Source organism: Zootoca vivipara, chromosome 12 (assembly GCF_965207765.1).
Source record: "Zootoca vivipara chromosome 12, rZooViv2.hap1.1, whole genome shotgun sequence".
Classification (NCBI taxonomy): Eukaryota; Metazoa; Chordata; class Lepidosauria; order Squamata; family Lacertidae; genus Zootoca; species Zootoca vivipara.
Window position 1 is genome coordinate 23,970,235 of NC_142595.1, and position 51,894 is coordinate 24,022,128.

Below are 51,894 nucleotides of genomic sequence, written 5' to 3' on the forward strand. Positions count from 1 at the left end.
GCAGAACGTGCATAAGCCTGCCCCATTACCCCCCCCCCCCCGTTGCACCCCACCACCATTACATCCCATAATGCCTTGTTCTGCCCTATTCTGCCGCCATTCTGCCCTCTTCCAGGCCCAAAAGAACCCACACATTGGTGGTCACACATCATTTGATCACATGTAAAATGGTCACCACCTGTATATGTGAGTGGGAGATACAGATTTACCCTGCAGGAAGAAAAGCAGTGTGGAGACCAGAGGTGGCGCAAGGTGGGTGTGGACCCGTCCTGGGTGTTATCCCTGAGAGGGGTGACATTGCCACCCCACCCTCTGGGATGCTAGCCCCACCCCTGTGGGCAGCTAGCTCCGCCTCTGGTGGGGACTTTTTAAAAAATGCAAAGAACTGGTTGAGAAAGAGTCAAGCAGCTTCTCCCTCTTCACCCACTGGTCCTGCATTCAAGAGTCGACATTCCAACAACTTAGAATCATAGAATTGGAAGAGACCACAAGGGCCATCCAGTCCAACCCCCTGCCAAGCAGGAAACACCATCAAAGCATTCTTGACATATGACTGTCAAGCCTCTGCTTAAAGACCTCCAAAGAAGGAGACTCCACCACACTCCTTAGCAGCAAATTCCACTGCTGAACAGATCTTACTGTCAGGAAGACTTGGATGGTTTCAGACTTGGATGGTTTCAGAAGAGTTGGGACGTCTTGTGCATGCAACATTTCGTGCAACGTCACACGTGTGACATCACACCCTTCAATCGGCCTCACAAGCTGGTGCCTCTGTTGTTTCCTTATCCATAGCTGAGTACTGTGAACACAAAAAGGAGGGTTATGCAACTGTGGGCATGTGCCCAAGCCTGGCATTTCTTGTTCTCCTCTCAAATGGTCATATCTGCTTTCCTGAGCAATTAATTGCCACTGGGTTGGGGCTGTTGGAAGTGACTTGCTGTTCCAGCAGTTGGACATGAGCGTTCTTCTGATACACCCTGCAGGCAAAGGAATGTTAATACTTATTAACTACTGGAACCCAACGGTCCATGTGATTTGGGCTGGGCTTTGTTTAGGGAGCATCCGTGACATGCGCAGCGTACAGACTGCAGCCCCTTTGCAGCCACAGAGCTGGCAAGCTGCGTTCTTCAAACTTGGGTCCCCAGATGTTTCTGGACTACAACGCCCCTGATCCTTGACCACTGGCTGAACTGGCTGGGGATCATGGGGTTTGTAGTTCAGCAACATCGGGGCACTCAGGTTTGGAGAACATTGCATTCCAGGGTGTGTGGGAGATCAGGACGTCATCTTACACGAAGGCTTTAGGATGAAACAACGAATATGCAAGGTGCGTGCTATATTTTCCAAGACTTTCCCTCTCACACTTGAACAAGATTCAACCAAAATATTAAATCCTGTCTCCACAGACAGGAATTGGATCTTCCATTGGGATTTGAGCATTACCAGCCTCCCCTGACTTCAGCACACTTGGAGATTAAGGACCTTCAGGATAGCCATGCAGCTGTGAGGTTTCCTGTTGGCCGTCCTTGAACTCCACAGCTGAGTTTAGGGATGAGCAAATCAGTCCATTTTGGTTTCTCTACGTTTCTAATTTTTCTAACCAAGTTCAGTTCTCCACATTTCCATGTCACTTTGTGATTTTGCTTATAGTTTTCTTGAAAAAGTGTCTGCATTTTAGTGCAAATTTCTCCTAACAGGCATGGCTTTGAATGCAATTTTACTTAATTCATACATTTTTGCAAGCCATTTCCCTTAATATAATGTGTCTTGTATGTTATTTTCAAAAATGTATGAGGTTCATTCAATGCAGTTTTATTCAGAATAGACCCACTGAAATGAATGAACTTGACTATGCTAGGTCCAATAATTTAGACAGGTCTGTTCTGAGTAAAACATAATTTAATACCATCCATGCATTTTGCACACATGGTATATACATTTTTGGACACATTACTTGGATGGAGAAGTGCATTGCAGAATTTGGAGAAGTGCAAATGTGAGAGAATGACTACCTTTTGGTTTACTTGAAGGCAGATTCACCTTCAAATGTGAACTGAATCATATCACTGCCCTGACAATCCCTAGCTAAGTTCTTTTCTCTTAATTGAAAAAAAGCCTCTTTCAAGTCTCTTCAAATCCCAGGGTGAAATTCGTTGCAATATACAAGTGCTAGCTGTATATGTTGTAATACAGCTATGATAATAGAGTGTGTCAGAAAGTTTAGCAAGCACAGACAATTCCCATTGGGGCCCGGCCATAGAACTGCTGGTTGAATTCACAAAGCCTATTCTGTGAGTTTTAATCCGGCCTCGTACCAAGTGGGGAATCTTCAAGGGAAGCAGCTAGATGCTTTCGAAGGCAAATAAATAATGGGTCACCGTTCCATATCTTGACGTTTGGGGGGGGGGAACCTTGCTGTGAGGAACTAAAAACTGTGTACTGTACGTATGAAGCAATCAGGTGTCTGGTTCTCACAGTCTGAGAACTCAATATAAATTATCACAAATCCCAATATTTGCTAGGATCAAGAGATTAGGCACCGACTTCCTGGCGACTTTGCTCCACAGGCAGACACACAAACAGTAACTAAGGCTGTGAACTTACCTGTGCATCTATTAATGGTGAACCGTTGCTCCTCGTTTTTCACTAATTGTGGCATCCGTGCTATAAAATGAGCCAACGTCTAAGTATTTCCAGCCCCATAATAGCTTAATTCACTGGAGGTAGGCATGGATTCAACAATCAATCCCTCTTCCCATGGAACTCTGGGAATTGCATCTGAGAGAGGAATAGGGGTCTCTCAGCATCCTTAACAAACTACAGCTCCCAGAATTCTTTGGGGGGAAGCAATGACTACATAAAGTGGTATGATCCTGCTTTGAATGTATAGCGCAGGTGGAGCCTCAGCCTAAGAATTCAACATGGGGCTAGATCTCGGTTCCTCATTTCCTTGGAAGATTTTTTTTCCCCACAGGGCAAATGAATTCGCAGTCTGAAGATATTTTGAACCATTTGTAAGACCAGAACAGCCTGCCTACATCTGCTTTAAAAATCTACGCGTGTTAAACATTGTCCGTGAATAATGGCTCCATGTCCAGATAGAAAAAAAGAGAATGTCTAGATCGCAAAGAACAGTTTGAGTGTTTTTCTTCCTTTCTCCCAGGACCCGGTGAATCACAAACTAGTCATAGGCAGAACTATTATTCACAGGAACAGTTTCCTCGGTGCACAAATTCATTTAATGGGGCGAAGGGCGGGGGCATGCACACCTGAATCAATCACATTTGGAGTGACTTTTCCAACATGTAAAAAATGGTCCTGAGGTTCAGCCCATTGTTTAAGGGATTATTGAAAAATGCAGTGACTGAACATGATTAAACAAAAGCTTGGATAAGTTCGTGAAAGCAGTTGGGGTTTTTCGCGGTGGAATTCCAAACGGGAGGTGGTGTCTGGGCCGAGGATTGCAACCTAAGCCTAAAAGGATATTTTAACGCCTTGCCCAGACACAGCGGAGGAGCACTCAGGATCAAGAGGGGTGGGTGTATTGCCGATGAGGAATGCAGAAGGAAAGAGCAAGCTTTCTCTTGAACAATGTTCCTTTGTTTTGGGTTGGCTGCGTTGCCAGGGACACATGTATACACACAGAGAGGGGGGGGGGGAGGGAGGGAGAGAGAGAATCAAGCTCAAAGAGGTTCTTCACTTATTAAAAGTTTCTGATTTTCTTTCCAACAGGCAGTTATCAACTTGATCCAGCTCCTCACTGAGCCGAGTATTCATCTGAACATTCCTTTCAGGGAGATTAAAATCAATGGAAGCAGCACACCTAACAGAGGTCTTGCCACTTGTGTCTGTTCCAGAAGGATGCCAGAGGAATGTGTTTTCCTCCCTGTCAGTACAGAATCCAAAAGGGATTCTCACAAGTCTTGTGGGTGACATGGTGGTAGTGGGAGAGAAGTGAGTACGAGCTCTGAAGCTCTGCATTCATTCATTTCTTTCTTTCTTTCTTTTTTAAAAAGTACTGCCCACACAACTTTGTATCTGGCGCTGGAGTGGGCATCAGCAAGATAGGAAGGCTTGAGACGAAATGGAGACAGAGGAACATGCATTCCTTGAGAACATCAAGAAATCTTTGTCGAATGACCTATGTCCCTATGAGTACTGAAATGCCAACAGATAAATTTCTCTGGAAAACTTACTCATTGAGATGGCACCCCCACACCCCAAATGAAGAAATGAGACCCAGGATTTTTTGGGGGGTGGGGGGTGGTGTGGGTTTTTTAAAAAATAAACAGCAATTTTGTTGAACTTTTTGGGGCTTCTGAAATGGTCTGTCTTTCAATGCAACAGAAACATACCCTCTCCAGTATATTGCTATTATTACAGTGGTACCTCGGTTTATGAACACAATTGGTTCCGGAAGTCTGTTCATAAACTGAAGCGTTCATAAACTGAAGCGAACTTTCCCATTGAAAGTAATGGAAAGTGGATTAATTCGTTCCAGACGGGTCCGCAGAGTACTCAACCTGAAGTGTACTTTACCCGAAGCATGGGTGTAATTGGTTACATTTCTCTCCAAGGAGCTCACACTTCTCCCCCTCTCCATTTTACCCCCCACAACAACCTTGTATGTTAGATTAGGCTGAGAGGCAGTGGCTAGCCCAAGGTCACCCATGGAGCGCTTTGTGGCCGAGTGGGGATTTGAACCCTGGTCTCCCAGGTGCCAGTGAAGCACTCTGACCACTGCACCACACTGCCTATCTAACGTTGATGCTCTATAGGACTGAGGGTGGAAGGGGACAAAAACCCTTGAGGGAGGGAGAATGGAATGGGTGGTTGCAATCCTGAACAGGGAGCGCTGCGCCCTGCAACATTCTGTTGCAATTCCCTAGTTTGCAATACACACGTGGCCAAGTTGTGATGCTCCTTATTCCATCTGAGTCCCATTTCCCACCTATAGCTCTTCTCAGGCTTAGCATGATGAGATCCTGGACTTGGGTCGTCTGTGCATAGGGTGGTTAGAGTGTTGAACTAATGCCGCTGGGTTCGAATTTCCACTGAAAAGCACACTGGGCGACCTTGGGCCCAGCCACCTGCTGCCAGGCTGATCCAGGGCTTTTACTTTTTCAGCTGGAACTCACCGGAACTCAGTTCCAGCACCTCTCTGGTGGGAACCACTGCCATTGTAAGAGAACAAGGGAAGTCTTCACGGTGAATCCCGGCACCTCTTTTTCTAGAAAAATAGCACTGAGCTGATCTACTTCACAGGGTTGTCGTGTAGATAAAATGGAGGAGGGGTGGCAACCTTGAGCACCACCTCGAGTTCTTTGCAGGAAAAACAGGATATAAATGTAATAGATCAATTAAATAAACCAGGAAAGAATTGGAGGTGTGGAAGGAGAAGAGTTTTCTCTGAGAGAGATCAAAATGTCCAAATCCATTATGAAGGCAATTGGGTGGAAGCTTTCCTTTCCTTTCTCTTTGACCTGAACCCTGGCAGTGGAAAAAAATCCCAGGAAAGATTTCCTAGTTAATGTGGGACTCTGGGCTTAATGACCTTACTGCTGGCAGGAGGGAAGGAAGAGCTCTTTAGATGGATATATATATATCATAGCTGTCAAGTCTCCCGTTTTTCACGGGAAACCCCTGGATTTAAATCCATTTCCCGCTGCTCTCCCGAATTGAAAAATATCCTGTAAATCCCCCGTATTTGCAGCTCCTGCCGGTGCCGGCATCCATGTCCCAGCTCCCGGCTGGCTGCTCACTCACTTGGCTTCGGAAATCACCCGAGCATGCGCAGAAGCGATTTCTGGTGCCCAGACATGCGGACACGGGCAGCCCAGCACTGGACGTCACTACTGTGCATGTCTGGACATACGCATAACCGATTTCTGGTGCTGCTCTGCCGATGTCTGGGCACCGGAAATTGGGCAGAGCTGGCACCGGAAGTCACTTCTGCACATGTCTGGACATGTGCAGAAGCGACTTCTGGTGCCTCGCCACCGCTGATCCCTTATTTTCCCTTATTTTCCTATCCGGAAGTTGGCGCCTTCAAAAAAAGGTAAGCCTGTCTTGCTGCATTTGAAGCCCCTCCTGCTCATTGTGTTGAGTGAGGGCTTTTGGGATCTGTTCAGCCCTGAAGGCACTTCTGGTTGTGAGGGTGAAACTAGACACGGATGCCTGCCCCCAAAGTCCTGTCCTGCGCGCACCACCAATTCCAGGGCTCGACCGCGGCACTAGCCAATCCCTCCTGAGCCTCACTGCTTTGGCCTTTGTGAAACTCTGCCCATCACAGCTGCAGTTTCGATCCAACTCTGCTGAACAGAAGGCTGGGTGGGCAACAGTTCAAAGCGCCCACCCTGAACAAAATCAGGAACGATGCTTTATAGCTACGCGAGAGACGACGAGAGACCAGCTTAGTCGGTGCCGTCCTTTTGAAACCCATTAAACAGATCTATGGGAACATGCCGCGGCACACCCTGTCTGCCAAATGAATGACAAGCCGGAAAGCAGCGGCCTGAGACACATCCCGGTCCTCTGTGATTTAAACAAAGATGTGATTGTACAGCCTTCAAGGCTAAATAGAGCATGACCTGAAGACACTCAGAAAACCATCGCAGGAGAGGGATGGTTAAACTGCTTAGGGATCATGAAGGTTGCCAACTTTGCTGATGCTTTCTGGGAATGCCTCTTGAAGACATCTCAGGGGTATGCCTACAAGACAGGCTAGTCTGTGGGTTTTCCAGGCCAGCTGCCCCGACTGGTGTTTTTTTTTGCAGGGATATTCTGCATCATGTTATTGCCTAAGATGCTGTCACAAGGGCTTAACCACCGGTAATCAAAATGTCAAGTGCATCTTTGCAATTAATGCTCAGACCTTTTCAAAGTACAAATTGCGCCAGCTAGGGAAGGGGGGACCGATCATTAATGTGCTAAGAGCAGGCACAGATGGGGATTCTGATGGTTTCCTCTTGTGCTGAGGAAAAGCTTTCCCCTGAAACCAGTTTTGGCTTTGGGAGGAAATCTCCCACTGACATCAGTGGGGGAACTTCCCACAAAGCAAGCAGTTTCAGAGGAAAGATTTTATTCAAGATCACAGCAAGCAAGAAAAGGCCAAAACCCACCCAATCATGATCAGCTCCCTACCAGCCATGCTATTTGCATTTAAAAAAAAAAATCATGGGGAAAAATTATGGAAAGAAAGTTGGCAATTTGCGGCTTGTCAAGCGATAAGGGGAAATGTAATAAAGATGTTTTACAGATGGTATTTAATATGTAAAACGTATAAAACAGAATCAAATCTGTGTTCGAGGTGTAACAATGTTGAGGGGACACTCATACCCATGTGGTGGAGATGTAATAAAATCAAAGGCTTCTGGGATATAGTGTACAAAGAGTTAAAGAAAATGTTTAAACAAAACTTTGTCAAGAAAACAGGAGCTTTTTTATTGGGGATTTAGACACAGATATTACCAGAGAAAATAAGAAAATATTCCTTTACGCCACAGGAGCGGTGAGAACACGAATTGCCAAAAATTGGCAATTGTTGTTGTTTGTGTTGTAAATAAACTCAAAAAAATAAAAATAAAAAAATCCCATATATTAAATGCAAAAATTGCACTTAGCTTCATTTTTAGTTTGGCTCTAACTACACTGATGAAGCTTTCTCTGTGCTCCATCAGAGACATAGTGATCTACAGGAGCATAGGAAGCAGCTTTATACAGCACAGACGACTGCTCCATCTAGCTCAGTGTTGCTGACTCTGACTGACAGCAGCTTTTCAGGACTTCGGGTTGGAATCCTTCCCAACCTTACCCGAAGACATTGGGGATTGAACTGGGGGGGTGGAGAGATTTGCGAGCAAACCAGGTGATCTACCACTGATCAATGACCCTTCTCTAAATCTAGAGCACGGGGCTCTTAATCTCATGCTTGCCCTATGCTGGGCAAAAAGATTCCTGCATTGCAGGGGGTTGAACTAGATGACTCTTGGGGTCCCTTCCAACTCTACAGTTCTACGATTCTATGAAATCTGAGCCTCTAGAAGCAGAGTGTTCTCAGACATTTGCCCACCACCCAATCAATTTGCCCACCACCTACCACCCCTCCCTCCGCTGCTCTGAAGTGCGTCTCATTTCAAGGTGGGCTGGCAAAACACACACACACACACACACACACCACCCAACCATCATTTTCCATGCACACTGGATAACAATCAGCTTGAGTTTAGTTTTTAATCACAGTCACATTACATGAGCTTTCTGGGGTGGGGGCGGAATTTCCACAATTAGCAAGGGTTTGTCGAAACTTGCTCGTTAAAATACCGAATCCTTCGTGATATATAGATCTGGCAAGATGCTAGCGACTATCAATCATTTCCCTGGCATGTCTGCTGATACATCATGGCCGGAAGCCAAGCGCCTTCTGAGACATGTTTTCCAAACCTGGAGGTTCAGCATCTTGTTCCAGAGACATTTGGAGCCGCTTTTTCTTCAGCACCGAGAAAGCAGCGCCAGCCAGTGCAGATTCTTAAGGTGTGGGTCAACAGGAGCGTCTCGGCAGAAGTTTCGACTCCCAGGATGCAAACAGACGTTCCATCTTTTCTTATTGGGCTGGGACTGCAGCTGCCCATTCAAGGGTTTCAGACTCAGCAACCATTTGTGGCAAGAGATTTCGCCCCGTCAGCAAGCACAACCTTTGACTAATATGAAAACTCCCTCATTTTTGTCACCCATTCTCAAATACAATAGGCTTTTCTTTGTATTACTCAAGATACAACCCTTTTGCAATGAGAGAACACTTGAATTTTTTTTTTAAAAAACAAACAAACACCAAGGCTCAAGGCACACCTGCACACCCAAATTTCAAGAATCCCAAAAGTGGGCAACTGGTTGTGAGAACCAGGGTGATGTTAGATGGTTAGACTGAAAAGGCCTGGGTTCCAATCCTCCCCTGGCCATGGAGTCCACTGGGTGACCTTGGGTCAGTCACTAACTCTCAGCCTCACAGGGGTTCCCTTGAGATGAAATTGTGGGGTTGGGAGAGATGATGTACGAGTGCCTCAAGAGCCTTGGAGGAAAGGTGGGATACAAATGTTGTAAAATAAATGGGCAAATAAATCATTCGGATATGAAGCAACAATACTCTGCACATGCTTAAAGTTGCTTTTTAATTGCTCTTTGAAAGGTGATGTTTCAGCTCTATCACATGCATGTTTACTCTGGGATAGGGATGGGCTAAACAGTTAATTTCAACTTCTTGCAGTTTCTCATTTTTTCCAGTCTTTATTTCACCACATTCCCACATCAGTTTGGAGGGGGCAGGAATTCAAAGTTTTTTGTACTCAATTTTGTCTGGTTCAAAGCAATTTACCCTAATAAAATGCACACCTGTAAGTTATTTTCACAAATATATGCATTTTTATGCACAATTTATCTTGCAAGTGCATTTTTGTAAAAGGGTAAGGAACACTGGGGCACATACAGGGTGATTCCAGCCGGTTGCTGCTTTTGGGTGGGATCTAATCACATTCCAGAAAATTCAAGTTCCACAATTAAAGTTGGTTTGGTGCTCTTGAGCAACCCCACTCACTTCCCAAGCAGACTTTGCAATAAGGAAAGTGATGGGAAAACACAGTGGAAATTGTGACAATCGCATGATGCAATGTGAAATAATATCCCTGAAAGCAGAATGATTTTTCAATAAACAGCCAACTAACCACACCACAAGCTTTTCACAAACAAATCAGGATGAATAGGTCGTCTGGAAGTGACCTCCATTGTGGATCTTCTCTTTAAAAAAATCTGTCCCTTCAAGTATTCAGTGCCTTTTAAAATGTGCCCCCTATCATTTCCCATTTGCAATTTTCATCTGTCTCGGGCAAAATGTTAGAATTTGCTTGTCAAATCCTGAAGGAGGAAGAGGCAAGCAAACTAATTCAGGGCAAACTATCTGCTTGGAGCTTCTCAGACACAAGATTAAAGGTAAAGGTAAAGGTACCCCTGACTGTTAGGTCCAGTTGCGGACGACTCTGGGGTTGCGCGCTCATCTCGCTTCTCAGACACAAGATTACCTAGAAGGAAATGGATGGCACTGAGAAATGATGGGCTCCTGCACCACCCCTAGTCATTACCATGGGACATCCCTGGAAGACTATGTTTTGCATTTCCAGAGCAGAGGGTGTTGTTTCCAAAGTCCTGTGTCCAGATCTCGGCACCACAGTTTAAGAAGGAGGTTGACAAGCTGGAATGTGTGCAGAGGACAGCAACCAAGATAATGAAGGGTCTGGAAACCAAGGCTTATGAGTAAAGGTTTAGCCTTGAAAAGGGGAGACTGAAAGGAGAGATGGTGGCCATCTTCAAATATCTCAAGGGCTCTCATGTAGAAGAGGGAACAAGCTTGTTTTCTCCTGCTCTGGAGGGTAGGACATGAACCAATGGCTTAAAGTTGCAAGAAAGGAGATTCCGAGTAAACATCAGGAAGAACTTTGTCACATTAAGAGCTAAATAAAAAAATTCCTTCAGTAGCACCTTAAAGACCAACTAAGTTTTTATTTTGGTATGAGCTTTCGTGTGCATGCACACTTCTTCAGATACACTGAAACAGAAGAGCCAGACCCTTATGTATATTCAGAGGGTGGTGGGGGTGGGTGGGAATGGGTGATGGGCTGATAGGAGTGGTAAACCTGTTGATGGCTGTTAACGACTGCTGATGACTGCAATAGGTCCTGTGGGGAAAAAGCAAGGGCTGAGGCGCTAAAGAAAGCTTGATCATGCATTAAGAGCTGTTTAACAATGGAACGGTCAGGTCTCCCTTGGGAGGTGGTGGACTCTCCTTCCTTGGAGGTTTTTAAGCAGAGCTTGGATGATCATCTGCCATGGATGCTTCAGCTGAGATTCCTGCATTGCAGGGGGTTAGGGTCCCTTGGGGTCCCTTCCAACTCTATGATTCCACAATCCTGACAGCAATTAAGACGGGAAGGGGCGAGGAAGCAAAGTAAATGAATTGCTTGTTAAACATTCTGGGGAAGGAAAAGGGGGTTAAGTGAAAGGCATTCTTGAACGAAGAAGCTGTGTGCGTCTGTGTACTTTTATCCTTGATTATAATGAATTAATCCCGAGATGAGATGAGGCCAGGCTTGGCTGCAGACAGGGTTGCCCCCCCCCCCGGTTCAATGTATAAAAAAGAAGGGAAATGTGATCTGCACACTTGGCACTGGCTAAAAATAACAGTGATGCACCCGGAATGAAATCTCCTTTGTTTAACTGGGTTTTTAAGAAGCCGTCACACACAGAGGGGGGGGCATCCCACCAAGGGACAAGTGGCTGCATTTCAAAGAGAGCACATCTACTTCATGGAGCCTCACCTTTGAGGGTGTGGTTTCAGCAGGGTGTTTTCTGCTGTGGGACAGAACACACCCCATGAGGAGTATAAAAGGGAGCCGGCTGACACTGCCAAGGCCAGCTTTTTCCATGCTCAGCCAAGCCGAGTAACAGTCTCACAGCTGAACTTCCATTCATTGTTGCCACGATGTCTTTCTATCAGAGCTCCTCTTCCTCCTACGGTGGTGGCCTGGGCTCTGGCCGCATCTCCTCTGGCCGCTTTGGATCGTCCAGCATGCATGGTGGAGGTGGCGGCCGTGTGTCTTCCTCCTCCGTTAGGCTTGTCTCTTCCGGGGTAGGAGGTGGTTATGGATGTGGGGTAGGGGGAGGCTTAGGAGGCGGCTATGGCACTTCCTTGGTTTCTGGTGGTGGTCTTGGCTACGGCGGTGGCTTTGGTGCTGGAGGAGGTTATGGAAGTTGCTTTGGTGCTGGAGGTGGAGGAGGCGGCGGCTATGGCTTTGGGGACTTTTTGGCTGGGGGTGCCGGAGGCGGCGATGGAGGCCTCCTGACTGGGAACGAGAAGGTTACCATGCAGAATCTGAACGACCGCCTGGCAAACTACTTGGACAAGGTGCGTGCTCTGGAGGAAGCCAACACAGAGCTGGAGGTGAAGATCCGAGAGTGGCACCTGAAGCAGGCTCCCACCAGCCCATCCAGGGACTACAGCCACTATTTCAAGATCATCGAGGACATCCGTGACAAGGTACGGTCATTCACAGAATTATAGAATTGTTGAGTTGGAAGGGAACCTGAGGGCCCTCTAGTTTAACCCCTTGCAGTGCAGGAATCTCAGCTGAAGCATCCATGGCAGAGGGCCAACCAACCTCTGCTTAATAAAAGCCTCCAAGGGAGGAGAGTCCACAGCCTCCAAAAGAAGATATGCCAGTGATGAGAGATGGCTTTCTGAAGCTTCCATCTTCCGATACTTTGTTGCTGTAGAAAATGGCAAATTTAATCACAATGTATCAGATATCATCATCAGTCCTATGATGCTTTCGGCCCATCTTTTTGCAGGAATCTATGGTACAATTCCTGATTTGGATTGTGGAAGTAATTGTTTTTATTATGCTAAATCAATAATAACAACAACAACTGATGAATGTAACTTTTTTTATAAAAAAAATGAAGTTAAGGGACATCACAAAAAATAGCAAGACATGATTAAAAGTGTTTAGGACCAAGCCCAGACTAATTCAATTAGGCTGTTTGTGAGACAGAAAAGCAAACAGCGGCTAGTAATTCACTCTGATGTGCATAGCTTTGCTCCAATAAACTACTGAAGTTTCTAACTTTGGTATTGAACCGGAAGATAAGTCATGCAGAAAACTTCACCAGCTTAATTTCTGCCTATGAGGCTAACGTTAAAAGGACGGGAGTAGAGGCTGTTATCATATCCGCAAATCTATTCAATGAATTTACTGTTGTAATTTGAGATTTACCCATCTCAGGGCGTTTCATGCCATGCCTTGGGTTGCCTTAAGCCCTCATACCTTCAAGCCATTATCTTTGATCCTGAAAAGCGCAGAGGGTGGTTGCAGTTACTCAGCAATGAAGGCAAGGAACTGCGTACAAGTTCCAAGGCAGTCGGTCACTGCCCCACAAAATCCGAGGCACTGGGTTATAGAAATGTATGGCTGTTTGGTGCATGTTTGGGTGCAGCCCGATGCCTTATTGCTAAGTGACAAACCAATCACTTAATGAATGGCTCCCACTGAGAAGCGGAATACTCTGAATACTCTGCCACATTTGCTCTGTGATGTCTCACTCACACATGCAAGTAAACATGGGATGTTGCAGTCATCCACAGATCAGCATGCACAAGTGAGTGACTCACCCTAAATTTTCTAGTGTGTGCCCATCATTGCATTAAACTCCTTGGAGCTAATAAACTAATAACTTGCTTGCATTCACTTCACTAAACTAAAGGAATGGCCCATGATGGGAAAATCAGGGGGCTCTATGGGAACTTGTGGGGGCTGAGATGTTGCTGGGCTCCAGCTTCCATCAACCCCAGTCAGCATGGTCAGGGATGGTAGAAGCTATAATTCAAGAGCAGGAGGTTTGTACGAGGTGAGCTATCCCTGCTTTAGGATATCATTGGAAGGAAAGTCTCCCTTCTGCTGCTCACTTTTGTCCAGATGTTGTGGGACTCCATTCTCCATCACACCCAGCCGGCATGGCCCAATGGAAGCAGCAACTGAAGGCCAACATTCAATTCAAACATGCCCCAGACTAGAAACCTTCCCACACCTATATCAAATACTGGTGCTCGTCTTGACTGTGTCATCCCCCACTTCTTCTTGCTGAGAAATGGTTTCTCTGCTGTCCTCCATCATTTTCCTATGAAACTCCGTTAAGACCAATACAACCCTCTCCAATATTAGAAGAGGGCAGGGCACATTGCTATTCAAAGCTTCACTGTACACTCATTTCTTATTCCTCCCTCATTCATCCTCACCAACAATCCTGTGGAGCAGATCGTTTTGTTTCCTTTTAGACTTGGATGAGCTAAGATTAATACACAGAGGGCATCAAACCCAGCAAAACAGACATTGTCCCACTGAAGTCAGTGGAACTTAATTGCACATTAAATGCCCAGCCTGGGAGCAGCTAATGTGGTGCGCTCCAGATGTTGTGGTCTCCTTCCATCAGCTACAGCCACCATGTCAAATGGTCATGGGTGGTGAAAGTTATAATCTACAACATCTGGAGTTCCTATTGATTTCAAGGGGCACAGAAAACTTTTGTTAGATCTTGAAGTCCACACTGGCTTGAGCAGACTCTGAACTCAGTTCTTCCAGGTCCAGGTCCAATGGACCAGATCCACTGGATCACAGCCATATTTAACTTTGCATTTATGAAAGATGTGGCAGTGTACCTTTTAGCGCAATATATAAATCCATTTTTTGAAGAAAGTTTGCATTTCATACGACTACATTTCAGGAGGAACAGCTTCTAAACGCTGCTCTTGCATCATTTAAAGAAGAATTCCATGTCATCCTAGAGTATTTCAAAGAGTCCTTGGGGAGTCATTACCCCCCATGCTAGAAGCTAGAATCCTATTCTAAGGGCTGCACATTCTCCATGCCCTTAGATATATGGCTGGAAGTCATAATAATTTTATTTTTAATGAAATATTAAGAAGTCTGCCAATCAATTATACTGCATTATAGATTAACTGCACCTAAACTTATACAGTCAAGCGCTCATCTGTACAGGAATGGGTCTGTTACTTTAATTTGGATGGCTCATCTTCTACCTAAATACATAAAACCACCCTTGGATGTTTGCCAAGAAAATGATGGCAGACAACTGTTTGGGTTGAACATCCTTTATTGCAAAGGTTGGGACAGAGCCTCAGTTGGGTCCCACACTATAATTCCATGAGGGAAAAAAAACATAATGTAGAATAAAAGAAGGAACAGATCATGCCATGCCAGATGTGAGGATGCTAAGACTTGCCAGGAAAGAAATTAGGTTAACTAGTTTCTCCTCAGAAAAATCCTAGGCTGCTGAAGAAGTTTCAAATTGAATTAATTTCAAATTTATTCATCTAGAACAACCTTCCCCAAGCTGGTGATCTCCAGATGCGGTTAGACTCCAACTCCCATCATGCTTGACTATTGGCCAAGCTGACCGGGGCTGATGGAAGTTGGAGTCCAACAACATCTGAAGGGCACCATGTTGAGCAAGGTCAGTCTATAATATCTACTACCCTCTAGATGCATATTCACAATCACTAATGTTGAGCTCTAGAGATCACCCACGAAATAAGTAATGTTTTGTTCCTGACAATTCTCCACTTGAACAACCACTGCATCCTCAGATAATGAAAAATGTTTGCTAGCATTCATGGGCACTCCTCTCTTCTCTGTCCCTTTGGTATAGATCCATCATGCCACAGTTGACAATTCAAGGATTGTCTTGGAGATTGACAATGCTAGGCTGGCTGCTGATGACTTCAGACTGAAGTAAGTTTCTTCCCTATTTTGTTTTTCCACTGTTCAAGGTCTCTCACTGGGGGAATGGAAGTGAGAGAGGAATAAAGGAAAAAGGAAAGGAAGTGGGGGACAGAAAGTTTGCTGGAGGGTGTATTTAAAATATCAGCTGAAAGGAAACCAGAAGGGAAGGGAGGGAGGGAAACATCAAGAAATATATCTCAAGAAATACAGGTGGCAGACTTTATTGGAGAATGTTTATTTACAAGGTATTTCATCACCCATTGCTGACTTTTTTCTTTTTCTTTTTCAAAACTGGCAGATATGAGAATGAGCTGCACCTCCGCCAGAGCGTTGAGGCTGACATCAATGGTCTGCGCAGAGTCCTGGATGAGCTGACTCTGTCCAAATCTGACCTGGAGATGCAGATCGAAGGGTTGAAGGAAGATCTGGCTTACCTCAACAAGAACCACGAGGAGGTGAGTGAAGGAAAAAGAAAGGGGGCAGGGAAACTTCAGCCAACTTTACAATTCAGTTTGGGGGCATCCATTAAGAGGTGTTGGGTCTGCCTTTCGATGTGAGCATCGTACACAAAAGTTGCATGAATTACATAAAACAATAATAGAAGTTCATAAACAGGAGCCCGCAAGTGGCAAAGCAGGGGCTCACCAACGAGAACCCCCTCCCCCAAAAAATTTTTTATGAAACTTACCATATGAGCTGACCATTCATGACAAAGCTACTGGCAAGACAGCACAGAATGCCTCTTTCAAAATGGTGCCAGAATGCATCTTGGGGTGCAGCATCAATGTCGTGGATCAGAGGGAGGGGTTGTGACAAGCTTACAATCCCTCGCCCACCTTCTCTCTTGCACACATGGCAGGCTACTCCTTCCCTAGAAACCTCCTTACCTGAGTGGCAAATTCAAAGGGCTACAATTACTTTCCCCCCTTCAGGAAGCAAGAAAGCCAGGCCTTCCTGACCAATAGAAACAATGGTTGGGTACCAAGTTTAGCAGAAATGTGTGCAGCCCTGTTGCATGTTGCCATTTGCCTTTGATCGCATGAAGGCCATTCTACACAGCAAGGCTTCCAAGTACATCACGACTTATTGCAGAATGTTGAAAGGTGGCAACACTGGGGGAATCCTCACCTTTGTCCTCTCCATTCTTGCTCTACCAAGCTAATGAAAGAGTACAACTCTCAACTGACGGGAACTGTCAACGTCGAGATGGATGCCGCGCCTGGAATCGACCTCACCAAAGCTTTGACCGAGATGAGAGAGCAGTATGAACAACTGGCGGACAAGAATCGCAGAGATGCGGAAGCTTGGTTCTTCTCCAAGGTAGGGTCTTCTCTCCTAGGGACTGGGGTCACTTTACCGAAAGCATATTGCCTAGTTTAACATATCACTTTAAGGGTCTTGAGTCCCTCCAAAGAATCTTAGGAATCATAGTTTAAAAAGGACTCTGCTAAAAACCCTTCTGAGAGTTGGTTTCCAGGGCCCCCCTCTTTAAAAAAAAAAAAAGGAGAATGTGTATTAACACAGTTCCACTCTGCAGACCCAGATGTTGCTGAACTACCACTCCCATAACCTCTGACCATTGGCCATGTTGGCTGGGGGTGATGGGAGTTGGAGTCCATCAACATTTAGAGGGCCACTGGTTCCTCATCCCTACTATACATCCTTAACTGTGAGGAAGTCCCATTCAACACAGTGTGACATTCATAAGATTGCACTACCAGTCTGCAGTGCGCGTATGCTCTGAGTGGTGTATGTATTACTTATAGCGTGATTTCTTTTCTTTTCATTGTAAAGATTTCCAGCATGAAACTATTTCACCCTCCTTCTTTCAGACTGACGAACTGAACCGCGAAGTCGCCACCCATACAGAGCAGTTACAGAGCGGCAAGAGCGAGGTTTCGGAACTGAGGCGCACGATACAGAGCCTGGAGATTGAGTTGCAGTCGCAGCTTAGCATGGTGTGTAGCAACTTCCTTGAATGAAGTTGATGGACAGATAAAGGGCCTACGAATTGCCACGCTGGGCGTAAGGTTACCAGATTGTTTTCAATAACTCCGGGGACACTTTCAACTTCAATGGATTTTGTATGGGGACTGATTTGCAAATCCGGGGACTGGGAAACGGGGACGTCTGGTAACCTTACAGCTGGGGTCACTCCAATGGCATAGCTAGTTGGCATATTTTGCCTATCCAACATGGGCAACTAGACGTCTTAATGGCACAGACATTCCCAACGGAAGTAGGTAGTGAGAGCCACCCTCACCATTACTTCCTACAAGTATCAGTAATCGCCGATACTCGAACTCTCATGAGATCTAGAAACCCTGACAGATAGAGAGCTGGTGGTCGGCATTCTGACAGAGGTTTGCGGTTTGCAGAGTGTTTGTAGATTTCTGGATCCTCTTCTTTTTCTCCCTCACTAGAAAGCTGGCTTGGAAACCAGCTTGGCAGAGACAGAAGGACGGTATTGCGCTCAGCTGGCCCACATCCAGAACCTGATCTCTGGTGTGGAAGAGCAGCTGGCCGAGTTGAGGAACGACATGGAGCGCCAGAACCAAGAATACAAGATGCTCATGGACATCAAGACACGGTTGGAACAGGAGATCGCCACCTACCGCAACCTGCTGGAGGGCCAGGACTCCAAGTACGTAACTGGGCAATCAGAATGAGCCACCAAAGGGGAGGGTTCTCCCAAGAGCTTCATCATATGTGATGTTTTTAGGTGTGCATCTAAAACAGTGTTTAAGGTTTCCCCCCCATACAAATGTAAAGCATGATATGAGAAAGAAATGCTTGAAAACAAGTGCATCTTATAGATGTTCTCTTAGAGAGCCAGTGGCGACTTTTGGTGTATCCAGTTAGTGACAAACCAGATTTCTTTTTACCATGGAACACATTAAAAATGGCCCTGATTTTATTGGCCCACCTCTTAGAAACACCAATGCTGAGATTGATGTCAATTTCATTTTTAGAATGGGAAGAGGTGTGCAAATTCTAGGTCATCCCTAAGACCAGGCATAGGCAACCTTGGCTCTCCAGATGTTTTGGAACTACAACTCCCATGATCCCTGACCACTAGCCCTGCTAGCTAGGGATCATGGGAGTTGTAGTTCCAAAACATCTGGAGAGCCAAGGTTGCCTGTGCCTGCCTAAGACATAGAAAAATGGCATGCCTGCTATTCTGACCTGTTTTCTGTTTCTGCTGCTTACTCCATGGACAGCGGGGCCCGTCTCCATGCCTGTTATTCTAAATGTGCAGGTTGCCTATTTCTATCAATAGAAAGCAATATTAGAAGTGACACCCATTGCATCATAAGTACTCAAGAACAGCCCTGGTGGAGCAGGCAAATGGCCCATCTAATCCAGCAACTTGTTTGCACTGTGGCCAACCAGATGCCTGTGGGAAGCCTGCGAGCAAGACCCAAGCATAAGAACACTCTCCTCTCCTGTGGCTTCCAGCAAGTGATTTTCAGAAGCATGCCAGTCTCCAACCATGGAGGCAGACCACAGGCATCTTGGATAGTAGCTGTCAATAGCCCTCTCCTCTGTGAATTTGTCTATTGCTCTATCACTTTTCTGTCCAATAATTTCAGTGGGAGAGTGTCCAGCTTTGTCTGACTTTAGATCTAAGATTTTACTTTGGGGATATGATGCCCTGTGATATCCCAGCAATGAGAGTGGGTATTTTCAACTCTTCCTGTCCTGATGCCCCTGCTGTGACCTTACTGATGTCTTCTTTCCCAGGGAATAGTTTCATAATTTGGGGAAGGACAGCATTGTGCATTACAATTCATTTTGTATTCTCTGTTAACTACCCACATTATAATAAACTCATTATTCCATGGGGTCAGCAATCCCAATGGCCAGCCATATCAGAAGGTGCTCTACTATATCTCAAAGCATCTTTTGTCCTGCTGTTTCTGACACATCTGGGGACAGAGATTGCCCAGGACAACTACTATTGCTCCTAATCATCTACTAATTGCCCTTTCTTTTCCTCCTTCTTTACAGGATGACAGGATGGTCAAAGGAAGGTAAGGATTCCCACTGCCATATAAAATACATTTGTGAAGTGAGCCCGGGTGGGTTCTTTTGCTGCAAAAGATGACTAGAATAGAATAGAATAGAATAGAATAATTTATTGGCCAAGTATCAACCATACTTGGAATTTTGCTTCGACACCATTGCAATGTAAAGAAAAAACGTACCTCATACAAACACTATTCCCCTCACAATACAACAGCACAGTGAGAAGACCCCATACCACCAACTGACCTTCTGTCTTACAATGCTGGCCTTTGTTTCTGGAAGGATAATGATACTACACGCCCCAGGGGGGAGCTGCAGAACCATAGTCAGATATGTACATTGTATATAGAAGGTCACAGGTTCAAATGTTCAGCCTCCATCATCTTCAGTTAAAGCAGGAGCAGTCAAAATAGTCCCCTCAAGATGTTGTTGGACTACAACTCCCATCAGCCCTAGCCTATGGTCAGGGATGGTGGGAGTTGTAGTCCAGCAACATCTGATGGGTGCCACGTTGTCTACCCTTGAGTGAAAGGATCTCAAGATTTGGGGTGGGAAATATCTCTGGCTGAGATAGTGGAGGATTTCTTATCAGTCCATGTGAGCAGCATTGGTTTGGTCTAAGGCAGAGGTGAGGAACCAGTGACCCTCCAGATGTTGCTGGACTACAACTCCCATCATCCTTTGCCATCGACCCTCCTGGTTGAGGCAGATGTGTGCTGAAGTCCAACAACCTTTGGAGAGCCACAGTTTCCCCACCCCAGTCCTGGAGCAAACTGCACAACATGTTAAGCATGGATGCTGCTATTGAATATGTATGTCAGGACACTGACATGCACGGGGAATGGGGACTTAATTTTACACCCCAGTTCTGCAGTCACAGCAAAAATTGCCTTCCACCCAAGCTGCATTTTGCCTTAGAAGGAAATCTTGCACTGGCATGATATGCAGTTTGTCTCAAATTTGTAAGGCTTCTTCAAGCTTGTTTCTCCAAAAAGCTTCTCTATACCTACCGTAGAGGCCTTTCAAGCACACAGATGCACATCATTTCCCCTTAAAACTTTGTTAGGCACTTGCAACTGGGTAAAACCCTGTGTTTCTTGAGATTGTGAGTTCCAGGTTACACAAGCAAAAAAACAGCAGTCTGTACTCCTTCACCCACCCTTTCTCTCATTCCCTAGCTACACTGTCAGTCATTCGTATTATTCTAACAGGGATGGGGAATCTGTGGCCCTCTGAGCATCATTGAACTCCAATTCCCATCATTCCCGATCATTGGTCATGCTGGCCGGGACTGAAGGGAGTTGGAGTCCAACAACATCTGGAAGGCACAAGGTTGAGGAAGGCTGGTATACACAATGTTGGGGAAAATCTGAAAAAAGATCTGGGAGGTCATCTAAACCACATTTACACTCTACATTTAAAGCACTGTGACACCACTTTAACACACCGTGGCTCCCGACCCCAAGAATTCTGGGAGCTGTAGTTTGTTAAGGGTTCTGAGAGTCATTAGGAGATTCCTGATTCCCCTCACAGTGTCACCATTTGCAGAGTAGTTTCACAACCAGTCTCTCCTGACAGGGGTCCAAACATTTCCTCCTGGTTTGAGGATTTTGGGGGTGTGGGGGATATAAGAAAAACCTGCAATCCTGTATATACTTACCTGGGAGTTAGTCCTATTGAACTTAGTGGGCTTTATTTCCAAGTAGACATGCATAGGGTAGACATACCTGCCAAGTTCCGGCCTGAGAAATAAGGGACTGGACCGGAAGTAGCAGACTGGAAGTAGCGCTGCCGCCATTTTAGAACTGGGCGTAGCATGCTCAGAAGAGACTTTTGATGCTGCTCTGCCCTGTTCCAAAATGGCCACCGCACCAGAAGTCGTGCTGCAGCCATTTTGGAACTGGGCAAAGCAGCATCAAAAGTCGCTTCTGAGCATGCTCCGCCCAGTTCCAAAATGGCCACCGCGCCAGAATAAACCGGGGAAAAACAAAAAAAATCCGTTTTTTCAGCTGGGGACAGCTGGAAAAACGGGGGTTTCCCGGGGAATACGGGAGACTTGGCAGCTATGAGAGTAGACAATCAGAGAAAGGGGATTACTGTCTGACTTAAAATGGTCACCATGGCACGCTGTTTGTGGAATTAGAAACCAGTGAGGATCTGAGGTTGCATGAAACTCAGGAGTCTCACAATGCCTTTCTTTAATACATTCTTCCTCTCAGGATCTCATGGTGGAGGTAGCACCAGCATCAGCTACCACAGCGGCAGCGGTGGTGGCAGCGGCAGCAGCTTTGGCAGCAGCACCACCGTCACGACCAGCAAAAAGCACTCCGGCAACTTCTGAATCTCCTGAGGAACGACACTCCGGTTCCGAAAGCTGTGCTCGCCTATGGGGAGAAACCTTCCCGCAGGACGCCCACAGCTCACCGCGAGAAACGCATGCACCCCTCCCTGCTTTACCCAAGTGTGCCTCGGCTTGGCCACTTTCTTAACGGCATCCCCTCACCAGCTTTGCCTTCATCGTCATCCTCACGACAGATGCACGTTTTTGTAACGCTCTCAATAAAGAGATAGCCTCAAGCTCTTTTTGCAAATAATCACGTGTCGGGTTGTTTATTGGTAGCTCCATGAACCAACTGGGTTTTGTCATTTGGGCCAGCCACCTTTGTCGGAGAATCATGGTGGCGTACCTGGTTCTCCCCTTCCTCAATTAATCCCCCAAACAACCCTGTGAGGCGGGTTAGGCTAAGAGGCAGATCGCCCAGTGAGCTTCAAGGTCCGGTGGGGATTTGAACACTCAGCCTCCTAGGTCCAAGTCCAGCACTCTAGCTACAACAGCACACTGGGTCCCACCCAACTCACTCTTTCATGCTGAAATTTGAACCCTGAGAAATTCAACGCCTTGCATTCATGAAACACAAACTGCATATTTCCTACAGCTGAACTGACTTTTATGCCCCCTTCATCTTCTTCATCGACCTAGGATCTCTTGTAATAACCATTTGAGGTTTTTTAATATAGCGATTATAACCCCCTGATTAAATCAGATTTAATAGATGGTTTATTGAAGCAGGGGGAAGTTTTGTACTGTAATGGCCACATTCCCTCAAGGGAAATCTTTCTAAAGATGGGTGGAGCCAAAAGTGAGTGGCATGCCATCTCTTCCCACCCCCCCTCTTAGTGCCAATCCCTTCTCTCTTCCCTATGCCATTTCCTCCATGCCCCATGGGATGCTGGGGGAAGGGACAAGTTAATCCTGCCCCAGAGGTACCGCTACGAACTGATAGTTTCCAGAGGGTCCTTCCCATCCATTGCTCCATCCACTCCATGTTTTCATCATTGCCCATTGCCAATGGTCTGAAATTAAAAATTTAAGTGCCTCACCCCCTTTCAATTGCTCTATCCATGTTGGGTCCCCTGCCCGAATCTCCTCTTGACTCTATGGGGCTCCCACCACTGCATGCAATCTGGCTTAGGGCTGCACATTCCCTACCCAACTCTACTTCTTGGCCAAGATCCTAGAATCCAGTTTAAAAAAGAGAACTCCCACTGTAAAGCAGGTGGGGGGTGTTGCTCTTATTTGTTTTATTAAAAGCAAAAGCACATAAAAATATTGGAGGAAAACAAGGTCTATAAAATGGGAAAGTCAGTTTGAACAATGGGGTGCATCAGAAAAAGACCCTTGCACAGGTCAGCAGCTTTTTCATTGTCATGCCTCTGTGTAATTCTGAATCACAGCAATGGCTATTATTATTATTATTATTATTATTATTATTATTATTATTATTATTCTCCAGGCTAGCTAAAAAGCCAGAGCAACATAAAGGCTGCCTACCAAATACAGTTGTATCTTGCAAGCTGAACACCTTGCCACTTGAACGCTTCAGCTCCCAAATGCCGCAAACCTGGAAGCAAGTGTTCTGTTTGCAAACGTTCTTTTGGAACCCGAACGCAGGCGTGGCTTCTGCAGCTTCTGATTGGCTGCAGGAGCTTCCTGCAGCCAATCGGAAGCCGTGCCTTGGTTTCTGAACATTCTGCTCAGCTTCCAAGGTACCACTGTACTTGCTCCTTATTACAGTATAATAAACGATTGGTGCAATTCTACTGCAGCCCTTAGGTGTTGGATGCTGAAGCTGAAGGGCAACACCCATTCCAAAGAAACCTAGGAAGAAGCCTTTTACCGAGTCAGACCCCAGTCCATCTAGGTCAGTACTGTATTGTCTTCATTGACCGGCAGTACTTGAAGATGCATACAGAAAAGATGCATTACTGAGCTACAGTATTAAAGTACACATGCACTGGTTTGTTAGGCCCCAGAGACAAAAATGAGTCTCTCTCTCTCTCTCTCTCTCTCTCTCTCTCTCTCTCTCTCTCTCTCTCTCTCTCTCTCTCTGTGTGTGTGTGTGTGTGTGTGTGTGCACAATGGCTGTGCACTGGCTTTGCCAAATGAGGCCAATTCGGGTGAGACAGGTTGAGGCAGACCCAGCATAGGTCAGCTCGCCTGGAGCTATCTGGGGTTGTCCCAAGGCAAGGTAAGAAGGAAGGCAGAAGGAGAGATGGGCTCTGCAGGGGAAATATCACCCAGCGGGATTGAGCTCTCCACTTACGAACTGTTGAGTGGTTTTCGGTTTCAGTTCTGCTCTCTGCAGGGGCCTGCTTTGCCAGTAGGTTCCCTTTCTCCTTATCACAGCTCTGATTTCACATTCTAATGGGGATTCTGCAAGGTTCCTGCCTCATCTTTGAACTGTCCAGATTTTTCAGTGCATGCCCACATTTGCATTGCATTGCCATCAAAGCTTCTGAAACAGATTTGGCAGTGGCCTGATTTATTTATTTATTGCATTTATATCCCACCTTTTTCTCCAAGGAGCTTTGGGTGGCATACATGATTCTTCTCTCCCTCCCATTTTATCCTCACAACAACCCTTTGAGGTAGGTTAAGCTGAGAGGCAACAAACCCTGGTCCTAGTCTGACACTAACCACTACACCGCACTGTCTCTCAAATGTGGGCATGCATAATATTTGTTTTCTTGTTTAATTTATGCTGCCTTGGAATTGTTGCCAATGGAAGAGTCACCAAGAAACCAACAGTTTAACAAATAAGCAAAAGATAACAAATATGCAAAACTAGGTTTTGAGTGTGGGTGATGATGGCAATGCTTCACTTTTAGACACAACCCAGGTAAGGCCCAATTCAAGGAGTTAATAGCAGCTGACTACTCAGATAATACAAATGAAAATGACAAGCTTCAGATAGTAACTGAAATAAGGGATTGCATCCTTCAAGCTTTTATAAGGACATTAAAGGTAAAGGGACCCCTGACCATTAGGTCCAGTCGTGACCGACTCTGGGGTTGCGGTGCTCATCTCGCGTTATTGGCCGAGGGAGCCGGCGTACAGCTTCCAGGTCATGTGGCCAGCATGACAAAGCCGCTTCTGGCGAACCAGAGCAGCACACGGAAATGCCATTTACCTTCCCGCTGTAGCGGTACCTATTTATCTACTTGCACTTTGACATGCTTTCGAACTGCTAGGTTGGCAGGAGCTGGGTCCGAGCAACGGGAGCTCACCCCGTTGCAGGGATTCGAACCGCCGACCTTCTGATCAGCAAGCCCTAGGCTCTGTGGTTTAACCCACAGCGCCACCTGGGTCATTACTGTATTACAAAATCTAAATGATTACTGTATTACAAAATCTTAATGATTCAGGTATGTTAGCGCCTGTTCATGGAAGCTCGGCGCATTCTCAGGTATTAAATATGAGTGTTGGCAAGCTAATAAAAATAATAGTATGTCATCCAGTTTGCATTCCAGCAGACTAAACAAGGGGCTTTCAGAGGCTCATCATTATCACTTGTAAAAATTACCCGCATCAGCTCAGCTGCTGCTCCTGAGTCAGCACACATGACCCAATGCATATTGCCCTTTATGGGGAATGTCATAAAAAAAAATCACTTTACTGATCTAAATTATACAGCCACCAATTCAAATGACACTTAACAGCAGGAGGGACAACAAATTAAAGTCGAGGACAAGAGAGCCGAGGGGGAAAGGAGCATATTCTCTCAAGGTGTCTTAAGAGGAAGACGACTGACAATGAAAACACAGAGCTGATGTCAGTAGAGGAAAATTGAGACTTCTTTTGAGGAATGACAACAATGGAGTTGAAGAGCAAAGTGTGCTGGCAGAACCTAAACACAATGGATGGCAAATTACGGATGAATTCCTGATGCTTCCCTGAACCAGGATATAGTTGCCTTTCTTTGTATGAAAAAGTGGTACCCTATTTCTCAAGTAAACTGGTGGGTTGTCACTCGAAGATGTTGTGAATGGTTGCAATAATCAAGGTGACAACAAAATTATTGCTGGATGATGCTGTTCTTACAGATGTGGATGACGTGGATATTTGGAATACAGCCAAACTGATGATAAACCATTCTATGGATGCAATTAGAGGAAAACATGGGTTTCTATTACTTAAGGCTGCTGTTTGACCTTTTTGTAATCAACCCATAGAAATGCTCAGTGGGTCCCTAGTTGGGGGACTAAGTGATGTGTCCAGACTCTTCACTAAGAACAGATCTTTTTCCCGTTTTTGTGGGAAAGAAACTGCAAAAACTTGGGCTTTCATTTGGATCGAATGTTGATTAAAACGCTCCTAGCTGCTCAATATGATGCAGTCACAAAAAGCGACTGAATTGTTGGGCAAAAAAGATGCATTAAAAAGATCTCATGTTGAATATGGTGTTGAGCTCTCCTGGTTTGTAAAGGAAAGTGCACCAATAAGGTATACAGTCCAGAAGATAAATTTCAGCACAGAAGGAATAAAGCCAGTGGACAAGGTGAGAACTATGAACATGAAGGAGACAAAGAACTGCTTGAGGAATTCTCTCTTTGTGGATTCAGATTCGAAGTGACCTGATCTGTAGGCCATGGACCAATGTGCAGATTGGAAGGTGGTTATCCTTTGGATTTTGCAATTCTCCATATTTTCCGGTGCTGTTTTCAGCTCAAAAAGGTATAAAATCCCACTTAAAATTGTGTATCATTGGATGAAATACACATAAATGTCTTTGGGGGGCATATAAGTATATAAGCAAAATTTAAATACAATTTTAAAGCATTTTCTTTTAAAAAATTTATTGTGGAAATGGGACTTGAACAGATTTATGGTGGCTGATAAATAGACTGATCTGTTTGTAAAGAACATAATATGACAGCTGGCTGGGAGACAGGAATCTAAACATGCTCATTTGCTAGAGCATTAATTTCTGTTCTTCCGTTAATTTCTGTACCCCTCTTTTTAAATGTGAGATTTGTGAGTTGTATCCAATGCTAGCCCTACTCAGAAAAGACCCACTGATGTTAATTATCATTACTAACTCAGAGTCACTAATTTCAATTAGTTTACTCTGAATAGAAGTTAGGTGAATACAGACCTGCACCCCTTCATTCTCTTAGATAAAGATTGCCTGCTTGGCTAATGTAAATTTTTGATGAGTAATGTTGTGAAATAAAGTGATATATTATGCTTTAGGACACCATTCTAAGCTCACTTATCTGGAAGTAAGCCCCACACTGAAACCAATGGGACTTACTCCCAAGTAGACAGTGCTAGGCTTATACTGTTAGCTATTAAAAGGTGTATAAACACCCCACCTGTCAAACAGGTGCACCTCTGCAGTTCAAGAGAGAAGCTTATAAAGATTTAAGACACTTCTGAAATCTTTAACAGGAGAAGCATATAAAACGCTTCTACAAAGGTCAGTTTCGCCAGCATCAATTGTCTGTATTTTCCCACACCCTTTATGTATTTATTAGACTTGCATGTAGGGTTGGGCAAAGATGTCCGGTTTGGTTTTTCTCTCCATTGCTGATTTTTCCAATCTTAAGCTCTGTTCTCCACATTTCTGGATCAGTTTGAAATTTCATAAAAAGAATCCTAATGAAAATTCATCCACATTATAGTGTGAATTTCTCATAATATACACATTATTGTATGCAACTTTCCTCAACATACACCTTGTTGCAAAGCAGTTTCCCCTAAAATAATGTATATTTGCATCTTTGTATGTACACACCTGTGTGTGCATTTTTGTACACATTATGTGGCATTGCAAAATTCGGTGAAGTGCAGCAATCAAAGGATGATTGCATTACAAGTCTTCAGACTATTAGTTTATTTCATTTACTTTTAAATATTGTACACCATTTAATTGTTGAATCTCTGAATGTCTTACATCAGAAGTAGATGTTCCTCTTGTGATCCATTGTGGATTATTGTGATAGTCCATTGTGGATCACTTCTCAATGATTAGTGTTTCCATGTTGCCATACCTCCACAATACCAGTCCACATCATTCTATAAACAGGGGAGGGCGGGAAAGTTACCCGTTGTGGTCTTATTGCAGGGAGCAGTTGTTGGGAGAATCTCTAATTTTTCAGGCTGCAGGAAGTAAGTCACTGAGTTGAATAGGACATTATTATTATTTTTAGTAGACATGCTTACAACTGAGCTGTTGTTGTAAGAATCCAGAAAGACACCAAAAAGTGTAACTTCTCTCACACCAGTTGCTACCTGCGATCCCCACGCTCCATTAACGACAACTGCTGCTTAATAGTGATGAAAGATCTCTTTGATGATGCTATAAAATGAACATTGTAAAAGGTGAGGAATTGCTACTGACTTATCTAAGCAGTTTGGGTTTTTTATGGGGAAGATGCCTCCTGATGGGCAGTTAAACCACAGGCTGTGAGATGCAGAGAGGAAAGCTGGCACAAACTTTCCCAAGAAAAACAAGCTTGGCAACACCCAAGATGTGGAGTATAAAAACCTACTAGTGGGAAAGGACAGCTTCACTTCCTTGCAAATTCGAGGCTATCTAAGCTGCGCAGATCTGCTCAAGTGAACCTGGTTTTGGCTTCCCAGGTGGTGCTATGGCTTCCAAGTACTATGCTCAGACCATCACTTCTGGGTCTGTCAAGGGTGGGGGTCTCACTCGGATGTCTTCCGTCCATTCCACCGGCTCATGCAGAGCACCAAGCCTGGCCTTTGGCAGCAGAAGCATCTCCACCTCTTCCATGAAGCTGGGAGCTGGGAGCATTTGCTCACCTGGGCCTGGGTTTGTTGGAAGCTACGGCTGGCATGATGAAGGGATCCTGAGCTGCAATGAAAAGGAGCTGATGCAGTGCTTGAACGACCGCCTGGCCAGCTATCTGGAGAGAGTGCGCTGCCTGGAGCAGGAAAATGCCAACCTGGAATGCAAGATCCGGGAGTGGTATGAATGCCAAGTGCCCTACGTGTGCATCGACTTTCAATCTTATTACAAGATCATCGAGGAACTCCAGCACCAGGTAACTGTCGTCGTGAATATTTTGCATGCAATGCAGGAATCCTGCCTACAGCCATCCCTGGGTGGGCTTGAACCACTAACTTTTTGGTTAGCAGCCAGATTGCACTGACCCATTGCACCACCTGTATTAACTATGGAAAGCCTTATTCTCCCACAATGTTGTCCAATTCCCTTTTAAAGCCATCTAAATTGGCATCCATTCTTACATCTTGTGGTAGCAAGTTGCATGGTTTAGCTATGTCCTGTCTGTGCAGGAAAAGGGCCTTTGTTTTGTCTATCCTATTTCTTATACCATCCATGGAATGGCATGGAGCTCTAGGATTATAAGATGCAGAGAAAAGCATCACCCTGTCCACTTCCTTTATGCCATGTTACGCACCTCTCTCATGCTCCCACCTTACTATTGATCTAAGCTGAAAAGCCTCAAACATTACAACCTGCTCCAGCCACCTGTTCATTTCGGTTGGCCAAATCCGAGGTGTGGGGAGGGGTTGGTAGTTTTTTTAAAAAACGGCATTCGTAAGAACTCCACTTGTCTATTGCTAATTTTAATAATGTTCCTGCCCCAGCCCTTTTAGAGAAGCCACTTTGATTTTCTCCCCCTAACTTTGTAGCCCCCTGCTTTCTTCGCAACTTTAAAAACAATTCACAGCTCCGCAATTTGTTCTCCAGATCTTGTGCGCCAAGACGGACAATGCCAGGCTGGTCTTGGAAATTGACAATGCTCGCCTAGCTGCTGACGACTTCAGGACCAAGTAAGTCCATCTTATTCAGAACAAGAACTTGCTGCAGAGAGGTGGCTTAAAATTTTCTTGGGCCTCTGGTGTTTTAATACTGGTCTTACTGCATTATAGGTGTTACGGTTTAATGAAGTATCTCCCTATTACACTGCTTCCCAATAAGAATATATCTTATGCATTTACAAAGTTAATATAAATGCTTAAAAGCTGGAGAACATGGGATGTGGGTGGCGCTGTGGGTTAATCCACAGAGCCTAGGGCTTGCTGATCAGAAGGTCAGCGGTTCGAATCCCTGTGATGGGGTGAGCTCCCGTTGCTTGGTCCCAGCTCCTGCCAACCTAGCAGTTCGAAAGCACGTCAAAATGCAAGTAGATAAATAGGAACCGCTACAGCGGGAAGGTAAACGGCGTTTCCATGTGCTGCTCTGGTTTGCCAGAAGCGGCTTTGTCATGCTGGCCACATGACCTGGAAGCTATATGCTGGCTCCCTCGGCCAATAATGCGAGATGAGCACGCAACCCCAGAGTCGGTCATGACTGGACCTAATGGTCAGGGGTCCCTTTATCCTTTACCTTTTATGATTGAAAATACTTGAAAGCCCACAACTTCTCCTGCAATTTCATTTTTTAAAATGTGGTCTATGCTTGAGTCAAATAAAAATAAATAAATTATAAACCTGGGAAAGGCCCCTAATACCTTCCCTACAAAGGATGACTCCTTGCTGCTTCTTATCCATGCTGAAATAGAAAAGAACCTTGTGCTTGTTGTTTTTAACATTTTCTGTTCCAAAGGTACGAGACGGAGCTGGCTCTCCGCCAAAGTGTTGAGGCTGACATCAATGGGCTGCGCCGAATCCTGGATGAATTGACTTTATGCCGGTCTGACCTGGAAGCTCAGCTTGAATCCCTTAAGGAGGAACTCATTTGTCTCAGGAAGAACCATGAGGAGGTAGTAGCAAACTTTCGCTGGGGAAAAGGTTACAAAATGCCACCTTGTGTTGTTGCAGACACAATCGCCTTCCACATGCAAAAGAGGGTCTCCTTTCAGATCATGGCATTGAGAGGGGTGGCCAACATGGCACTTTCTGGGAGTTCTTGTACTACAAATCCCATCCAGCTTAGCCAATAGTCAGGGATGATGGGAGCAGCAACCCAAAATATCTGGAAGGCAACAAATTGGCTACCCCTGTTGCTGAGGATCACCTGATAACATCTCTATAATAACAGCAGATGACCAAAAATGAACCATTGAGGCCACACTGAGAGATTAAGCTGCCCTCACCTGCTCCATATTTATGGAACTCTCCCTGAGTTTTTCCTCTTCTGGTTTTCTAGAATCCAACAAGCGACACCTGCTGAAATTCCCTCTTCTACCCTCTTCTTAAAGGGGCAGGAGCCCTATCCTTTTTCACCAGGCCACCCTACTTGTGGCAAACATGGGTCTGGGTACTCTGATCACAATTCCTCTAGTAGGCAATGGGAGGAGGAGGAGGAGAGGCAGTTGGCAGGGGTACTTAACACTTCCAGGTGTCTACAGCTTCTCCTTCCACCCTACACAAATCGGGATTCTCAGCTGCATGTTGGCTAGAAGGGATAGAGAAAAGTAGTGTGGCCGGTGCTGTAGCAGGAGAAAAACAGCATGAGTAAAGAGGAGTTAGCCTCTCTCATGTGCTGGTTTAAATCAAAGCCTCTGTGGAGGTACAGTGACCCTCACTCACTCCTTGCTATAGAGGTCCACACCAAACAATGACCACCCAGAAATGTGCATTATGCAACATGGGCCTTTCCCATCCTCCAGGAAGCAAACGGACTGCGCTCAAAGCTCGGGGCCAGAGTTAATGTGGAGGTGGATGCTGCCCCGTCGTGCGACCTGAACAAAATCCTGGACGAGATACGGAGTCAGTATGAGAGCCTGGCTGAAAAAAACCGCAGAGACGTTGAGACTTGGTTCACCTCCAAGGTGGGTATCCTGAGAAGTCATCTCTAAGTGGTAATGTAGGACCAGTGGTTGACCTTAAAATAGAGGTGCATGTCCTCTCTGTCTTCCTCTTTTTACCTTCCTGCTTGTTTTAGATGGAGGAGCTGAACCAGCAGGTGATCTCCAGTGGTGAAGAGCTGCAGACCTGCCAGTCAGAGATCATTGAGCTGAGGCACACTGTCCAAGCCCTTGAGATTGACCTGGATGCCCAACAAAACATGGTGTGTCAAGAGGATAATATTTGGGGGCGGGTGGGTGTGAGAGGATCTTGTCTTGTGCAGTCCAGATGATCGTCTGCTACCTCCAGGATCAAAATTCCATGCCTTGTCTACATAAATAGTTTTCTTGAAAAATGACCTGACATAAATTTTGTGGGAATGTTGAGGAAGGTAGGAGAGGATATATTGATTAAATATTACCCCTCCTCTCTCATGCTAGTGAGCAAGCAGCAGAGCACATTCCCTTGCAGATTATAATCATTTAAATTAAGCAATCCAGTCTGGTTTATCCAGCCTATGACAGTCTTCTTTAAAAGTAAGAGTAAAGCTTGCTTACATTCAGTTCACAGCAGTAACCTGAAGGCAGGCTTTATCTTGTGGTTACAGTTACTGTACATTTGTAGAGAAAAGAAGTCTGAACTAGGCCTCGGACTTTCTACCTTGTGGCTTTCATCCTCTGTAAGGATGAGCCATGTGCTGGCTAAGAGCCAGAAGAGGAGTCTGAAAGGAGAAAATGGGAAAAGGGAGGGTCACGCCCATCTACCTGTTCACACACAAGGGGAGGAGGCTCCAGACCAGGTATGACAGGAAGTCCTCCCCGTCTGTGGCCACATTCCCCTGTGTTTCCACTCTAAAAGGTAAAGGTAAAGGGACCCCTGACCATTAGGTCCAGTCGTGACCGACTCTGGGGTTGCACGCTCATCTTGCATTATTGGCCGAGGGAGCCGGCGTATAGCTTCCAGGTCATGTGGCCAGCATGACAAAGCCGCTTCTGGCAAACCAGAGCAGCACATGGAAACGCCGTTTACCTTCCTGCTGTAGCGGTTCCTATTTATCTACTTGCATTTTGACGTGCTTTCGAACTGCTAGGTTGGCAGGAGCTGGGACCGAGCAACGGGAGCTCACCCCGTCACAGGGATTCAAACCGCCGACCTTCTGATCAGCAAGCCCTAGGCTCAGTGGTTTAACCACAGCGCCACCTGGGTCCACTCTAGGTTTCCAATCTAGGCAACAGGAAATGGTTGCACTTGACTGCTTCAGTGATGATGCACCCCACAACTTTTACTAGTATAGAGCCAAACACATCTCATTAACTTTCTTCTTAACTCTGTCCAGCTCCAGATCTCTTTCTCATTACCTGCACTGGAGTACTTCTCAGGTTTTTTATTGTTATAGTGAAATACATGAGGGCTTCCAACCTGTTTTGAGAACCTCTAAACCAATTCAGCACTTTTGTCTATTGACAAAACAACATAAGAATATAATAGGTGCATAGAGATGGAGAAGGACTCTGCCCTTCTCAGATTCCTTTGTGGACTCACTCAATGGCAGACCATGACCTACATGGGATCAACGGTCCACTTCAGAATCCAGAATCCAGTGGATTCTATTTGGAGGTGGCCTCGGGGGAAACCCTGTACTATTTCCTTGGGAGCAAATGGAACATCGTCAAGTCCTATCACTCCCAGGGGGACTTGCTTGGTGTGTATGAAAAGTGTGCAATATGAGCTTCTTGGGTTGTGGACCACTTGATCCACCATATAAAAGGTCAAATTTGAGGGGGGGGGAGTGGCAGCATGCAACCTCTGACCACCTTGTGAGTTGTTTTAATATTTATTTTAAATGTGTGTTTCTGGAGATAATTTTGCTTTAAAAATCCACCTGGAAATGGGATGGAACCATCTTGGTTCTCACTGAGAACTGGGATGGAATGGACTTTAATGAGTCTGTCCATTCCTTATCTAGTCCTTTAAAAAAAAAAGATTCCTGAGTTAGTGAGCATCAATTGAATAGTCTGAAATGGTAATAAAGACACTCAAAGATTTTGTTATGTCCACATTTTAAAGCAAACCAACCGAAACAAAAATGTGGATTATAACACAGTTATCCTTCATTTTGTGTATTTCTTCCATCGCTGGACTGTAGCCTCTTCAAAGCCTGTGATTCTTTCAAACTTATTACCCGGGGAGGCCTAGAAACATGAGATCAGTTGACTGTGCGTAAAGAAGAGAAATCCTCCTGCTCTCCATTCTAAATTATCTCTCTTATTCCCCTCTCAGAAAAATGCTCTGGAGTGCACCCTGCAAGAAACGGAGGCCCGCTATAGCACCCAGCTGGCCCAGCTCCAGTGCCTGATCAGCAACATAGAAGGTCAGCTAGGAGACCTCCGGTGCGACATGGAACGGCAAAGCCACGAGTACAAGATTCTCCTAGATGTCAAGACACGCCTAGAATCAGAGATCACAACATACCGACGTCTGCTGGAAGGAGAAGATTGCAAGTATGTACTGTATAACTGAAACAGGCATTGGGTTTGTACAGCTCCATCTTAGGGTTGTTGTTCTTTTTACTGTTTACTATTAGATTCTGATGGATTATTGAGTATTGCTTTATTTTGATATAATAATAGTAATAATAATAAAAATTTATTATTTATACCCCGCCCATCTGGCTGGGTATCCCCAGCCACTCTGGGCGGCTTCCAACAGAAGTATTAAAATACAATAATTTATTAAACATTAAAAGCTTCCCTAAACAGGGCTGCCTTCAGGTGTCCTCTAAAATAAAAGTAGTTTATTTTAAAGTTATTGTGACTTTTTTGTATTGGATCAGATTGTTATTATTAATGTTATTATTAATATTATAATTAATGTTATTAATTTCCACCTGAAGATGTTGAATATAGTGTCATTTCAAAGTGAATGTGGGGTTCCCATTTGAGAAAAAGATTTGAGGCATTCTAATTTCACAGGACATCCTGAGTTGTTGTTGTTGTTGTTGTTGTTGTTTTCTCTTAGCCCCCCTCCCACCCTCAGAAAAAGATCACTTTCCAGAATTTTCTCTGTATAATAATGTCCACCATTTTCGTGGTGGCCACCTTCCACACACCTACCCACCCAATGCCCCAGAAGGCCACAAGGCTAATGCACTGTGGAAGATACAAAATGCTGGCCAGGTTGAGAATCTGCTGCAGAACTTCTCCTCCTGGAGAAATTTGGCAACATTTTACCTTACATTCGCCTTTACCTGCAGCAGTAGCACAGCCTCTTTTCTTTGTTGTTATTGCCATCGTTACAAGTGGTGACGGCAAGCAATGGTGCTGGTATCCTGGCTGCCATTTTGCCTTCGTCGATGCCTGGGACTTAAAGCATTATGTGAGCCCTAGAAATGTAGTTGGCTTCCAAGGCCCAGGCAAGATGGTCAGGGACCAGGGTTCATGGGAGCTGTAGTCCAACAAGACCCAGAATGCGGATTGTAGTCTGACAGAATTGCTTACAGATCTCCTCTACTCAATAAAGTTGTGGCCTTAGTTAACTCAACAGCAACAGGAAGCAGTGTCTTCCTGTTTATTCTGTGTGTGGACTCAGAAATTAAGGGGCACCACCATTGCTCCCATTTGGGAAAAGATGGGGAAAATTTTCAAGGGCGGGAGGACAAGGGGCAGCTTTAGGGGATTAAGCATGTTGTGCCAAATTTCACCTTCCCATTTTCACCCCTAATCTCTTGGCAACCTCAGGCTCCCTAGGGCTCCGTGTGTGCCAGAATGTCCCCCTCCAGTCTGTGCTCCGGTCCCCCAGATCACCAAAAAGATTCGCACCATCACAGAGGAGATTAAAGATGGGAAGATCATATCGTCTCGGGAGCAAGTCCAGCACCTCACCCTCTAAGGCAACAATACATCAAAAGCAAAGCCAATCCATCAAGGAAGAAGGGAGAAATCTTCATTCTGTTGCGCCACTGCACATATTTTCAGGGCTAACATTCTGCTTTCTTGATCATGCCTCAGTACTTTGGTGCCTATGTTAACTTTTCAAATCAAAGAGTCGCTTCACTTCAACAATGATTCAGCCACTGGGATGAAATATCAGCATTTTCAATAAACCTCTGTCTTCCTCCTATCGCATGGAGAAATGTTGGCTTACGTTGTCTTTCATTTGCGCTAGACTCCATCATTTCTTGCTTAGAAGCTACTGGTGTTGTTGTTTTTTACTTTATCTGACCAAAGGATGTGTGCCAGTTAGAGCATCAAGGACAAAGACTTAACAGTGTGATAATAAAATAATAATAATAATAATAATAATAATAATAATAATAATAATAATAATAATTTTTATTATTTATACCCCACCCATCTGGCTGGGTTTCCCCAGCCACTCTGGGCAGCTTCCAACCGAATATTAAAAACAGTACAGCATCAAACATTAAAAACCTCCCTAAACAAGGCCGCCTTCAGTTGTCTTCTAAAAGTAAAATAGTTACTTAATTGCCTTGACATCTGCTGGGAGGGCGTTCCACAGGGCGGGTGCCACTACCAAGAAGGCCCTCTGCCAGGTTCCCTGCAACTTGGCTTCTCGCAACGAGGGAACCGCCAGAAGGCCCTCGGTGCTGGATCTCAGTGTCCGGGCTGAATGGTGGGGGTGGAGACTCTCCTTCAGGTATACAGGACCAAGGCCATTTAGGGCTTTAAATGTCAATACCAACACTTTGAATTGTGCTCGGAAATGTACTGGGAGCCAGTGTAGATCTCTCAGGACCGGTTTTATGTGGTCCCGGCGGCCACTCCCAGTCACTAGTCTGGCTGCCGCATTCTGGATTAATAGCAGTTTCCGGGTCACCTTCAAAGGTAGCATCACATAGAGCGCATTGCAGTAGTCCAAGCGGGAGATAACCAGAGCATGCACCACTCTGGCGAGACAGTCTGCGGGCAGGTAGGGTCTCAGCCTGCGTACCAGATGGAGCTGGTAGACAGCCGCCCTGGACACAGAATTAACCTGTGCCTCCATGGACAACTGTGAGTCCAAAATGGCTCCCAGGCTGCGCACCTGGTCCTTCAGGGGCACAGTTACCCCATTCAGGACCAGGGAGTCCTCCACACCTGCCCGCCTCCTGTCCCCCAAAAACAGTACTTCTGTCTTGTCAGGATTCAACCTCAATCCGTTAGCTGCCATCCATCCTCCAACCGATCTTGACTATACCTATCTATTATCTGAACCAGAGTCTTCCCCAGGCCAATACTGGGCCCCTGAGGCAGGGAGCATGACATTCTCTTTCTGGCCTTGTAGGTATAGGCTAGAAGACAAATGAGATGCCTATCTGAGACTATCATAGTACCATGTCTGTAAATTCTCAGATGGATGCCTGATGACTTGTTACTTTTCATTTGCCAAGAAGCCCCAGTACTCCACCTCTTGCCACCTCTATCTGAAGCGGTTCTTCAGGCTCTTCCCCTAAAAGAAAAACATGCTCAGGCATAGTCCTACATCTTCCACAACACTAAAAATTTGAATTTAACAATCCTGAGTTGCTCTCATCCATCGGAATGTGATGCTCACTGATCTACTTCCACTAACCAGGGACATTCAGGCTCCAAACAGAAGCCCCCAAACGATGAACTTCTTCTGTTAACATTGGTATCCATGAAAATCTAAGTACTAATGCAAGCACACATTGTCTATATGCAAAATGCTCTCCAGCAATTTTCAAGACTATAAATGTACAGATGAAACCAAAAGGAAGGCTGTGAAAGCCGATCCCTTTTCCAAATTATTTTTATTAATTTTCCAAATAATTACAAATCAAACCAAATTAATTTAATTTAATACAATTTCTTAAAATCATGTTTCCTACTCCTGTACCGAACATATGATCATCTTCATTTCGCATCATTTCTTATTTAGAGTCCAGCTGACAACCTTCACTTAGCCATTAAACATTCTTCCAACTGCCCACTTTTTTCAGCTTACAAACAGCACCTCCGTTACATCTTTTAAATAAGTAATCTGTTTCACATGTGAGTCCTTCATATATATTGTTGTTCCAGACCTGGTGTGCTAGGAAGGTTAATTACTAGCTTCTATTGTTCAGTTCTTTGCAGTGTTTATCTGGATGGTACAAGGTCACATTCCATTCCTTCCGCTGTTTACTGACTAGCCTACGAGCTGCGGCCATAAATAACTCACAGAGTGCATGTCCAGTCTCCGGCATTAAAATTCCACTCTGGAGTTCTTCCTTGGCACACAGTTAAAAACAAGACCTTTTCTCAATTTCAGCCTCTTTACCAGATCTGTCCAGCACCCATTCATTCTTTTTTCACTGCACCAACCTGGTCCAACCTGGCCTCAATTGAGGGGGGAGGGCACTGTAAAACCTGGCTAAATTCCTTGTTGAGTATAAATCAAAAGACTCCCCCCTCTTTTCCGAGGAAACAAACAGAATAGCCTAACAGCGGCTACACACATCTCTTTCATTTTGCAGGGGAGGACAAGAAGAAAGGAGAACATTTGAAAACCATATGAAAGCACAAATCACCTTGTCCTCTGCCTTCCTTTCCTGACTGTTGTAAGGATTCTCAGGCTTCAAAGAAACCACATTCAGATACCTTCAAAGATCCAAGCCAAGACCTTTCGGCAGCTGATTCATTGCACCCTATTGGCATATGTCGGTCCAGGGACACCTCTTGGTTAACACCAATTGTCCAAATTATGGAGAATCAAGCACAAATCATGCCAGAGATGGAGGCTCATCCATGGCAGGGACACACTCTCAGGTCACACCTGCTCTGCCTTGTGAAAGCCATTCCTAGTTAGTCCACAACTGATTGTGGACAGTCTTGTCTGGGTCTGGCAGTGGGATGTATTGAGATGTAGCAAGACCAGGGACAGGCATTCAGGTGACTTGGGTGCACCAAGCCTTGCTGAGGAAACCACCTAGTACAGATGACTGCTGAATGGTTCATCTGAGACCTAATGACCTAATGAGACCTTTCCTAAGAATCTGCCCACAAAAGATAATTTGGGGTTCAGGAATGAGAAGGCCTGAGCAAAACAGTGGCAATGAGAAATAATAATAATTTATTATTTATACCCCTCGCATCTGGCTGGGTTTCCCCAGCCACTCTGGGCAGCTTCCCAAAAAAGATTTAAAATTCAGTAAAGCATCAGTCATTAACAACTTCCCTAAACAGGGCTGCCTTCAAATGTCTTCTAAATGTCATATACAGTGGTACCTCTACTTACGAATAACTCTACTTACGAATGTTTCTACTTACGAATGGAGCTCTGTCCGCCATCTTGGATGTGGTTTAGATAGGATTTTTTCTACTTACGAATTTTTAGATAGGGTTGCTTCTACTTACGAATTTTTTCTCCCAATGCATTCCTATGGGATTTGACTTACAATTTTTTTCGACTTACAAATGTGGTTTCAGAACGCATTAAATTCATAAGTAGAGGTACCACTGTAGTTGTTTATTTCTTTGACATCTGCTGGGAGGGCGTTCCACAGGGTGGGCGCCACTACCAAGAAGGCCCTCTGCCTGATTCCCTGTAGCCTCACTTCTCACACTGAGGGAACCGCCAGAAGGCCCTCAGCGCTGGACCTCAGTGTCCAGGTTCATAGAATCATAGCATATTCATAGAGTTGGAAGAGACCACAAGGTCCATGCAGTCCAACCCCCTGCCAAGCAGGAAACACCATCAAAGCATTCCTGACAGATGGCTGTCAAGCCTCTGCTTAAAGACCTCCAAAGAAGGAGACTCCACCACACTCCTTGGCAGCAAATTCCACTGTCAAACAGCTCTTACTTCAGGAAGTTCTTCCTAATGTTTAGGTGGAATCTTCTTTCTTGTAGCTTGAATCCATTGCTCCGTGTCCGCTTCTTTGGTTGAACGATGGCAGTGGAGACGCTCCTTCAGGTATATTGGGCCGAGGCCATTTAGGGCTTTAAAGGTCAGCACCAACACTTTGAAACCCAGCACTTTGGAAACCCAGCCAGATAGGCGAGGTATAAACAATAAATTATTATTATTATTATTTGAATTGTGCACGGAAACATACTGGGAGCCAATGTAGGTCTTTCAATGTGGTCTCGGCAGCTGCTCCCAGTCACCAGAAAGAAAGGGAGGTTCTGGGGGGAGCTGTAACACAGAGAAATTAGTGTGAGCTTCAAGTGGCCTCTTGATCTTTTGTAGACCAAGGCATGACAAAGATCTTCTTATAGATGACCCAGGGTCCAATAAGAAATTGGGGGTGGAGCCAAGCACAACATGTGCAGAAGACAGCCTATTCATAATGGGCAGTGTCCAAACTAATGTTGCAGTCCTAACTTATCAGGGAGGAAGCCTCATTGACAGTACAGGTAGGGAAGAAATTCAATTTGATTCTCATTTAAAGACAACTGACCTGATTTGCACTTTCTGAAACAGTAAAACACAGCCACCCTTCAAATTTGCACTTCTCTGAATTTTGCAATGCAGTTTTTCAGTCAGGTAACATATACAGAAAATGCATATATACTGGGTTAGTGTCCATAAAAATGCACATATTGTTGAAAATGGCATGCAAAATGCATTATTTTAAGGGAAACTACTTTGCAGAAATGTGTACAAACGTATTCATTATGAGAAAATGTGTTGTGGAGTTTTTGTTTTGCTTTTAAATTGCAAACTGAGGTAGAAATTTAAGACTGGGAAAACTTTGGAAACTGAGAGAAACCAAAAATGACAGATTGGTACGACAGTATCTCAATTTAAACATACTGGGATTTACTTTTGAGTAGACCTGAACAGGCTTGCGCTGTAAGGCAACAGGACCAGATAGTCACAACTTCACTCCTGTTGATTCATAAATGCAACTAAGGCCACATTAACACCATAATTTTAAAACATCATTATACCACTTTTAACAGTCATGGCCTCCCCCAAAGAATTCTGGGATCTGTAGTTTGTTAAGGGTGCTAAGAGTGGTTAGGAGGAGCTACAGTTCCAAGAGTGGTTTAACAATCAGTCCCTCACCCCAGGAAACTCTGCAAATTGTAAGGGTTCTGTGAGGGGAACAGGGGCCTCCTAACAACTCTAAGCGCCCTTAACAAACTACAGCTCCCAGAATTCTTTGGGGAAAGCCATGGCTCTTTAAAGTGGTATCGCCATGTTTTAAATGTTTGATGTGAATGTGGTCTAACTTAGCCTGGATCAAGTGCTCACATTTCTTTTTCCTTACCATTAAATAAATTTAACTAGCCTGTACAGATGTGTGGGGTAGGCATGGGCAATATCAGTTCAGTGCATGAGGCTTTTGATGAGAGCCAAGCTCTGACAGCCCCCTCCATTTAAAAATTATGTGCTGCAATTTCTGGGCACAAAGGACTCAGCTGCACTCAGTCATATTGTTGTAAAGATGTGGCACCAGATGGCGCCGTAGAGCAAAAAAAAAACTTTGTCTATGCAATTTTACATAGTGGTTTTTTTTTGTTATAATGATTTAATTTATGACTTATTTATAGCATTCCCCCCCCCCGTGTGTAGATCCAGCCAGATTTCTTCTCCAGCAGAATGTCTGTCATTCTAAGTCATACATTGGCTATTCTAGCAGGAAATGGGAGTGAAAATACACACCTTATGCATGGCATTTCTCTTTCGTTATAGTTGGATAGAATTATATCTGCAAACTGGAGCGCTGAGGGCTGCTGTCATACAGAGTTATTGATCTCCATTCTGCTGATACTCCGTCTTGCTTGATCTGCTGTCTTCTCTTGGAATCTTGACTCAATAGTAAAAAAATAGTTCAGCGAGATTTTACTTTGATGTTTCTCACCCCACATTTTACTTTATTGTCATACTGTAATTGCCCCTTTCCACACTTCTACTTGTGAACTACCTGGAGATCTTTAATTAGAGACTTGGGTTACTCCCAGATGCTGTGCTTCTTGAGCATTCACCCTGATTCGTTGACACAAAGTTTGCAGGGAGATTGTACAATATCAATTGTTTACTAAGTGCTTATTCTGAAGTTGTATGATGCTGCGACATGGAATTGTTATCCCACATAAATCCAACACTTTCCTTACTGTAAAAAGTTTGATTTCTTTTACAAGAACGCCCGATCCACTTCAATCACGCAATATGGATTTGCTCCTAGGCTGCTGAATCCCACCCACAAAATAGTGACCGTCTGGAAGCTGAGTTTGCACTGAAACTTTTTGGGGGGAAGGACAGACGTTGGCAGGGTCAGTAAAGACATTGTGAGCAAGACTAGTGTCCCTTTAAAGTAGGAAAGAGCAGGTGACAAAAACATAGCTGTCAAGTTTTCCCTTTTCTTGCGAGGAAGCCTATTCAGCATAAGGGAATTTCCCTTTAAAAAAGGGAGAACTTGACTCGACTTTTACAAGCAGAGAATAATTCCCCTAAAGCAGAAATGGAGCAAACAGTCCACCTGGTCCACAGCCTGTTGCTGTTTTTCTTTTTCCTGAATAACAGTGTAGAGAAATTAATAAGCAGAAGGGTATTTATTTATGTATTCATTTGATTTCATTGATAGATTGCTCCCCATAAAATATCTAATAGCGATTGTACATGAAAAACATCAAAAATAACAAACAATGCCATATGTAAAAGCACACACAAAAAATGCTATTATGTAGATATATATATAAATTGGAGAAAAACCTAAAAAACTAACTTTCAAATCCAGTACATTATACAGACTGGGATAGCAATCTGCACTTAAAAGGCCTTTTTTCATTAGTTCATTCATTTCCATTATGTATTTAATGGAATGCAAAGTACTTGCAATATTCAGGGGAAAGGGGTCAGAGTTGCATGTAAAATGTTGCCTTCAATTGCAGTCTTCTCACTGCAACGGATCATCCTGGCCTTGTCTACAAACCATGCCTTCTGACTCAGAGAAAAGTCAAATCACAGATACAGAGAGCCAAAAGAGACCTTGGAGGTCCTCCATGCCAACTTCTTGCTGAATGCATGATCTGCAGTGTGGGATGCAAATACTGCATTCCCGGCAGATCTGTTCCATGGCTGAACATCCTGTTCAATAAGGCAGGAAGCAGGCTAGGAGAGCAGACAAGGCTGGTGGACTCAGTATAGGACCCATAAGTCTCTTCTGCTGTAAAGACTGTGCACATCAAGCAGAAGAAGCTACCTGGGTAATAATACCAGTAATATAATAACAATAACAGCATAGTTCCTGATTTGTGAAAGATGACACTACTTAGCACTCAGATTTAGGGTCCAGTTCTCCTATTTGTGATGTAAACAAACCATCAGTCACAAAGAGTTCTCTAAAACAACAGTATACAACCAAAAGGAGATCCATTAATTGTTATCTCTCAACTACAGTCTTTAGAACAATGTGGAGAATTATCTGCCGTAATAACTTGACTGTCCTCTAAAGAGTCCTCCACTGCCTTGGAGGATGTGGCATCCATAGGATGGGCACCACCATCCCTTTCAATGTGTGGATGCATCTCGGGTTCAAAGGCCTGATCAATACTTCCTCTGTCACTGGCTTCTCCTTCAGATTCGTCTTGGGACTCAGCTGCCTCTTCTTTTTCGTATAAGAAGTTGCAAATCATGTTAGGTCTGCTGTATGAGAAATCTTTGTCCTTAAGCTCTAGCCATTCCACACCACCACCTGTGTTCTCTTCTCCTTCCTTTTTCTCAGTCAGGAGTGTCCGTGTCATGTTCAGCTTCTTCACTGTGTGGCATTTATATTTTAACTGTATTTTTTTTGTTGCCTTCTGCATCATGATCTTCATTTTCTTCAAACACCAAACAGGTACCAAGAGTATCTTCATATTTTCCAGCAAAGACATATCTGTCTACTTGTAAAGTGGGCCTCTCTGTGTCTATTCCCAAAATCTTGCATTTGTTCTCACATTTTCCCAGAAAGTCTGAATCAATTATTCCTGACAGTTCCACCATGACCTATTATTCCTCCACCTCGACCTCTTCCCCGTCGCGGGGTCCTTCCGTGGCCTCCATGCCGGTAGAGCCTCAATGAGCATCACGTGATCCCCCTGCTGCCGCCGCCATCTTGCACAGGACCCTTTCGGCGAGAGCAGCGCCTTATGAGGGCAGAGCAGGAGATATCTGGAATAGAATTTCCAGAAGGCCACAGGTTCATGACTGCTGTCTACCAGAGATCCTGGCTTGGCTTTTCGGTTGGTCGAAGTAGGGCAGAGGGAGGGAAAGGGGCAATCCCACTGTGAAACACCAAGCCCATAATTCTGCTCAAATGACTTACGCCCAGTGACCGAAGGCTGGTGTTTGATGCTGTCAGGCCGCTTTGATGGTGTCCCATAAAAACTATCATTCCAGGGACTCAGCCATCAAGCAGAGTCCTGACTCTGCAAGGCGGAAGGGCAAATTTATAAGCCAAGAAATGCTTTTCAAGCAAGTAACGAGCAGGCTAATGAGAAGCCACGCAGGAATCGCCACAAATATTAACGAGGAGAAAGCCTCGTAAAGGAGCTAACACCCCAGTGCTCATGGTATAAAAAAAGCTCTAGGAAGGAGATCATCTGTCAGACGTGGGTTTTGTGGGTCTCTTCACTCGTTTCCTCCATCTAGCTTCTCCTTTCAACCATGGCTGCCACCACTTCCACTCGCACTTGCGGGTCTCTCAGGGGCCCTTGCCGGGTCACGGCAAACTGCCACCCAAACAGCGCTGCCTCCGTCAACTGCCGGCCTGGGCCTTGCCTTCCTCCTCGCCGATCCAGTGTCTGCCTGCCCCCTCCAGGCCATACGGCCTCGTCTCTCCACAACAGCTGCCGAAGTGGGGGCCACATGCCATCTAGCCGCCTTCCACCTCCTAGCCTGGGCTCCACTTGTGTCCCTCCACCCTGCATCCCTCCTCCTGCCCGCCCTCTGAACTGCTACCCTGTCGGCCACAACGAAGGGATCCTCAACTGCAATGAGAAGGAAACCATGGAGTTCCTGAACAGCCGCCTGGGGAACTACCTGGAAAGGGTGCGCTGCCTGGAACAAGAGAACGCTGACCTGGAGTGCAAGATCCGAGAATGGTATGAGTGCGAAAATGCTTACGTGTGCACCGACTTCAAACCTTTTTACTGCAACATTGATGAGCTTCAGCAACAGGTAAGGAATGGCTCATGTCGGGGGGGGGGAGTGGCTTCCACAATCACCCAGTTCCATGGAAACTTTGGTTACTTATGGAGTCTTCTGGATTGATTTGGTTTTAGAGTGGTTTTAGAGTGTGGCAGTAAGACTGGTGACTGGGAGCGGCCGCCGAGGCCACATAACACCTCCATTGGCTCCCAGTACATTTCCGAGCACAATTCAAAGTGTTGGTGCTGACCTTTAAAGCCTTAAGTGACCTCTGCCCAGTATACCTGAAGGAGCGTCTCCACCGCATAATTCAGCCCGGACAGTGAGATCCAGCTCCAAGGGCCTTCTTGCGGTTTCCTCGCTACAAAAAATGAAGCTACAGGGAACCAGGAAGAGGGCCTTCTTAGTAGTGGCACCTGCCCTGTGGAACGCCCTCCCATCAGATGTCAAAGAAATAAACAACTATCTGACTTTTAGAAGACATCTGAAGGCAGCCCTGTTTAGGGAAGTTTTTAATGTTTGATGTTTTATCATATTTTTAATCTTCTGTTGGGAGCTATTATTATTACAAGGAAAGTGTGAGAGTCATTCTGGCCTTGCTTCAGATCTGCCCTTTGATGCAAGCTTTAAAGGGGTAGCTGAAGACTCATTTTTTAAAAAATTATTTATACTTTTCAGGTGTATACATTTCACTAATTTTATGATCATTTTAACATTTCAAAACTTGACTTCCTTCCCCCCTCTTTCTGCAGTTCCTTACTTTTCCCCCCAGTAGTGTCTGCATATCCAAATTAACTTAATTTGCTCATTTACTCATCTACTTTAAATACAGTATATACTCTTCTAAAACTGCAGGTTATTACCATAATCCTGTCAATCTTCTTCTCTGTTTACAATTTGGCTATAAATATTCAATAAACCATTTCCATTCTTTTACAAATACTTTGTTATCTTGATTTCTTATTCTTCTGGTAAGTTTTGCCATTTCTGCATATTCCATAAGTTTTTGTATCCATTCTTCCTTTGCTGGGACTTCTGGTTCTTTCCATTTGGGGGCAAGTAATATTCCTTTTTTTTAATAATAATTTTTATTGATTTTTAAAGAAACAAAACATACAAAATAAGCTCAGTCCCTTCATTTGCCCTCCACCCACAAGACCACTTCTGCCACCAGTGATACCCATGGGCATTGGGAAACAAAGGGGTCCATTTTAAGCTGGGTTTGACCTCCCCCCTCCCTCCTCCCCCCTCATCCCCCCCCCCCTGCCACTGAGAGGACAGGGGCGGAGGATCTCTGGGGTTTGGTTTGTGGGGGCAAGTAATATTCTTGCCACTGTAGTTGCATGCATAAATAAGTTTCTATATTATTTATACTTTTCCAGGCGCTAAGTGCCTGGAAACTTCCATTTCACTGTATCTGAAGAAGTGTGCATGCACACGAAAGCTCATACCAAAATAAAAACTTAGTTGGTCTTTAAGGTGCTACTGAAGGATTTTTTTTATTTTTCTATATACAGTTTAGGTAGTTCTGTCCCTATAATTCCCCAAAGAAGAGCTTCTGGGTTGCTCTTTTTACAAACATTATTTTGAGCATCCTTTTCAATTCATTATATATCATTTCCCAGGAAAGCAAAGGAAAGGAAAGGAAGGAAATGATGGGAAATGATGGGAAATGAAGACTCGTTTCTTGCCCCTTTCAGGTGTCTGCTCCCATGCCCTTCAGGTAGGCATAGGCAAACTCGGCCCTCCAGGTGTTTTGGGACTACAACTCCCATCATCCCTAGCTAACAGGACCAGTGATCAGAGATGATGGGAATTGTAGTCTCAAAACATCTGGAGGGCCATGTTTGCCTATACCTGCCTTAAGGCAAAAGAAAGTCACGCAATGCAATATGGAATTTATTCTCATGGTGTAGTGATGCCCATCAACCTGGGTCTTTAAAACGGGATTGCACAAATTCATGGAGAAGAAGGCTCTCAGTGCCTAACTAGCCATGATATTGACTGTGTTGTCCCTCTGTTGTTGGAGGCAGTATACCTCTGAATGCCAGTGGCTGTGAATCACAAGTGGAGAGAGCATTGTTGCATTCAGGTTCTGCTTGTGGGCTTTCTATAGATGTCTGGTTGGTCACTTCAAGTACAGGATGCTAGGCTCAATGAACCTTTGGCCTGATCTGGCAGGAGCTATCATTCAGTGATGCTCTCTATCTGCACCCACCCAATCCATCTGGCAGGATTAAAATGAAGTTTCTCGGGGGGTTTTCTTTCCAGATTTGCTGTACAAAGGCTGACAATGCAAGACTCTGCCTAGATATTGACAATCTCAAAATGGCTTCTGATGACTACTGCACCAAGTAAGATTTTTGTTTGAGGGGGCGAAGATCAAAGCTAGCCAACCACTCTCATCCTGTATGTTGTCATACTCCCCCCACCCCACCCCCTGGTATCATTCAAACCAGCCTGTGTTACTATGATTCCCAAGAAGAGAACAGGGGCTCACCGATAGTTTTGTAGGGAAACCAGGCTGAAACAGTGACTGCTGATAGTACTAAGGGTTGCCAGATCACCACTTTCAGGCTAAATTATTATTGGGAAGTGTGTTGATGTCTCTTCTACAAAGACCCAGGCAGTTCTAAAATGAGGACTGTTTTGCTAAGGGATACCCAGCAGCGCTAAGAAGGCAAGCTTCCACATTAAAGGGGATCAGTGGATCTCAGATTAAAATTCCTCTGACAACTGGCTGTACATTTTTGCACCAGGAACATATCAACGTAAGCCCAAAATCATCAATGTAAGCCCAAACTCATCCACTGGTTTACAACAGGTCCTGTCCCCCACAAAAACACACAGAATGCACACATAGAATCACTCCTTGATTTCAGAAAAGACACATACAAAATCGCTCACATTTTAGCAGCCCCATTAACATGCACCAGAAAAGACATGGACCCACAGACACACATTGTTGATCACCCTGCCACTGACAATACAAAAGCATAGGGCAGTTATCCATGTCTGCTTAGAGGTAAGTCTCCTTGAGGTGTGTGGCACCTACTCAAATCAGAGATGGGGAACTGGATCCAGATCTGGCCCACCCTCCAAGGGCCATCTTTGTCAGTTGGATAGGGCAGCCAACCAATCAGTCACCTGGTGTCACATGGCACCAGGTGTCAAACTTCAGAGGAGGAACTGAAAGCACATTTGTGTGCTCATCATTCTTCTTTTTCTCCCTTCCAGCCCTGATTTTAATTTAAGTTGGGACTGGAAAGGAAGAATCTTTGAAGCTGGGGCTGGAAAGATTCCTGCTGAAAGCACGACTTGCTTTGGGTGTTTACTGCAAGTCCCACCCCCAGTGGGGAATGTCTTCACCCAGGCGCTGCTGAGCAGAAGAAATCCCACTGGCTTGTTGTGCTCTGGATGAGCTTAGAGTAGCAGCAGAAAGCGAGAACTGCTGCCCACTGGAGCTTGGATTGTTACTCAGCAGTCCTTGGTCCAGGTTTAACATTCCGCCCTCTCAGCCATGCTGCAACAATCTGTCTTTCCTCCCCCTGAAGGTATGATTATGAGCTGAGTCTGCGTCAGAGGGATGAAGCTGACATCAATGGCCTTCGCAGAGTGCTGGATGACCTCACCCTATGCAGGGCTGACCTGGAAGCTCAGCTCGAGTCCTTGACTGAGGAGATGATGTGCCTGAAGAAAAACCATGAAGAGGTATGCCCCAAACATCTCTTCTACCAAGGCCAGAACAGGTGCTGAACCATGGGTGCAGGAGCATAGATCTTAGGAGCTGGAAGTGCACTGAGATCATCTTCTAGTCCATGGGTAGTCAACATGAGGTCCTCTGGATGTTGTTGGACTACAACTCCCATCAGACCCAGTAAGCATGGCCAATGGGCAGGGATGATGAGAGTTGTAATCCAGCAACATCCAGAAGGTACCACATTGGTTACCCCTGGTCTAGTCCTGTTCACATCAAAAACCAGGGACATCTATCCACCCAGTCCACCTTGAGATAGGTCTTCAAAATCTAGACCACCAACAGAGATACATGCAGAGTTTGGGACAACTTATGCAACCAACCAATATGCAGTGGACAAAGGACAAAATCCCTAAGGGTCACCAACCCATCTCACCTAGAGTAAATTTCTATCTAGTCCAAACTATGGCCATCTGTGTACTCTTCCACTGAATCTCCCCAAATCAAAATCCCACCAGGATCCAAGTCCCAAACAGGGAACCAGTTTGCAATACCAGTCTACCATCAAAGAGCCAATCAAATTATATTCAGCAGTCCCTTTGAATTAGTGATGTGCAAATGATGAAAAATGGCTTCAGATACAGTATACTCCCCTCTCTGTCCTCTCCTGCAGGAGTCCTGTGCCCTTCGCTCCCAGCTCGGTGACCGCATCAATGTGGAGGTGGATGCTGCCCCATCGTGCAACCTCAATAAGGTCCTGGACGAGATGCGGTGCCAGTATGAGGCTGATCTTGAAAAGAATCGCCGGGAAGTTGAGGACTGGTACTGTACACAGGTAGGTCCTCCTCCTCCTCAGTGGCCAATTCCATCCCCATCAGGTGTCTTGCTGACCATCTTTCATGGCAAACCCCTGTGACCTTCTAATTTCTGGACTTTTTAAAACATTCACCAGATGGAAGAGCTCAACAGGGAGGTGCTCTCCAGTGGAGAACAGCTGCAGTGCTGCCAGACAGAGATCATTGAGACGAGACGTTGTGTTCAAGCGCTGGAGATTGACCTACAGGCTCAGCAGAGCATGGTGAGTAGGAATCCAGAATGCTCCGTGTTGGGTAGCTGTTCAACAGTACTATTTGCATGTTCACACTGTCTTGTGAATCATACTCCTGTCTGTCATGCCTTTTCCCTCTCTTCTTCCAACCCATCCTCTGCTCTACCCTCCAGCTCTGAAGCTTCCCCTTCCTCTGACTCTTGCCTCCTGGCTGGTAGGTAAAGGTAAAGGTAAAGGTAAAGGGACCCCTGAGCATTAGGTCCAGTCGTGACCGACTCTGGGGTTGCGCGCTCATCTCGCATTATTGGCCGGCGTATAGCTTCCAGGTCATGTGGCCAGCATGACAAAGCCGCTTCTGGCAAACCAGAGCAGCACATGGAAACGCCGTTTACCTTCCCGCTGTAGCGGTTCCTATTTATCTACTTGCATTTTGACGTGCTTTCGAACTGCTAGGTTGGCAGGAGCTGGGACCAAGCAACGGGAGCTCACCCCGTCACAGGGATTTGAACCGCCGACCTTCTGATCAGCAAGCCCTAGGCTCAGTGGTTTAACCACAGCGCCACCTGGGTCCCTAATAATAATAATAATAATAATAATAATAATAATAATAATAATAATAATAATAATTTATTATTTATACCCCGCCCATCTGGGTGGGTTTCCCCAGCCACTCTGGGCGGCTTCCAACAGAAAAATAAAATAATCGATTAAACATTAAAAGCCTCCCTAAACAGGACTGCCTTCAGGGATGATGGGCCAGGGATGATGGGAGTTGTAGTCCAACAATATTTGGAGGATATTGGGTTGGCGATCCTTGCATTATGGCACCACTGTGCTCTTTTTGCTGTGTGAGCAGAACATGCCCTGATTAATTTCTCTCTTTCTCTCCTCCTTCTCCCTCTCTCAGAAAGGGGCTCTGGAGGGCACTTTGCAAGAAACAGAATCCCGCTACTGCACCCAGCTCTCCCAGCTCCAGTGCCTGATCAGCAACGTGGAGGCCCAGCTGGCCGAAATCCGCTGCGACATTGAGCGCCAGAACTGCGAGTACAAGACCCTCCTGGACGAAAAAGCCCGCCTGGACTGTGAGATCGCCGCTTACCGCAACATGTTGGAAGGAGAAGACTGCAAGTACGTAAGATGAGGGCAGGAGTCCATGCCAGAATGGCCTCTTCTGGGTTGGTTTGGCTTCAGGCATGTTAACCTCAGCTCAGCTGTGATCTAATAAAGCAGGGGGGGGAGGAGAGAGAGTCTTCTTACTCCAAGGGCCACCTTCCCTTCTGGTCCACCTTCCAAGGGCCACATGCCAGAGACAAAAGTGGATGGAACAATGAATGCAGTCCCAGCTGCAACAGCTGGGTAGGTCTCAGAGGGACCCCAGTCTGAAATCCTAGAGAACTTCTGTTAGTCCATGTAGACACTACTGAGCTATTCCCCCCAGCAGAGGATAGACAAATTGAGTGGATCCTGGAACTTGTACCTGAAACTTACCTATGCTGTGGTCCTAAGAGCAGCTATTTGGAAACGCCCAGTTAAAATCAATGGATGGGCATGTTTGCATCTTGAGGTTATAGCTCACTTCCCGGCACTTCTGGGGAATAGCACTAACTCGCACCAGGATGTTGCTGTAAAAGCATCCACAGCTCCAAGAACACAAGACCCTTTGCTTTAGCTCCTTAACGTTTGTTCTCACCATCTCACGTTGAGTAGTTAGCCTTCTCCAGAGACACACACTTCTTGTCTAACAATGGGATGTGTTCTTCTTTTCCAGGCTGCCCAATCGCCCCTGTGATCCAGAGTGCACGACCGCCATTCGATCATCTGTCTGCCGGCCAGTTTGTGTGCCGGAGCCAGTCTGTGCCCCCGTCTGCCCACCAACCTGCAAGCCATGTGTGCCCGTGGTGGAGCCCAACCTGGCTCCCTCATGTGTCAACCCCTGTGGGCCAAAGTTTGTCTCATGTGGCCCTCCTCCCTGTGGCCCTCCTCCCTGTGGCCCGCGTGGTCCAATGTGCCCACCCCCTTGCGGCCCGTGCCCACCAGGCCCACCAGGCCCACGGATCAACACTAAGATCTGCCGTATGTGAAATCTCAGTGCCTGGGCACCAAATCCAAAGGCAACATGGAACAGACGAGGACCTGAACCTAGAGGAGAGGGGCAATTTATGTACTCCCATCCTATGCTTAGAAAACTCCTCTAGGAACCTTGCTTAAAAAGTTAGGCACGTTCTGCCTACAAGGTGGCTCTGGTAGCATGGTTCCTCCCTTCCCTGCTGCTTTCATGCTTTCCGGGATGCATGGAAGATCCTCGGGTGACTTCTTAATAAACGTTTGTTTTCTGGCATACAAAAAAATGTGGCATCTGCTATATGTTTTCCGAAGCAGATGTTTGCTTATGACATAGGACCAAGAGTTTCCAGGGGGAGATTAGGTTCTCCAGGGGCAGGAGTGGTGACGCTTTTCAGGGATGGGAGGGACCAGAGCCGATGGAATAACAAAGGTACGTTTTACCTTTGTTCAGTAGGATAGTTAGTACACACATTCAAACACCCCTCTGTCCTCCATCCAGACAAACACGGGGCATTGTCAGAGTTCAATGACACATTTCAGCAAAGTGAAAACTCTTGGATATGAAGGAGGA

The 51,894-nt window shown here is 45.3% G+C and overlaps 3 protein-coding genes and 1 pseudogene across 3 annotated transcripts; 3 read left to right on the forward strand and 1 right to left on the reverse strand.

Annotated features, from left to right (window-relative positions):
* The first annotated feature begins 11,459 nt into the window (after positions 1–11,459).
* On the forward strand, positions 11,460–21,964 carry LOC118094247 (keratin, type I cytoskeletal 19). The gene is made up of 8 exons (XM_035134437.3): positions 11,460–12,082; positions 15,268–15,350; positions 15,640–15,796; positions 16,500–16,661; positions 17,174–17,299; positions 17,765–17,985; positions 19,353–19,375; positions 21,590–21,964. Exons 1-8 carry the CDS (start codon positions 11,528–11,530, stop codon positions 21,709–21,711), a joined length of 1,449 nt encoding a protein of 482 aa, XP_034990328.1. The 5' UTR covers positions 11,460–11,527; the 3' UTR covers positions 21,712–21,964.
* A 6,202-nt stretch (positions 21,965–28,166) lies between these two features.
* Positions 28,167–35,553, forward strand: LOC118094248 (keratin, type I cuticular Ha6). Its single transcript, XM_035134439.3, has 7 exons — positions 28,167–28,721; positions 29,393–29,475; positions 30,251–30,407; positions 31,257–31,418; positions 31,532–31,657; positions 33,715–33,935; positions 35,172–35,553. Exons 1-7 carry the CDS (start codon positions 28,305–28,307, stop codon positions 35,320–35,322), a joined length of 1,317 nt encoding a protein of 438 aa, XP_034990330.1. The 5' UTR covers positions 28,167–28,304; the 3' UTR covers positions 35,323–35,553.
* A 7,075-nt stretch (positions 35,554–42,628) lies between these two features.
* On the reverse strand, positions 42,629–43,472 carry LOC118094623 (general transcription factor 3C polypeptide 6 pseudogene; annotated as a pseudogene).
* Positions 43,473–44,031: 559 nt separating this feature from the next.
* On the forward strand, positions 44,032–51,626 carry LOC118095227 (keratin, type I cuticular Ha4). The gene is made up of 7 exons (XM_035136294.3): positions 44,032–44,544; positions 46,786–46,868; positions 48,069–48,225; positions 48,885–49,046; positions 49,164–49,289; positions 50,167–50,387; positions 51,028–51,626. Exons 1-7 carry the CDS (start codon positions 44,032–44,034, stop codon positions 51,338–51,340), a joined length of 1,575 nt encoding a protein of 524 aa, XP_034992185.3. The 3' UTR covers positions 51,341–51,626.
* Positions 51,627–51,894: the final 268 nt, after the last annotated feature.

Bases quoted from the DNA above. Each gene is read 5' to 3' on its own strand.
- LOC118094247 (XM_035134437.3), top strand. From the start codon at position 11,528: ATGTCTTTCTATCAGAGCTCCTCTTCCTCCTACGGTGGTGGCCTGGGC. The intron at 17,300-17,764 runs GTGTGTAGCAAC...CTCCCTCACTAG, and splicing joins TGCAGTCGCAGCTTAGCATG to AAAGCTGGCTTGGAAACCAG. The intron at 19,376-21,589 runs GTAAGGATTCCC...TCTTCCTCTCAG, and splicing joins GACAGGATGGTCAAAGGAAG to GATCTCATGGTGGAGGTAGC.
- LOC118094248 (XM_035134439.3), top strand. From the start codon at position 28,305: ATGGCTTCCAAGTACTATGCTCAGACCATCACTTCTGGGTCTGTCAAG. The intron at 30,408-31,256 runs GTAGTAGCAAAC...CCCATCCTCCAG, and splicing joins TCAGGAAGAACCATGAGGAG to GAAGCAAACGGACTGCGCTC. The intron at 33,936-35,171 runs GTATGTACTGTA...TGGCAACCTCAG, and splicing joins CTGGAAGGAGAAGATTGCAA to GCTCCCTAGGGCTCCGTGTG.
- LOC118095227 (XM_035136294.3), top strand. From the start codon at position 44,032: ATGGCTGCCACCACTTCCACTCGCACTTGCGGGTCTCTCAGGGGCCCT. The intron at 46,869-48,068 runs GTAAGATTTTTG...CTCCCCCTGAAG, and splicing joins TCTGATGACTACTGCACCAA to GTATGATTATGAGCTGAGTC. The intron at 49,290-50,166 runs GTGAGTAGGAAT...TCCCTCTCTCAG, and splicing joins TACAGGCTCAGCAGAGCATG to AAAGGGGCTCTGGAGGGCAC.